Genomic DNA, 60,948 nt, shown 5'->3' on the forward strand with positions numbered 1-60,948 from the left:
GTCGCCTCCTGCCACATCAAGCCTTTGGCTCGGGGTGGCTTCCGAGCCTTTGCCAGGCTTGCCCCACTCCTGCCCAGCCCACAGCGGGTGGTGGCCAACATGTCCGGGGCCCGTGCAGGTTGGTCCTGGGCCACAATCTTGTGGAAACTTCTTGTTTCCACGCAGACAGGATTTGCAGAAGCAGCAGAAGCAACCTCCCTTCCTTTTTGACTTTTGATGGAGAAGCACCCTGTCCCCCAGACCCCTCTCATCCCTCCGGAGGAAGAGGGATGTGCCTGCTGCTCCCGGTTGTTCTCTGGCTTCTAGAAAGGGCGAATCCTGAGGCAGCAAGCCTGCATAGTTTGGCCCAAAGCTACCTGGCCGCACCCACATACCAGGGCCGTGCCAGCTCCGGCAGCTATTGTTACCCCACAGCGGGCAGGATTGGCCACTGGGCACGAAGGCCACCTGCGGGGAACAAGCCTTTTCAAAGCAGGGTGGCTCCATGCAGGCAGCTAAAGGTTGTCCCTTGGCTCTCAGGGACAGAGAGTCAAGGACGGGGGGGGGTGTGGAGCCCAGAACTTCTCTAGAAGCAGATAGTGGGAATTAAAAATCAAACAGAAAAAATCCTTCAGTGAACTTACTAACACAGCACCATTTCCATAGGGTTTTATACTCCATTCTCGGAAAAAGCAGAACCCATGGCAGCAGGGGGCCATGATGCCCGGGTGAGGGGGGACCGAGAAGGACCCAGGATATAGATAGCGAGACAGCAGTTCTCCCTTCTGTCGCCTCTGCTTTGCTGGCTGCAGAATTGGGGCGTGGGGGGACATAAAAACCCAAAGTGTGTGTGTGTGTGTGTGTGTGTGTGTGTGTGTGTGTGTGTGTGTTTAAAGGAAGGACTGGCTGGTGGAACTATTTTTTTCACTACATCCAATATGAAATAATCAAGCATTCCTTTCACTCGGCAGATTCAACTCTGGAAAGAGACAAAGCATGCAAAAGAAAGAAGGGAGTGAACTGAATTCCTGAGCAAAGGGAGGTGGCTCACCGATGACCCCGTCCTGCAGGGCACCCGGGGCCCAGGCACCGCAGCCAGATGCCAGATGAAGACGATTAGCATCAGAGGGCTGGCTTTCGTTCACTCCGGGTCCAGCAAAAAACAACAAATGCAACCGAATGCTGCTCCAGTGTCTTGGAGGCAGGTTAGCGGCAAGCCTTCCCCTAGGTTCGCTGAGTTCCTCCTGACCCAGGCAAACACCGTGTCTTCCTCACCCCACTCACCTGCCTCAGCCACAGCCACTCACCTGCCTCAGCCCACAGCCACGCACCTGCCTCAGCCCACAGCCCACAGCCTCTCACCTGCCTCATCCCACAGCCATGCACCTACCTCAGCCACAGCCTCTCACCTGCCTCAGCCCACAGCCTCTCACCCACCTCATCCCACAGCCATGCACCTACCTCAGCCACAGCCTCTCACCTGCCTCAGCCCACAGCCTCTCACCCACCTCAGCCACAGCCTCTCACCTGCCTCAGCCCACAGCCTCTCACCCGCCTCAGCCCACAGCCTCTCACCTGCCTCAGCCACAGCCTCTCACCCACCTCAGCCACAGCCTCTCACCTGCCTCAGCCACAGCCACGCACCCGCCTCAGCCACAGCCACAGCCACTCACCCGCCTCAGCCACAGCCTCTCACCTGGCTTAGCTCAAGGCCACGCACCTGCCTCAGCCCACAGCCATGCACCTGCCGCCCCAAACAAGTCCTCTTGCTCCTTGTGTAGACACCGAGGACACGCACGGGTCCCAGGCGCTGTGTTGCCCCCTCAGGTCCTGAAGCTGAAAATAGAGACCAAAACAGCCAGACCCTTGGGGATACAGAAATGCTGTCACTTCACTTGTAGTTCGGTGCAGCCCATTTTCTTGACAAATACCTGTCGTGAGAGAGCACTGCCATGGAGGCCGCTCTCATGTCCCCTGGATGATACTCAGCGCCTGTTGGCCAGGCCTCCGCTGAGATTTTGGCCACGATTCCACTGCATTTTTCATGGTGAGCAAATGAGTTTCTCTGATCTCTGGTCATTCCTCACGAGCCATGCCCATTAGCCATCCCAGTTAATGCCATCTCTCAGGCCTCTGGCCTCTCTGAACTGAAGTCAAACTAGTTCTTGCACACCAGCTCCTGGTTTCCTGATAAATAGTACACTGAACACCATTTCATTAACTCTTAAGAAGGCCAGCTTAACACGTCGTCATGACCTCTGTTACAATAGAGTAGGGGTGTTGAACTCAACCAGAGAAAGGGCCAAAATCTAAAATCCAGCCTAAATCGTGGGCCGAATGGTTTACTGAACAGTCATAAACTGTCATTGTGATGGAAACGCAGCGGAGTGCAGTGATGACAGCGCGGTGCGGGCCACATTGCAAGGCCTGGCGGGATGGATTTGGCCTTGTGTTTGACACATGTGCAATAGAGCCTTAAGGAATGTCAGGTCTAAATGTGACCTCAGAGTTGCTCTAAGCCGGGGTGAAAGCTTCTGGGGCATTCGTGGGAGGCCTTGGGGAGCCCGTGGACCTTGTGAAATGTTCCCCTCGGTTGTGAGTGTGTGTGCACTGCTTCTTTTTTTAAGGGAAGCTTTCATTAGAGTCTTAGGAAAGGGCCTCGATGGGACCAGCTTGTCTGTGAGATAAGAACACAGGGCTTCTGGAAAGTGAAATGGCAGGATGCTGGAGCCAGACCTAGGTCACCTGACTTCGAGCTCTTGGCACTACAACATACAATTGAGCTTAGAAATCGTATAAAGTATACTTTTTATCAATGTCAGAGAGAAAGGAAGAGGAAGATAGATAGAAACATCAATGCTGAGGGGGAATCATTGATCAGCTGTCCCCTGCACGGCCCATAACGGGGATTGAGCTGGCAAATCCGGGCATGTGCCCTCAATCGGAATCGAACCCCGGACTCTTCAGTCCGCAAGCCGACGCTCTATCCACTGAGCCAAACCAGGAAGGGCCGACTGAGCTTAAAAATCTTACAGACGTCCAGCTGACCAGGGTGAACATGGGCTTGCTGGTGTCCTTCTGAATTCCACTAACAGGAGACACGGGAGTGAAAACCAGGAAGAATGCGAGTGGACAGCAGCGGGGGAGAGCTGCCAGCAAAGTCTGAGAGAGGACAGGCATGTGGCAAACTCAGCACAGCACAAAGGCCGAATCCAAGACCCCAGGGAACAGAGCCCACGGGCAGCCATCGGCCCCCGTGTGGCATGCTGGGAAGGCCCAGGAGTCGGGGTGCCCGCACCTTTGAAGATGGGGAGTGTGAGTCCCTTCAGGTGTCCCCTCTCTGAGAGCCTGAACCGAGGAGCTCTGGCCTTAGGGATATTCGGCGCAGCCAAGGGAGGATAAGGGACTTGCTAAAGAGAGGGTTACAGCTCACCCACATTCTGAGGAGACTCCGGCCCCTTCCTCCATCCAGCTTCTGGAACCTGGCAGCCGGCTGCCCTCTGGGCTGGACTGTGGCTTATCGGTGCAGCCGCCCCCGTGCCCAGCTAAAAGGAGGGCTCTCCCGGTGTGTGGCTCCAGGTTCCGGTGTGCAGAGAGAGGAGCCTGTGTGAGATGTGGGGGCCTGGTGAGTGAGCGCCCTGTCACAGTGCTCAGCGGGTGGGCTCACGGCCCCTGCCCCTCCAGGGGGCAGACCCTGGCTGGGCTCCGGGGCTGCAGGTCATCTTTAGGGACAACTGTGTGCGTTCTCCAGCTGCAGCTTTGAGACCTTCACCCCTCTTCCCGCATTCGTGAAGCCCCTAAGACTGACACGAACGTTTTATTCTGGTGAAACTCGTAGGGACTCTGAGTGAGCCTTCCTGGTGCAACCCCCAGCAGGAGACCGAAGGGTTCATCTCTGAGGACACCGGTCGGCAAACTGCGGCTCGCGAGCACATGCTGCTCTTTGGCCCCTTGAGGGTGGCTCTTCCACAAAATACCATGTCCTGGGCGAGTCAAATGTGAAGAAGTGGCGTTAGAAGAAGTTTAAGTTTAAAAAATGTGGCTCTCAAAAGAAATTTCAATCATTGTACTGTTGATATTTGGCTCTGTTGACTAATGAGTTTGCCAACCACTGGGCCAGACCAAGAGAGACACCAACCACCCCCCCCCCCCCCCCCCTACACACACACACACACACTCCCCTGCCTAAATGACGACACTGGTCCCTGGGTGAAGCAGCCCAGGCGCTTGCAGTCACGTGGATTCATTTCCTACTGGTGCTGGTACCAAGCATTGCAGACTCGGCGGTTTCCACACACACCGTTTACCCACTTACCATCTGGAGGCCAGCCGTCTGCTGCAGGCCTGCAGGGGACAGCCAGCGTCCGCAGGCTGTTTTCTTGCCTTTTCCAGCTTCTGGGAGCTGCCTGAATCCCTGGGCTCGGCCTCTTCCTCCCTCTTCACAGCCAGCAACCCTGCATTTCCCTGACCTTCCTGCCCCAGGCAGGGCTCTCTGGGACACGTGCAGACTCACGTGGAGGCTGATCCCACCTGGCTCACTCAGGCCACGCCCCCCATCTTGGGCCTTAACCCGGATCACATGTGCAAAGTCCCTTTTGCCACGGAGGTAACATTTTCACAGGACCTGGGGCTAGGCTATGGTCACCTGTGTGTGTGTGTGTGTGTGTGTGTGTGTGTGTGTTTGTGTGTGTGATTATTCTGCCTACCACATGCCCTAAGAGGGACCCACCAGCTGGATAAGTCTTGCCAACAAAGTGAGACTTCAACAGTTTTAAGGCCCTGTCCTTAAATAGAAATGGATGGTTAAGAATCACCAAATGCTAGACATTTGAGCATTTCTCTCAAAAGATAAAACCCAAAATGGAAACCCAACAAGCCTGGAAGAAAGAGACAATTCAGGGGCAGAGAATTTTAAAAAGAAAAAAAAAAAGAGAGAAAGAAAACAAAACACACCAAAAAACAAACCCCATCCTCAGCAGGGTTTGTGAGTCCACAAAAAAAAAAAAAAAAAAAAAAAAAAGGGGGGGGGGGGGAAACCCCCACAAAAAGTAAAGACAAAAACGCTCTGATATTAAAAATATGTTAGCAGAAATAGGAATTCAGTTCTAGTCCTGGCTGGTGTGGCTCAGTTGGTTGAGCATCATCCTGTGCACCAAAAGGCCACCAGTTCGATTCCTGGTTAGGGCGCCTGCCCAAGTTGCAAGGTTCAGTCCCCAGTCCAGTGGGTTTGGGAGGCAACCAATTGAGCTCTCTCTCTCGATATCTCTCTCTCTTCCACTTCCTCCATTTCTCCCTCCCTCCTTTTCCCTTCCTCTCTAAAAAAAAAATCAGTAAAAACGTATTTAAGAAAAAATTATTATTAAGTATTGGGGATACAAGTGGGAATTTTCACAGAAAGTAGAACAAGTCCAAAAATATGGGAACTGGAAAGAAAAAAAATCACAGTTAGTCCAGGAGGTCTCACTCTTAAAAGAAAGAATGGTGAAGGAGAGAGGAAATTACCTAAGAAATAGCGGAGGAGCATTTTCTGTAGTTGCCAGACAGACCTCCAGAATGAAAGGGACATTCAAGGCCTGGCCAGGCAAAGGTAAAAAGGCCTCTACCACGGCTCCTAATTAGGAAGTTTATGCAGCATCGAGAATAAACAGTCTCTTAAAAACTTCCAGAGAAAAGGGGCAGAAACAGCATCATATCAGACTTCTAGCAACACTGGGAGCCAGAAAATAAGTGTCCAAGGGGAACTTTTTCCCAAGCAGGAGCCCCAAACAACCATCAATACAAGATAAGATGCAAAAGCAAAGCCCCAGTGACCTCCCGTAGTCCTCAGGAAACGACTGAAGGATGTGCCTGCAAAAATAAGGGGACAGGATGAGAGGTAAACGCCAGGCAAGCAAGGTCCTGGGACCCAGGGTGGGGAATCCAATGGGGGAGAGTAAAGGAACTTCCAGGAGCACAGTGAGGTGAGGCCCCTGGATGTCTGGGAAGCAGGTGCAGAGGCAGCAGCCAGGGCCCTGCCCAGGCCGCGCTGGGTGCTGGCTCAGGAAAAGATGCCCCTGGTGCTGAGATGGGCGGTACAGCTCTGGGGTAAAGGCTGCAAATCAAGCACATGGAAAAGTAAGCAAATGAAAATGATAAGATTATTCATTTTAGCATTTAAAAGTCTTTGTAAGTTAATGTAGCTATGTGCCTATGCTGTCAACAGCCTATATTATCAACATTTTTTATTGTTAATCCTCACCCGAGGATATTTTTTCCATTGATTTTTTTAGAGAGTGGCAGGGGAGAGAGAGAGGGGGGAGAAACATCTATGTGAGAGACACATTGGTCAGTTGCCTCCCGCATGCACCCCAACCAGGGCAGGGATTGAATCCGCAACCCTTATGCACGTGGGCTGACTCTCCAACCACTGAGCCATACCAGCCAGTGCTTCACACTCATTCCTTTTTAAAAATTTATCATTATTGAAAGTATTATAGATGTCCCTCGTTTCCCCCCCATTGATCTACTTCAACAGGAATTCTTGATTTGACCAGAAACTGTGCTACAACTCAAGTGTGAAGGCAAATGGAGCAGGATGGGTATGAGTGGTGGTTTACTTTTTTCCAGAGAAAAAGTAAAGAATAAAGTCAAAATGAAGAAATAGCAACAAGCAATTTAAGTGGAAGGACAGAATCAGAAGCAGCAGATAAATGGGATGAAAGTGGTAGCAGGACTCGGTGCTGTGTGACCTGCTGGTCCATGCACAGGTCTGACGGTGACAGGAACAAACATATACGTGTAAAGAACCACCACCAAATGTCCATCAAAGTGACGAATGGCTAAGCCCACAGAGTGGAATATGTCTCAGCCATAAAAAAGCACAAAGTACAGACACATGCTCCAACATGGATGAACCTTGAAAACATCATGCTAAATGAGCGACAGACACAAAAGGCCGCCTATTATGTGATTCCATTTATATGCGATGTCCAGAACAGGCAAATCCAAAGCGGATTAGTGGTTGCCAGGAGTTTAGAGGGCAGGGGATAAGGCGGGGCTTATTGAATGGCGTTGGAGTTTCTTTTGGGGATGATCACATGATCTGGGATTAGATAATGTTGACAATTGGCACAACATCGTCAATGTACTAAAAGTCCCTGAACTGTAAACTTGAAAATGGTGAATTTTATGCTACGTGCGTTTACCTATATCATGGATTCTGTCTACTTAAGTGTTCAGATTTCATTTTATTTTGAAATGAGAGTTGTTTACAAAGTCTCTGCATTGCATTTCTACGTTCTCCTGGCTTTAATAAGTACAGGGTGATGAATAAAAGTAAAGCCTCCGATGATTTATGTTTTCCACAGTATCTGAGGATCAGATGTCACTCTGAATAGATAAGGTTATATTTTAGGCACCCCAGACAGAAATGAATTATGTACTAACCGCAAAATACAATATCAGAAATACTTATGCATGCAGTTCCTCAGCAAACTTAGCAGCTTGCTTCCTTGTCACCTGACACCTTCACTTCAAAGTAGAGATGTGCAGGACATGCAATGAATGCAGAGTTCTTGGAAGTAATGTGTGAGAATGAGATGATGTTGTCTTCTGCTTTGCCCCCTCATTATATCTCATTTCTCTCTCCTTTGGCAGCCTCTCCTTCAACATCTTCTGTTGTCTGTCTGTCTTTGTTTTCCAGAAGACAATTACGGAAATGAGGCAAGTCATGCTGGCTTCAAAGAAGACCCCTCCGTCAAGCCCAGAAGCAAAACTGGGTCACCAAGACGCAGGTTCTCATGGGTACATTTTCAGGGTCCAAATTTGTTCCTGTTATTGCTGTGTGTGTGTGTGTGTGTGTGTGTGTGTGTGTTGTTGTTGTTGTTTACTTGTTTGTATTTTGTTAGGTCACCAAGATTTTTTAAGTCTTGTCTCACATAACGGCTTTTTAGGATTTATCCAAAGCTTAGCTACCAGTCACTTTCTCCCAAGTCACCAGATTTTCTCATGAATCCACCCTATTTAAAAACAAACAAACAAACAAACAACCAGGAGAGTATCTGTGGAAGTAGGCTATATTTTCTCCTTGAAGCATCATGAAGCATCTTTTCTCATTCTTACCTAAAATGTTTACTTTTATATGGATTGTTCTCTAAGGATCTCTTGGAAATGCTGCAAAACCATACAGCTAAATATTGAAGCGATTAGGGAGTAGAAAGTTGTATCAGCTTTTACCTAGACTTTTGTAGCAATTGCAGTACATGGTTAATTCCCATTTAGTAGCATAAATTGATACTAAAGAAAGGAAGCCCAGAAAGTCTATACCAGTAAGTGACTGGCCAGAATCACACTGCATAAGAATTATGAAAAAAAGAAAATTAGTACTTTTAGTTTCCATTTAAATAATCACAAGAAAATTAAGTGTTAGCCCTGGCTGGTAACTCAGTGGGTTAGAATGCTGTCCTGATACACCAAGGTTATGGATTCAATCCCCAGTCAGGGCACATACAAGAATCAACCAATGAATGCATCAATTAAGTGGAATGACAAATCTATGCTTCTCTCTCTCTCTCTCCCCATCTCTTAAAAAATCAAAAAAATTTAAAAAAGAAAATTAAATATTTCCATATTATATAAATAAAATTAATATCATCACATCAAATATCCATTTGCAAATCTGGCTATATTTGATACTCATTAGTAAGTGAAAATAACAAAAACACCTTAGGTATAAAAATGTTTTAGTTTATTAAAACATTAAAAAGTCACTTGACTTTTTATAAGAATATTTGACTTGTTAAAGTCTTATCATTTCTTATCTGGAGCCACTCTTACCTCCCTAAGTAATTTCACATAGTAGAAGTTTTCAGTTAAATTAATGTAATTGTTATTTTTCAAAATAATTATAAATAAGACCCCTAATTAACACCTTGCTAATGTTCCTTTATTATCTATCAGTAGATATCCCAAATTTTAGCTATATATATTTCTCTTTCTGTACACACACACACACACACACACACACACACACTTTATGTAGTGTGGTATCTATTAAGCTATAAAAATATGACACCAATCCTGGAAGAGAAAAAGGACATTGTGGAAAAACTAGGGATAGATTCAGAGAGAGAGAGAGAGCGCACAAGCACAGGAGTGTGTGCACCCATGTGAGAGCAGGACAGAATCCCAATCTGTAATGTAGCCTCATGGTGACATCGTGTCACCTTGAGGAGTTCTGTCTGTGAGAAGTCGGTCACCAGGCCCAGCCTACACTCAGAGGGCGAGGCTTACAGAGCAGAGCACAGTAGGTGGATCAAAGGGCCATCAGGCGAGCAGAGTCCCAGTGCATCTACCACAACGGAAAGAACAGCCCTAAGCGCATCGGCCCTGCAGTCAGGAGGTCTGGGTTCAGACTCCTGCCCGGAAACCTTGCAGCTACAAATTCTCTCGTTCTCCTCAGTGTTCTCTCACCTGCAAAATGGGAATGCCAATGAAAACACCTACTTCGCAGGACAACTTTAAAAGTCAGGTTGCAGGAGGTGACGCATGGAAGCGAAGCTCGGTGCCAGCTGTCGTCATCACCATCACGTCCGTTCATCTGATTGGAACGTGACTCCGGTGCTGACAAGCTGTGCCATCCCAGGCAGCTTAACTGACTTCTCTGTGCTTCCATCCCTCAGGGTAATGTGGGGAAATGACCCCCACCTTAGTGGCTGTGAATTACTATTTTTATTTATTTTAAAATATATTTTATTGATTTTTTTTTTACAGAGAGGAAGGGAGAAGGATAGAGAGTTAGAAACATCCATCAGCTGCCTCTTGCACACCCCCTTCTGGGAAGGTGCCCACAGCCAAGGTACATGCCCTTGACTGGGATTGAACCTGGGACTGAGTCCGCAGGCTGACGCTCTATCCATTGAGCCAAACCGGTTAGGGCTGAATTACTGTTTTTAATGGGTTTACTCTGCTGAGCACGAATTCAGTGTATTTTGCCTTAGGGCATATCTGCTCTACCTTTGTTTACTCTTCTCCAAAAAGGGGACAACAGTCCCTCGATGATGATTCTAGGCATGCCGCTTCCCATTAGGCATGCCGCTTCCTAGCTTTGCCCACAGAAAAAGGAGGAGAAGACCCATAAAAAGCACATGCAAACTGTAGGACGGGGCAGGGGCTCTGAGCAGATTTCTTTTCTAGTAGTTCTTTCAGGTCACCGGTGGAAGTTGTTACCTTTCCCCAGTAAATACGGAGAGAAACATATTGGCTGCACCGTGGACACAGCGGGCTGCACGGACCCTGCCACCGACCGACCCTGCCAGAGGACCCCTCGCTGGGCGTGGCGGGAACCGAAGGTGCGTAGCATGTGCTTGTGACCCCGTCCCTCTTAGTCCAGCAGGGAAGAGCTGAGAGCGAGCACCCACAGGACTGAGTGTCCTGAGGCCCTGCAGGGGGCAGCGCAGAGAGCAGCTACCAGCGCTGGGAGCCAGGAGGAAGCCCTTTCCACTCTGGGAGAGCTCAGAGAACAGGCTCAAGGGGTGAGGCTGGAGAGTGGGGAGGGTGGAGAAGGAAGAGTCCCAAGTGCGTGTGTTTTAGAAAAAAGAATTGGTGGCAACACAAAAGCTGGGCTGGATGTGAGGGCGGGGCCGGAAGGCCAGGGAGGAGGCCATGAGGGCACAGAGGCCGGTGGACCCCAGGGAGACGGTTGAAGAGCAGCGACAAGGCGTGGCGGGTGGGGACGGGGCAGAGGGCTCGGGAGCAGGAAAAGTCACCATGTAAGGGGTTCAGCTTTAACCAGGGGAGGAAAAGGGAGACCTGGCTTTGTGGAAAGGCAGCAGCATGGTTTGGGCATATTCTATCGAGACAGGTTTACAACAGCCGGGACACTACCGAGGAGCAAACACAGAAATAAAGGGTTGTGCACCTGCTGCGGGCAGAGCCGTAGTTTGGAGGCACACGAGCACATGGCAGCATGCTCGGAACCAGGGGGAAGACTCCTCGGGGAGCAGCAGCTGTGACAGCAGGAGGCAGCATCGGGGAAATAACCCTAACTCTCACCTGGTGGGCGTGGGAGACAGAATCGTTGGCGACAAATTCCGAGTCAGAGCCATGAGGTGCAAAGGGCTTTTCCAGGCATTGAGCAGGAGGGTCGGGGGCCAGGAGCGGGGCAGGGAGGGGTGGGGCCCCCGTGTGGGCAAGCAGGTGGCATCACTGACTTCAGGCCGTGTCACTTCTGTGGGTCAGAAGGGAAAGGGAGGGACAAGCCTGAATTCCGTCCGTGCCCTTCCATTCTCCAGGATGTGGCACGGAGACGGGGGCGGTGGGCAGTGGTGGCGGGCTGGCCCGGGCGAAGGCAGTGGCTGTGGGCAGACGCAGCACTGGGACCTGGGAGGGAGAGGCCGAGACAGCGCTCTCCGAAGCTTCCCATCCCCGGCTTGGCCCTAGAAAACTCGGGATTTTCAACAGGACGGCCCTCTACAGTAACTCGGGCTGGCAGTTGAGGTGTAACCTCCCGTTTTCCTCGCCTCACTTTCTGAACTGGACTGACACGCGTCAGTGTGGTTCTGTCCCGGACAGAGAGCCTGGCTCCCGGGTCAGCTGTCCTCACGGCCCCCAGGCCAGCACCGCCTCACGGACAAGGGTGGCCCGCACGGGGTGACCCCCAGCCGGGCACGGAGAGGAGTGTCCGAGGGTGAGGCCACCTAAGTCCTTTCCGAGGACCTGAGGCAGTCATCGAGTTCACCCGCTTTTCTCAGGTACCTGTCGTCAAAGCAAACGTCCCCACACGTTCTGTGGAACACAACCAGTAACCATTGTCCATAGTTAACCATTTATTAGCATTCATTACACAGGTGACTCAGGGCAATGAAACAACTTTAACACTGAGGAGGAGGAGTAGGACCCGGGTGGGCCCGCGTTCTTGCTTCCGATTCATGATCCCAGAGGTCAACCACACATATTCTCTGGTCAGTCAGCTGCACGATGCTCTTCCCCCATCATTATAACCGATTTCAGATGGTGCTAGAAATTTGTATTGACTCTGAACACCAAAAGAAATCAGTCATCCTCTAAGGGGGTCACAGGAGGACGCGCGGGGTGGCAGGACCCAAAGAGGAACAGGTCTCCTGTAATGCAGCCCTTGAACCTGCATGCACGGAGCTGGTGTTACAGGAGCAGCACGATGGGGGCTTATCACACACGTGAGTCGGAGGGTCTAACAGTGAGAGTCCTGGGTGACTGACGTGTTACACGGGACCCGTGGGGCAGGCTCTCACGCGGCGGCTGGTCTGCCCGTCATCTCTGCTGCTGGCCGTGGGGTGGCCTTCCCCAAGAACACTGATTTCAAATGGTGCTAGACAATCACTATTTAAATCTAAACCACCATATGAAACCAGCTTCCTGAGGAAGCTTAGTGATCTTCTTTTGCCTTCGGAACGCGATGCAGGTAAGTAAATCTAGAAAGGAAAACAGTAAACCTTGGGCTCTAAATAGAGCTTCAGCAGACCTCCTCTCTGCAGATGCTGACACCACCCAACTGGGGGCGGGGCGGGGCGTGCCCAGCAACGGCCAGGTTACCACCTGCCCCAGCCCCTTCCTCTGGGAGCCAAGGGAAACCCTCCACCTGGTAAAGGAGCCAGAGGCCATGCTGGGGTCACAACACCTGGGCGCAGGACAGCCAGAGGTCATTGAGGGGTCAGAACACATGGGTGCAGGACAGCCAGAGGTCACTGAGGGGTCAGAACACATGGGTGCAGGACAGCCAGAGGTCATTGAGGGGTCAGAACACCGGGGGCAGGATTTAGGCCCCTCTTCTGACCTGCAGTGTGACCGAAAGCAAGTCAACCTTCTCAAAGGCCTTGTTTCCCTACTACCCTCTCATCACAAGAGCACATCCTGTCGTCCAGAACACGCATGTGACTAGGACAAGGCCGGACACTGTCTCCAAGACAGCCCAGCGGGCTAGCCTGCTGCTTCCCGTTTCTACGCCGCCATGGGGCGAGGTGGTCCTGGGCAGACTCCTGGCCAACCTTGTACAACCTTGGGTACGTGCCTCTAACTCTCGGCATCTCGGTCTCCTCGTGTGTAAAACCAGGGCAATAACAGTGCCTATGACACAGGGTTGGTGTGAAAACGAACTGAAGCAGCTTGGATGCAAACATTCGGTAAGTGGTGGCTGTGATGGCCAGGGTCTGCCGGCTCTCCCTCAGTGCAGGAGGCGGCAGTCTGTGCTGTGGCCTCCCGCTGGTGTTACGTTGGGAGGTGCGTGTTTACGGGAAAAGGAAGAGAGGCCAAACACGATGGCCATCTGAAAGAGCACTTCCTGCCTGGGACAACACAAAGCCCAACTCCCTGGAGGTTGACTTAGGAGCTCAGCCTCTGCCAGGCAGGGGTGTGCAGGCAGGCGCCCCGCTGGGAGCACCTCCAGCGCTGGGCCCTCCGGAGGCTTTTGCTAGGAGACAGGAAACCGCCCAAGCAACAGGAAGTAAAAGTCGGCGTCCCCTCCAGTTTCCGCACCAGTGTCATAGTGAGGGGGACTAAAAAATGACAAGCAAGAAGCACCTTCTCTTTCCCGCTTACGACACGCGGGCGGGGGAAGTCCCTGTGCGTGCGTGGCCCATGCCTCCCGGGGCTGCGTGCTCCGCGCTGGGGCGGCTGTAGCTGAGGAAAATCTCGGCCAAGACGAGGCTGTGCATTTCACAGGCATCCAAGGCTTGATAGGCAAGATGACTGTGAAATGAAACATGGCATAGCCTACAGCTCCAACCGCAGAGCAGGACTGGCGTGAAAGCAGCCAGTGCAGAAGGTGGGACGAGGTTCCTGTTTTCAACATAGGTTTTGCGGCCTCCTGCTGCCACAGCCCTGAGGGCCAGCAGAGGGCAGCACTAGCCCTGGCAATCAGGCGGAGGGCAATTTAGCATGAGCTGCGGCTACAGGTGCCTTTCCTTGCAAAGTAAAGCGGCACCTTCCACAGCACTGAGACGGCCTGCCATGAGGTCTCTGTAGGATGGCTCCAGGGAATGATTTAGACAGGGGACCTGCCGCAGCCACGGAGCCCCTGCCTAACAGCGCCAAGGGCCTTAGGGCTCAAGGAGGCCAAGCAACTCCACTGGGCGATGAAGAAAAGTCCGTTCTGGCAAGTTACTGCCCACTGCGACTATTCGGTTAATGATTACAGCTCCTCGGAAGAACGTAAAGGCCACGCTATCAGCAGGCGGGCTGGGCTGGCCATGCCCAGACCTCTGACCCAGAGCAGACCGTGCCCACGGGTGTGACCTTTCAGCCAAGTGCTGTGGGCGGGTGCAGGGCCGACCCTCAGCAGGACAGCCCGTCACAGAGTCCCTGCCCCTGAAGGAGCTGAGGCGCTCCCAGCCTCCTCTGGAACTGCCAAGGCCCCGGGAGCTGCCCCTCAACCGCTGCTGGGGTCAAACCTATGGGTCATGGCTCCCCTTCCCCTCGCCTTCCCCCTGGGCGCCCGCTTATCTGGATTCCTGTGCTTACTGGGTGCTGCCTTCTTAACGCCAAGGGCGACGCAGTGACCTAGCATCAGAGGCACGTGCAGACAGAACAGAGCGCAGCATGGGGACGCGTTGGGATCGGAAAGACCTGGTTTCAAATGTTCCCCGTCACCTGTCATGCAGCCTGGGGCGGTTTCCTCATTGACAGCCTGAGAATGGTAACTCACTCCCTCACTCAGAGCACACGGCGGGTGCACCGGTGACCTCGGTAACAGCGCAGCTGGCACCTGGGGTACAATGTCGGGTACCTACACCAATGTTATAGTTGGTGTGAAAGACAAATGCGGGGTGCCCAGGGGCTGGGTCCGGGCTGCTCTGGAGGGAGGGAGCGGGTGGCTCATGAGCCACAGGCGTGGCAACACGGAGTCAGGCGCCTGCAGAGGACAATCAGGCTCTGACACAGTGAGGACGTCCCAACTCTTTCCCTCTGCTCTACTGCCCCTGATGGATGCAGCGTTCACAACGGGGCGAGGATGGGCTTGGAGGGCCCGGACCAAACAAAGCAGGTGAGTGGGGTGCACGTGACACACACACAGAGGAGCCAGGCTCCGCGGGAGAGCAGCACGCAGCCAGCCTGCGTGTCCGCACAGGGAGGGGACGTGGGGACCATCACAGCAACACTGCTCAACTCAGCCACGTCTCCAAGCTCCTGGCGACAACATCATCTCAACGGACGGCTCACACTCACACTCACCAGCTGCCCCCCAGAGCCAGTGCGGAGCTGGGAGCTGTGGGAAACGTATGCATCAAGGGCGTGGGTACAGCCGCCTGGGCCTTACAATCCTATGGTGGGACAGTGCGTGTTGGGGTGCCGCACTCTGACTGAGTGATGACGGCCACTCAGGGCCTGATGAGCCTGGGGCGGACTGACTGGGTGGTGGGGGGAGCTTTGCAGAGGACGGGCCTGAGCTGGCTCCACAGGGGTGGCCTGGGCAGGTGACAAGAGGGAGGGGACAGGGAGGGGCAGTCCTGTGGAATGTGGCAGGCGGGCGCAGCTCAGGGAGAAGCGGGGAAGCCACTGGACCTTTGGGAGGTTGGATGGCGAGGGATTGGAATAACAAGACTGCAGAAGGGGTGTGAGCGCTCATGTGTGTACACCCCGCCACACACACACACACACACACACACACACACACACACACGGCAAGCTGAGACCAGGACGGCAGCAGGTGAGAAGCATGAAGTTTATGAAGGGCAGAAGAAACATCTGGTAAGACCTAGTCTGCGGGAAGCCATGTGCTGGGGTCACTAAGGCAAAAGGGACAGGGCACCAGTCCGCACGGAGTGGGCAGGACAGTGGGAGAGACAAGTAAACAGATGTTATCGTGACAACCAGACAGACCCTCGGAGGGGAAACTCTAGAGGCTACGGGGCCCATGGTTGAGGCACCAGACTCTGGGGTCAGGAGCAGCTTTCCCAAGGGCCTGCTCCCCCCACCCACAGGGGTGGGCAAGGGCCTGCTCCCCCCACCCACAGGGGTGGGCAAGGGCCTGCTCCCCCCACCCACAGGGGTGGGCAAGGGCCTGCTCCCCCCACCCACAGGGGTGGGCAAGGGCCTACTCCCCGCCCCCACAGGGGTGGGCAAGGGCCTGCTCCCCCCCCTCAGGGGTGGGCAAGGGCCTGCTCCCCCCACCCACAGGGATGGGCAAGGGCCTGCTCCCCCCCCCCCCCCCGCAGGGGTGGGCAAGCAGACTGACGGGTGGGCAGTTCCTTCTGGTCCCGAGGGGCTGAGCCCTTTCTCAGCTGCCTTGGGGACTAGGGAGCACAGGCACCCATGTGACTGAGAGGGAGAGAGGTGACTCAGAGACAGCCTGTGGCAAGAGCCCCTTCCCAGCTCCTACGCCTGAGGAGGCCACAGGGGGCTGGCCAGGTCCCCGGGGCGGACACGCGCTCACTGGCAGTGAACCGGGCACGACTGTCATTCCCACGCGATTGCGTGTGCACAGCAGGCCCAGCCTGGCCAGACGTGGGGCTCCCACGCTGCCCTCCCCACTCCCACCTCCACGGGATGGCGCTGGTTAATACGGCGTCGCCCAGGAGAGGAGCCGCAGGGCGGGGAGGGCGTGCAGAGGAAGAAAACAACACACGCTTTCTATTTCACTTTCAGCTTTCTGTGTAATTGTCTGTTAGGAAAACTTTACCCGTGACTTCAGTGTGGAACATTGGCTGGGTTAGGAAAGCGAGCACACACACAGATAACAAAGCACCATCTTTCTAAGCCGAGGCGGGCTTAAGGGACCCCCCCGCCCCCCCCCACCGAGGCCCCTCTCACCAGGCAGAGCCAAGGGGCGTTGGTTCCTGTGATGTGTGGGCCCCGTGGGCTTGTGGCCGCCGCCCGGAGGAGAGGCCTGGGAACAGCCCCCAGTCCTCCTCGGCAGCTCTCACAGCCAGCCGGCCCGCCTGGGAGAAGGCGGGGCGGGCGCGGGCGGGGACGGGCTCCTTATCTCGAAACCACGTCGCAGGTACACACAGGTGCCTCTCCCTCCGCGGGGTGGGGCCGGGGGCCGGGCCAGCGCTCACACCAGGATGGAGGCACAGTCCTCCCGGGTCACTGGAGATGCTGCTTCCCTGGACACTGACGTTCCCGGGGAAACACGTGCAGGGACTGTGCCGCCCAGGTGACCGAGCGGCAGGCCAGTGCGGCCGGGCACCGGGGGAGGGCACAGGCCAGCTCCCGCAGGATCCGGGCAGAGCCTCTCGCTTGGACGGGCCTCTCCTCCGCGGGTGAAGGACGTCATCCCTCGGTGCAGGTGGCTGCTCTTAGGTCAATAAGGCGATACGGTTCCCCTCGAGGCCGGGCGAGCGTGGCTCAGGGCCGTGGCGCCCTGCGTGCCCCCTCTGGCCCCTGTGGACGGTGGGGTGGCGTGGGGTCCAGAGAAGAACCATCAGGACTGTTGCGGGCGGAGGGCTGGGCCCCCCTCCAGGCCTCAGCCAGGCAGGAAGAGGGCTGGCCCCTGCTGTCCCGAAGGCTCCGCCCGCGTCCCCGTCCGTCTGAGCATCTTCTAGAGACTGTTTCCTCGGGGCCCGGGGAACAGCGTGTTCTCAGACATTGCTCAACGCCCCCTCCTGCGGGAAGGGTTCGGCCTGTTTGTTCAGAACCGGTGTGGCTCCATCTGGAAAGGGGGGGGGGAGGCATCAAACCCCGTGACCGGGCACACACACGCGATGCTATTCCTCCTGTTTGTGCCCGGAGCTCAGTCACCACACAGACCACGGGCATGTGGAACCAGCCGCCTCCACAAATAACTGGTTTGCTTCCTTTTGTGTGAGCGAGTCTCCCCCTGACCCATGTCATCTGTTAACTTCCTCAAAGGGCACGTGGGCTCTCTCGGCCTGGACCCCCTCCTGGGGTTGGCACAAGGGGCCAGCCATGTGGCCAGAGAGGCCTGCACAGGCCTCCCCTCCCACCCTGGCCTGTTCTAAGATCCCCTCTCCCCAAATTGCCCTCCCAAACTCCAGGGAGTCTCTGGACTAGCGCAGCTTCTAGAATCAAGTGACCTCATCGGGCTGCCAAAAGCATTTTGATTCAGGCCTCGCTGGTCTGGAATCATAAAGACGTCGGGCCCCGAAATGGCTCTGGTTCTGGTAGAACCTGCCTCCTGTCCTACGCCTCAGAGACTAGGACACATGTTGACTGTCCGTATTTTGTGTGGCTGACTTTCCATCCATACGGCGCTCAGGAAGAGCACACAGGAAGCCGAAGGAGAAAGCCCACCTCCAGGCCACAGGTCATAGCGTATCTGACAACGCAGAGATCCCCAAACTTCAGGCCGCCTCCCCCCCCCCAGGTGGCCACAGGGCACACACCCGGAGCGTGGGACGGCTCTGCCTCCAGGGACTCCTCAGCTCCACAGGGTGAACTGGGCACATCACGTGTGGAAAGGCCTTTTGTTGTTAGTTAGTCCTCACAGGGGAACGTTTTCCCATTGGTTTTTAGAGGGAGTGGCAGGGAGGGGGAGACGATGATGTGAGAGACACACATCCATCGGTTGCCTTGCCTCCTGCATGCGCCCCATCGAGGTATGTGCCCTTGATTGGAATCGAACCCAGGACCCTTCAGCCGGAGGGCAGATGCTCTGCCCGCTGAGCCAGACCAGCTAGGGCTAAACTTTAAGTTAAAAAATTCCGTGCTCAAAAAGCAAGACCGCGATTCTATCCTCTCCGATTCTGCCAGCTGGCCGGGTGACGCACGGTGACCGCCCCCTCCGGCTCTGCATTCAGGCCCCTGACTAACGGTCACCAGACAGACGCCCTGACGGCCTCGTGGGCCGGCGTGAGCTGGCGGCGTTTCCTAAGAGCTCTGTTCGGCTGCGAAAGGGCATGGCGCCTCTGGTTTTGTTCTCTTGAAGGATCCTGGTCAGCGTAAGCGATGACTTGCTGCTCAGACTGGCCTGCCTTTTGCTACTCGGTAACGGGCTCGTTCTGCGGGGCACGGAGGGGCGGTGGCCAGCTGGTTTTCCAGACTGAGGTCACCGCTATTCACGGGTGCAGTCAACAAGCCAGGCTTTCTCTTTTCTCTTAAAAACCTCCTCTCAAAAGCACACCACATTCTGTCCTCTCTGGAAATGAAATACAAGCAGCGTTGTTTTCAAACACAGCATCCGTCAGGGCACCTGTGGGTTATAAACTCTTAAAAAGCCCTCCCCTCCCTGGCTCATGTCCTGGAGTGTCAACAGCTTAGCTGTCCCTCCGTATCGTTTTATTGCTTACGCCCTCTTAGTTCACAGGCCAGAGAGAACCTTGGGGCATCTGAGAGCTGCTCACCCTGTTCCTAAAGACACCCCAAGTGGGTGCAAGTAAAGCCACCACGGCCGTCACTGCAGTTGCGGGAGGAGAGGCTCTGTGCTTGGCCACAGCCCCGGCCACAGCCTGCCACCGGGGCGCCCTCCTTCCGGCTCTCCACCTGGCTTCCCTTCCTCCCCAGCGAGCTGGCACCCTCGCTGCAGGAGAGCCCTGCCCCTTTGCTCTCCGCCCGCGCCGGCCGCCCCGGGGCACGGTTCCCAGGGCAGTGACTCAGCTCCAGCCGCCACCTGCTGCGTGGGTGCTGCCACCTCCCGGGTCACCGCCGGCAGCGAGGGCAGAGGCACAGAGCAGAACTGAATGGACCCGAAGGACCCACAGCTCCGGGCCGGGTCTAGGGCAGCCCAGAGGAAAAGGCCTTGTTTAGGAAAGACCAGCCTCACAGGCAAGCAGGAGGGGGCTTCGGGGGCACCGGGTGCCGCACGCCTGGGCCGCCCCACAGGCCCCAGGGCTGTGACCCTGGGTGCTAACTAAGCCTCCTGGCGCATCCTCCTCACCGCCTAGGGGCAGGGCTCCGGGCGGCCAGGCCTTATCGCGAGGGGCGAGTCCCTGTGGAGGAGGAAGTGGAACTCGGTCCCGTGTGAGAGCCTGGGCCACGAGGCTTGGAGGTGCGAGGCACTTACACATCCTCCGGTTTAATGGCCCAGATCCCGTTCTGGGGCCCTTTTTTGGCCACTGACCACAGGCTGCCCGGTGGCGGGCTTATTCCTGCTCTCTCTGACCTCCCGGGTCGCGCCCAGCTGAACCACCCGCTCCCGGCGGGTACAAGGCCACGCCTTCCTCTTGGATGGCATCACAGGGGCCCACAGGCATCACACGTGTCTCAGTTGAAATTTTAGGTGTGCTTTTGCCACGCAATTCCTGAGCTCTAGAACGTGGATGGCACTTAGGGCGTCTAGAAAGAGGTGTGAGCCCCTGGCTGGGTGGCGGTGAGGAGGCCTGGGCCTGCAGCCTGCAGGACCAGGCCTCTCTCGTAACGGAGTTCTGTGTGAGGAGAGGGTACCACTGAGGTTTGCTTAGGAAGATTCACTCGCCAGCGGGCTGGGCTGGGCTGGGCGGAGACAGCGGTACGAAGAAGGGTGACAGCCCCACGTCTGAGGGCTGCATCCCCGAGAGGAAACGTGGAGATGCGGGCCTCTGCCTGGCTTCATTCTCCCTCCCTCTACCCCTCCTCAGTCAGCGAGCAGCGGTCACTGCCAGACGCTGCGACTGGAGGTAAAAGTCCCTCTCAAGTCACTGGTCTTGTGGGGGAGGAAGGAGAGGCCTGTTATAATGTGATGAAGTGTGTCATGTCTCTTCACACTCCCTCCCTTCCCTATCACATGATAGTGTCATATCACATGATTTCATTCAAGGCAGAAGGCTTCCTGGGGGTGATACCTGAGATGAGGCAGAAAGCGAGCAGGTGTCAGCAGGAGGCAGACGAGGAGGAGAGATGCATCTCCAGTCCGTCCGGGCAGGGGACTGGCCTCGGGGTCTTCTCGCCGCACCTGGAAAAGACAATAGGACCTTCACGTTAGAAAGCCGGTCGGGAGGCCGCAGGGAAGCCTGTTGGAAGATAGTCACTCTTGAGCCTAAAGGGGATAGAGTACAGATTAGACAGACACCAAAGCCCCGGAGATGGACGTACACGTGTAATGAGAGAGTGACTAGAAAAGTCTTTGTAAAAAACCTTTAAAAATATAGTTCAGCCCTAGCCAGTTTGGCTCAGTGGATAGAGCGTCGGCCTGTGGACTGAAGGGTCCTGGGTTGGTTCCGGTCAGGGCCCATGCCCCGGGAATTGTGGGCTCGATCCCCCATAGGGGGCATGGAGGAGGCAGCCAATCAATGATTTCTTCATCACTGATGTTTCCATCTCTCTCTCCCTCTCCCTCCCTCTCTGAAATAAATGAAAATATATTTAAAAACATATCCTATGTAATAAAAGGCTAATATGCAAATTGTCCCCTTGACTGAGAGTTCGACCTGAAGTTCAACCAGGAGGCGGGGCCAGACAACTGCCAGTTGCTCCTCCCTCCTGGCCAGCCCCATCCCCGATCGACCGTTCACTCCCCCCACCACTTGGATCAGGAGTGGGCCCACCAGCCGGACCCCATCCGTGCACGAATTCATGCACTGGGCCTCTAGTACTAGTACATATACAGTTCACAAAGAGGATCCAGCAACATGCACTGCCTGGCACTGGCCACAAGGTGGCAGCCTCATACAGCCATTCCTGCAGCCCGGCCCCACCAGGCGAGGGAGAGAATTTCCAGGTTTGCTTGAGAGACACTGGGAGCCCTTGGTTTTGACCACAGAAGTGGCTGGCCTTTGCTGGTTTTTTGAGCTAACAACGTTGAGTGATAAAGGGCATTTACCATCCTCACAGTTCAGTTCACTATAAACTTACACATAAAACTGATGCAAGACGTTTTACCTATTCAAGGTGGTTCCCCCTTTTAGCTCAGAAATCTCACACAAGTTCGGGTCTGTGACTTGCAAGATAATCAGCACCACTTGATCTGCCCTAGCCCTGGCTTTCTACTCCCAGACTGCTCACCAGTCTAGCCCCAGGTTCGCAGATGCCCCTTACCTGCCCACTCCCCAGGTGGCGGGAACCACACCGACCTCAGAGAAGGGAGCTCTCCACCAGCGGGTCAGCACCACCGAGCAGATTCGGAGGAGGAGACAAGCTCTCCCGCTACAAACGTACGTTTCTCCAGGGGAGGCCTGAGCTACCAGCCATTGGGGGAGAGGGGCTAGGGGCAGCACGGACACCAGTGTTCCTACCTCTTCGGGGCTATTTCCACAGGAGTCAGAGGGCCTGAACCAGTGCCGGCTGAGAGTGGAAGTCTCAGTGAGAGTGCTCCTCAGGGAGAACCAGCTCGTCAGGAGCTTGGCCGCCGGGGTCTGACAGGACACCCGGCGGGAGGCCGACTCCGGGCCAGCGAGCTGCCCACCAGGGGTGTGTCCACCGCGCAGCCATCCCGGGGAGATGTGTCCATGCGGGGCCCAGAGCGGCAGCTTTCTCGGGGAGCCCAGGACAGCCGTGCGAGCACCGGGGGGCGCCCTGGAGCCCCGCCCCACCATCGGAAGGGCCTCGAGGACCCATCCCGGGACCCCTTGGCTTCCCCGGTCCATCCACGTGCTCCGACTTTGCCGCTGGGAGGCCGAGCCGCCCAGGAGGCAGGAGGAAGGAACGCAGGCCAGGATTCATCCCGGGAAAGGCCCATCCCCTGGCGGGCGCTTCACGGGATTAACCCATTTGGCCGTGGCGCAGCCCTGAGGGTGCTGGCACCGTTCCCATCCGGTGGACGGGACTGAAGCACAAGGGCAGGAAGCAACTGCCATGTGCCCAGCGGCTCACAGCCATGAGGGCCCAGCTGGGACTCAGAGCCTTAGCTGCACACGTGCCTCATCTCAATGGGGAGGGAGAGGGGCCCGGGACCGCCCCAGGCACAGGGACTCACGGGCGGTGGGTGTCTGGGGGAGGGGGAGGGGAGGAAGAGACAGGAGGCTCGCTTCCCAACCCCACCCCGTCCTCCGTCCACACACCCCGGGGCTGGCAGCACTGGCTTGGATGGCCAGCAGGCACTTCAAACACAACAATGACCAGACGTTGGCCAGAGGGGGTTAATATTGTCCCCTCGGCCTGCAGAGGTGAGTCTAGAGATAGCTGATCAGCCCGGGCCGACTCCCTTCCATTGACCACGTCTCTAAACTTGTACCCACGTTCGCAGGTGACTTAACATCGGTAGTGGTTTAAGTTGGTGCCCCCCAAATGATAAGACCCTAATCGTAGAGGTCACATGTTCTCAACAGCAGAACGTCCATGCGTGCTTGGATTCCCTAATACAGGAGACACAGTCAAGGGTGTCCTCACGCCCCTTTCCAGGAAAACCAGCTGGTCCCCAGGCCACTGGGCCTCTCGGGGGCCCTCACAGGAACACCACACATGCGAGCTGAATCAGGGGTTTCAAAGCTCCTGCACCAAATCAGCTACTCGCCCGTCCCCACGCGTCTGTAGAAGCAAAACGTGTCCATGCTGACTTGGAGCGAATGAGCGTACAGCTGCCTCTCCCTGAGAGCCACTGGGTCGGGGAAAACCAACATTTCTGAGCAGCCCTGACGGCTAAAAATACCCTCACTTCTCCTTTCACCGTCTGGTCACGGCCCCAGACGCAAGCTCAGCACGGCCGGGTCCCAGCACCGGCTCAGCACTGCCCACCTCCACTGGCCACTGGACTGAGACAGGGCATCGCCTCGTCTCTCCTCCGCAGACACGGCCACAGCCATGGTGAGGGCACACAGCAGCCCGCTCCGGAGCAGCTGCTGAAGGGGGCTACCTCAGACTGGCACCTCAGGAGAACTTGGAAAGGAGAGTCCTTTTTTAATTTAAAAAATGTTTTAATCCTCACTGAGGATATTTTTAAAATTTATTTTAGAGAGAGGAAAGGAGAGAGGAAGAGAGAGGGGGATGTGAGAGAGAGAGAGAGAGAGAGAGGGAAATCAATGTGAGAGAGAAACATCAATTGGTTGTCTCCCGAAGGCAGATTCCTGAGCGGGAATCAAACCCACCACCTTTCTGGTTTGGATGATGCTCCAACCAGAGGAGCCACCGGGCCAGGGCAGTAGAGCTTTTTTTTTTTTTTTTTTTTAGAAAAAGCGTTACTTTAACTACACAATGGGCACAACTGTGCACCCCAGAGCCCCAGCTAACTGTAGGCACAACATTCCTACTGACACCCAGCACAGGAGGTCGCACGGAGGGAGACTTCTGCGGAACATGCCTGTGGGCAAGCCACACTGACCTCCTGCAGCTTCAAAGATGCCCTCATTGCACCACCCGCCGGAGAAGCAGCCCCTCCCGCCAGCAGCTCCGCCCGCCTGCCCCTGAGGGCAGTAAAGATGAGAAGGTGATCCTTCCCACCACGCTGTGTACACAGCGGCCAGCGCGCTCTTCCTCCTAAGTTCCAAGTTCATTTCTTCTAAAACGAGGCGAGAGGTGACTCACGGGGACTGCAGAGAAGGAGGGGGGACGTGCTGGCTCCCAGGCCTGACCCCCCGTGTCCGGTCTCAGCAGCACACAGCCCGCAGCCACCTTGCCAGCCGGCCCCGTTTCCTTCCCAAACGTGAGGGGTCCTGACGTCAGAAAGAGCCCGAGGACGGCCCCACGTCCCCCTCGGGCAGAGGAAGACCTTCCAGAACCTCCCGGGTCCAACCACGCAGGTTTCACTTTTCAGCGTCCACTGAGATGCTTGTTTTTCAATCCGACTCCCTGTGCTCCCCCTCCAGTGCTCTGGCTCCGGGGAGTGTCCGCGTGGCCCACAGCAGAGCGAGCCGAGCATCGCCCTGGAGTCACACCGACGGCCCTGGGACGTGTGCGAGCTTTCTGGTGCCGAGATGACGGCGGGTCACGGTCACCGAGATCTGCCTTCATCTCACGTCCTTGTGTATTCCCTCCGCAGGTGACACAGGAAGAGGGCAGTGGCAGGCCCTGGGACGCCCTGGGCTGGGGACACCCACAGGCTTATCAGGGCGCCTTCGAGAGCAGGGGAGGACCAACTGACGGCCTTTTAATGTGCTGTTGTCTATATGGGCAACCCTCACTCCAACTCCTCCTGCCGCAGTTCCTCCTCATCCTGCAGCTCGCACCCTGGGAATCGCTCCTCATCGAACCTCCCGGGAGGAAGGCAGCTTCCCCCAGAGCACCTCTTCCCTGGCAGCAGGCACCCCGACTCCTCACCAGCTGCTTTCTGTGCACTCACGTAGGTCCCGTGATGACAGAGGTCATGTCTGTTTTTTCATCACTGTCATCATCCTCTCAGTGCCAACCAGTGGGCAGCACACAGTAGGTGCTCAAGAATTGCACGCTGAGTGAATGAATGAACGATGACATTAGCCTGGGTGGACCTGCCCGGGCTGCTCTGACCTCTGAATGTCCTGTGGAAGGCACCTCTAATCGCATCTCCATCTCTTCCTGACCTTGACCCCACCCAATAAAACATAATAAATGCTGGTGTATCGTCTTACTGCCAACAGCCAGGTGCAGATAACTGACATTCGACTCACTGGAGGGATTTATGAACCTCGTCTAAGATTCTACTGTGGTAGCATAATTAACTTCTCTCTGAAATTAAAAATTCCTCCCGGTTTTTTCATAGACAGAGCATCAGCCTGCGGACTGAAGGGTCCTAGGTTTGACTCCAGACAAGGGCACATGCCCGGGTTGTGGGCTTGATCCCTGGTAGGAGGCATGCAGGAGGCCGATCAATGACTCTCTCTCATCATTGATGCTTCTCTCTCTCCCCCCCTCTCCTTTCCACTCTGAAATCAATATATCCATCTATCTATCTATCTATCTATCTATCTATCTAAAATTCCTCCCTTCAACAACATTGCCAGGAGTACCTAGAACAGAGCAGGGCTGAGTATTAACTCTGAATTTTTAAAGTTTATGAAATGCTGCCCCAAATCTCTCTCTCCGGCCTCTGATGACGCTCTATTCCTTGGGCCACCTGCTGTGGAAAGAACGCAGGCCCCCAGTCCAGGGGGGTGTTCACCTACAGCTCTGTGTGCTGCTGGCTCACTTCCTCCCCCATCCCGCACGCAAGGCATGGAGAATACCCCACTCTGCCATCAGCATCTGTTCAACAGCTTCATCACACAGCCCTTCCCGCCTTCCCACCAACAGCCTCTCCACAGCCTCTGACTGGCCAACTCAGCCGGCCCACATCTCCCACCTCCAACTCCCCTGGCGCACAGAGATCTTACGCATTCAATCCCCTCAAGGACTTTACCTGAACCGCCACGGTTCTCCACTTTCCCAAAAGCTCTATCCCGCAACAGGAAGGGCAGCAGGCGGCCTGGCTGAGTGTGAAAGGTTCACCCTGTCAACAACCTGGATCTTGGAGAGGACCCAGCGCGAGCCAGCGTAAGGCTTCCACCGGAAACGTGAAGTGAGAAACGAAGATCTGCCCATTCTCCCGCTGGCTCTAGGTGGTCAGGATGAGAATGACACACGTCTGTGAGGGATTTTACTATCCCTTTTACAGACTGGTCTTGGCCTACTCTCAGGGTCCGAGAGCACGGGACCTGGGTCGGGAGACCCAGGCTCAAGTCCCGGCTTCACCCCTTAACTGTGTGCGCACCGGGCGAGCCGCTGTTGGCACGCAGGTGCCGTGGGATCCAGACTCCGTCTCGCAGACTCAGTAAGTAAGGGGAGGCATGGGAAACTGCCTCCTACCTGTCAACACCAGACACCGCACTCCTAGTTTCCACGTTGTTTCTGCCACTCGCTCTCTCTGATACTCTGTGTCAGGGTATCTATCCAAAAGCCAACGACACCAATCCTGGCTCTTCCCGGGGCAATGCGCGTCCGGGAAGACATATAAGACAGGGGGAAGTGAGAACCCCAGGTAACGCACACACACAGGGGTAAGCAGAGCACGAGGGGTCCTGAGCAGTCAGGAGAGGCTTCCTGGAGGAGGTTTCAGATGAGGGGACAGTGGTGGCTTGCTAGGAAAGGAGCAGAGGAAAGAGCTTCTGTGCAGAGAGAGGCTTCGTTTGGCTGGAACAGAGACCCCCAAGCAGCGGTCAGGATGGGGGAACGCCCATGAGACCAGAGCACGAAGCCCCTCAGCCGTGTCGGGTGGGACCAGTTTCCCCTGACTGAGGCCTTCTGCAGCCAACCCAGCAGCAGCAGCACCGCAGCGGGCCGGGCTCCGGAGCCTGACAGGGCGCCTCCGTGATGGGCCCACCCTCACTGGGAGGCACACCGTTAATGAGCTCGTATTCATTGCCAATAATAAAAGAAAGGGGATTCCATCAGGGGCCATGGGCCAAGCTGTGTTTTTGTTGCTTTGCTAATTACCTTTATTTTGGACATCCTCTCTTATAACCAACAGCGCATTGGCTGGGGTCATGGGCGGTTTATGATAATATACCTCACTAATAACAAGCTATAACCAGGTGATCAGGCATGGCACAAAAATGCCCAGCTTTGGGGGCTGAATCTTTTCTTCTCTAAGACATGAAAACCAGTGGGGGAAAAAAGTCATTTACCAGCCCTGGCTGGTGTGGCTCAGTTGCTTGGGCGTCATCATGTGCACCAGGAGGCTGCCAGTTCGATTCCCAGTTGAGCACGTGCCCAGGTGGCGGGCTGGATCCCCAGGAGGGGGTGTGCAGGAGGCAGCCAACTGATGCTGCACTCTCACATGGATGTTTTTCTCTCCTCTCTAAAAATCAATAAAACATTCTTTAAAAAAAGAAGGCAATTTACCAAAAGAAACTGAGTGGCCCCAAAAGGTAAAAATACCTCCCAAACAGGAGTCATTTATGAAAACAGAACAGGATACAAATGAAAGCCTGGGGCTTAGGGGCCAGGCTGCTGTGACTGGATCCCTGGCTCCCCCCTGAGCGGTTTGATGTTGGGGGGAATGACTGACCGGTCGCTCTGACCCTCAGTCCTCTCTCTGTGAAATGGGTGTAGCAATGGTACCCGCCTCACGGGACTGTTTATTAAAACAGACAACCAAGTGAGGAACTTGGCACGGTGCTCGGCCAGGGCGTCAGCTACTGCTGTCACTATGACACTACCCTCTAGCACCTGTGCGGGGTCAGGTCTGTTCTCACCTGTTTGCGTGAATGAACACAGAATGGGTTATCCTGGTTGATCCAGACCCCGAGCACGGGGGCCACGGGAAACGCAGCCGCCTCGAGCTGGAGCTCGGGGTGTCCATCGGGACCGGCGCCCAGGAGGCCACAGCTCAGAGGCAGTGCCGTCCCAGCGGTTCATCTCAGTCTCACACGGGCTCGCTCGTGGTGGAATCAGTGTGTTAAAAACAGCACACGGGAAAATCTTCCTGATGGATCTTAAACCCCGGTTCTCAGTGCCCTCCGTTGGCTTTTAATCCCCGAGAGGAACACGTTAAGTAGTTCCTTAGGGCTTTCTCTCCCAGATTCCGATCTTACAAGTTAAAGGTGCACCTCAAAGATCGCTTCCTTTCCTTACAACCTGATACACAATCCCTCTGCCTGTGGCTATACCCAAAGGCTGCACTGTGTTTGGATGTAAACTCGCTTTAAAGCTATTTCCATTTTTGGCCTGAGCCACCCCGGGGGAGACCGGGTGGGTTCCACGCAGGTGTGACTCAGTTTCCCAATGGAATGACACCTTCCTCAGGATTCCCAGCGCTAGCATCACGGGGTTTGGAAAAGAACCTCAGCCTCACTGCACAGCATTTATGGCCGCGCAATCTTACTTTCCTTATTTAAACAGCTGTGGGTTTAGATGATTCACGAGCCTGAGTCACACCATGGCGATGACTGTGGGAAGGGTGGGCTCCTACAGGGTCCTCTTTGCATGTTAACTGCAGGGGAGGCAGGAGGTCGGGGGTTAGAGCAGTGTTTTGTAACTAAAGAGCTCCCCTCCCCCCCACACACCCCTGCTCCTGGTAAATTACTAGGAGCAGCTTCTCTTGGTGTTTGTGATGGTGTTCACTATCTTACTCTACTAATAGAAACTGCTAACAGTTTCCTGGAAATCAAATCTGCAAACTAGAGAAAAAAGGAACTAGAAAAAAATGTCTTCGATATTCTACTTCTGAGTTCAAATAATGATTCGGGAGGTTTGAAAATTATCACAGGAAAGCCTAATAAACTCGGTCCTTTGGTGCTTTCGTGTCTGCAGAGAGAAAGGCGGTGCTGGGCTGGGAGAGGTCGGCGTGGGCACCTCTGAGCCCCCTGCCCGCCTGCTGGTGCTGGGAGGTGGACAGCGGGTGAGGATGGGGCGCTGTTCTCAGAGGCTGAGAACAGGAGACAGCACGGTGGTTTGGGGAGTAACATGCTGCCTCCTGCTGGGGCATATAAGTGAGAGGGGACAGTGGCAAGAGGAAAACTCTGGCTACTTAATTTTTTTACCTGAAAATCATTCATTCAAATAGGATGCCTCTGCTGATTGTTGATGTTACTAGAACATCAATTTAGGTTGCGTTATTATTCTTTCTTTAGTGTAACTACTCTCCCATTTCAAAGCGCTTGCTGGTCAGACTTCTAAAATGCCACAGCATCACTCACTATGGGCAGCCGACCCAGAACAAAGGTGACAGGGACCACAGAGGGGTCTCCTGAGGTCGGCAGAGGCGGGAATGTGCCCCGTCAGCAGCTGGTCAGCTCACAGCGTCCTGTGAGTAAGGCTTCCTCCCAAAGGCCTCAGGATGCCCCGCATTCCTCCCCGGGAGCTAACGGGCTTCACAACGCCAGCCCTGCCAGCCCCAGGCCCAGAGTCTGCCAACTTCGGTGGCTGTCACTTCCTGGGAAGTCCGTTCAGAGAAGCGGGAAAACACTGCCTTCCCAGATTCCGAGGAAGGGGTGGGTGCTGACCTACGCTGTGTGTTCGAGATTACAATCACAGATGTGGGATGAAGAGAAAACCTCCCACATAGCCTGACACAACCCACTGGCTTCACAGACAGGAAACGGAGGGTCGGAGGGGAAGCAGTGCAGGACACTGAGCCACCACTGATTCCTAGTGGCGACCCCAGGCAGGCCGAAGGTGCCTTGTGCTGTCCCCCTGGGCAGGCTCTGGCCGCACCGAGCACCAGCAGCCGGTCTGCTAAGACAGCTGCAAACCCATCTCAGATCTGGGAGCCTATCGGACCTCAGAAACCATGGGACCGCCAGGTGCTCATCACTTAGGCTGGAAAAGGTAATGAAACGCCATACCTCAGGTTCATGCGACTTAATCACTCACTGTGAACCAGGGCCCCTCAATGACAAATGTCAGCAGGCTGGTCTGAGTGCCAGGCTTTGAAAGGAGACCTCTCTCTCTCTCTCTCTCTCTCTCTCTCTCTCTCTCTAAGTCAATGGAAAAATATTCTCAGGTGAGGATTTTAAAAAAAAGACACCTGCCTGGCACAGAGTGGGTATTAATTAAATAGCTGTAACATAAATGAACCAAAAATAATGTAACGTTTTTGTCTGAAGTTTTTTTTTTTTTTTTTTAAAGGTAATATTCAATACTGATGGAAATATGGTGAGATGGGCATTTCATACATTGCTATACAATGTGGATAATTTGGTACAAATTTTGCAGAAAACAATATGGCAAAAAGTATCAAGAATCTTTAAAAAGTTAAGCTTTTTTGACTTAATGAATTCATTGCAAATAATCTATCCTCAGGAAGTTATGATTCCTGTTATGAATCCTGCCTCCTTTACCACATGTGGGCAGGAAATATTAGTAGGGCTTTAAGTGATGGGATCAGATATAATTTTTATTTCTTCTTTCTGCTATTCTTATTTTAAAAGAAGTGTTACTACAAATGAGTTAGAAAAAAATTAAAAATACCACATTAAAAAATTGACAGAGAGGGAGGGAGGGAGAGGAGAGAGGAGAGAGAAACCTGCTATTCCACCCATCTATGCATTTACTGACTGACTGTTGCATGTGCCCTCGAATCAAACCTGAAACCCTGATGAATCGGGTCGACACTCTAACCAACTGAGCTACCTGGCCAGGGCTGCTCATCTCTCTTGAGTCTACTTCCAAAGGTGTCCCCATCATTTCCCCGCTGTATGTGACGAGAGCAGCTTTCTTTACCTGGTCTCCTTACCTGGCCTGACAGGGCCCCTCATCCACCCCCACCCCGATTTGTTCTCCGCACGGCACTGATCTTCCTGAGTGTGCTTCCTGCCACACTGGCTTCCCGGGGAGACATCTCCAGGCCAGCAAGCTGGGGCGTCAGACCTCTGTTATCAATGACCCCTCACTTCCTCTCCTTCCATCACCCCTTCCCCCCACCCCCACCCTCACCCTCACAGCTCTGCATAGGCGGCTCCTTCTGGCTGGCCCCTCAGCACAGTGCTTGCCTCCCTCCTCTCGCTGACCCGTGGAGCGAGCGCTGGCCTCTGGGAGTCAGGGACATCACCAGCATCAGGAAGCCTCCTGGATGGCACCCGGCGTGCTGTTTCTACGCGCTCATGGCACCGATCACACGTACGAACCTGCTGTGAATCCTGCCTCCTCTACCAGGACTGTGAGCGCCAGGCAAAGAGGCCCTCCGTGTCTGCTGAACGACCCAATACATGTGTCTGCCATCCGAAACAGAGTGACCGGGTCTTGTCCTGAAGGAGATCCCAACCAGAGATTTCATCACTTCCCTCAGCCAGCCACGCATCTATTTTATCACCTTGGCAATGGAGATGGTCTTTCTTATCTATTAATCAGCCAGTAAACAAGTTTATTATGTACCTGATGTCCTCCAGTTCTACCTGAATCTATTTACTCCTGCTGAGCCGATCACAGTGTCACCGAGGTCCCCCCACGTCAGCCATTTAAGTACTGCAATGGACAACAGGGTGGTGCTCACAGGGGGGCGTTAGGGGGGATAAATGGTGATGGATAGAGACTTGACTCGGGGTGGTGCACACACAATATGGTGTACAGATGTGGTGTAGAATTGTGTCCCTGAAACTTGTATCATATTGTTAACCAGTGTCACCCCAATGAATTCAATAAAAAGGACAAAATAAATTAAAAAAATAAAGTATCACAACCCACCGAAGGAAAGCAGGTCCCGTGCTGGGCCCAGGAATGTAAAGGTAAATCAGACCGTGACAGCCACCGGGAGGAAACCCGCCACCTTCTGCAGTCCACAGACCCCTTGCGCTAGAAGGGCGCGTGGCTTCTCTGGGCCTGTGTGTCAGCTTCCAACGGCCCACAATCTGCTTTCCAGTGGGACCCAAAGCAGACACAACAATGAGCCTGACTAGCAGGTCTTATTCTCATACCCTTTTATGTCACATTCCTTTCAATACACCCAAAATCATGTATATTTTTTTCCACAACAGCATTCCAGTATTGACTTCAATTTAGTGGAAGGGCAATGAGAGCAACCATTTTTAAAAACAGTGTTTTTTTGTTTTTGTTTTTTTTAATACTCAATAGATGTATCTATTCTCACCAAATTTCTTCTGCTAATGGAGAATCAACTTCCCAGTTTGGTGCAATCTTATACATTATATTTCTGGAGCTCAGATGACTTGCTGACCTACCTAATTTGGTCACACACACAATGGGAAAGAAACAAGGAAGAAAAGCGAGTTCATTATATGCACGAGGAGAACTCCCAGCTGCTGAACGCTGCGTCTGCAGGCCTCTGGGGACTTCACAGTGTGCTTCAAAGTACATGTGGTGGGATGCTGAGGGATCCTGGGGTCTCTGCTTGGAGGTGCTGGTGATGTTAGCTACTATTGTATCTCCATTTCATATTAGTCACATGTCTTCTCCACCCTTCCTCCGTGTCCCCGGCTCTGTCCTCCCACCTCGCAACCACAGAGAACGCTTCCTTCTGACTTGGACGCCTCTCCTTGCAGATCAGAGTGTTTCCTGGGACCCGAAAGGAAAGCACAGTCTCGGGGTACTGCCTCGGTTTAGGCCGGAGGCCTCAGGTGAGCTTCCCTGGGGCTGAGAATGCCCCAACAAGCAGGCGAATGTGGGTGTCTGGGGGTGGCTTCCGCACAGTCTCACAGGGGCCTGACATCCCAAAAAGGTTAAGAGCTCGATTTAGGCTGGAGTCCCTACCTTCAGGGCACTCAGACCTGAGGCAGTAAATGGAATAAACATCACCAGCACGACTGACCCTTTCTATTCAATCATCCCCAAGAGAACGAGAAATCCTGTAGTCATCACACACGAAACACCTTTTGCATCAATGAAGAATGTAACTAGAGGGGTGATCTGGACGGTCCAGCAAATATAAAATCATACTGAGGGCAATAATGCAACACTTCAAATAGCTATCAATCACTTCAAATATCTTAGTGTCTGCTTTTAGCCAGATTCAATATATTTTTCTTTGACCTCTTTCCACACCTTTAGCTTATCTGGTAACATTGATTTAAAACCAAAACATTAGGAATCAAAAGTCCCTCTGCACATGAATAGTATGAGCCCCACACATATGCCTTTCATGTAACTATTAGTAATCATATTATTTTTGTTAGACTATACTGTTACCTTCCATACTTGTGTTTTAAATAACATTATACAAAATCACTTCATATAAATGTCAAAATCAAAGCTGCCTTCACATCAACACACCACCAAAAAATAGCGAAACATATCTTAACCCTTCGCTTTCATTGGTGCCTGTGTTGTGTTGTTTTTTATAATTATCACCATGCCCAGAGTATTTACACAGTTAAATAAAAAATGTCCTTCACAGCTTTCTTTTGGTGAGATGCCATTTACAGAAATTTAAAAGAAAGAACCAGTGGAAATCAGAAATCGCTGCCATCCATACTCACCACCGAGACGCACACAGAGGGTGCCCGGGCGCGGGCCGGCCGGCCGGGAGGAAGCAGTGGGTTCATTCGGGAGAGCAGGCGAGCAGAGACAGCGAGTGGCCACCCGCCGGCCTCCAGCTCATCCTCTCTGCAGACACACGGATTCTGGAATCCTCCAGGACTCACAATGAAAACCACTAGGTTGTTTTCTCAATTCCTATGAAATGAGTCAGTAGGTCACACAGCGTCTCCACTCTGGAGACAACAATCCCGAAGCCGCACTCACTGTTTCCAGTCAGTAACCGTTCCTTCCTCGGCCCCCTGGCTGACGTGCTGCCCACAGCCCAGCCCCCCGGGGTCTGCATGAGACAGAACTCCCGGGCAGGTCCCACCAGGTTAGTCCTCTCCACGGAAGACTTCCCTGTGAAGGCTTTAGAAGGGGGGGAGGGAGGAGTAATCCAGATGGAAGTTTCTTCATCATAACTATTTTTTTGTTGAGACCATGTAGTCATTTCTTTCTTTCACATAAAGGGAGAGAATGATACTTCAACACAGAAGAGCAGTAACTGTACTTGTAAAAGCCCTGTTCTCCCCCCTTCCCCCCCTCCCTCCGCCAAAAGGACTAGTATATTCAAAAGATTCCAGGACTAGTCAATTAATCCACGTTCTGAAAATCCCTTCCCCAGCTTCTGTGAGCCCTGCAGTTCCATCATTAAATCATGCAAAGCAGAACACTTAGGAGCCTGCCAGCAGTCCTTGGAACCCGCAGGTCAAGGCGACGAATGCCAGGTTAGCAACAATCTCAACCTATACCTCCCACTCACCCCGTGGAGCGTCTCTCGTAGCCAGTGACCTTCTACACAGGAAATCACCGTCTACCAGCAAAGAATCCATAATTCCAAGAACTCACACAAATAAATACATATATATTCCGGCAAACACATGGGCACGTCTCTCAACAAAGGTCCAGAGGTCCTCCGTGACAGCTCCTCGGCAGGACGCTGGGAACACTTTTGCTTTCTGTCTAGCCAGTACTTTCTTTCTTTTTAAAGAGGAGGTTTCGTTTTGATCTTGAGAAATTCTCCTCTGATAAAACCACCAACTGAAAACCTGCCATTATAAACGAGGGATTTCACAACAGTCATTCCAAAAAACTGTGGCTATTCATTTCTGGAAGTGATTCATTGCAAAAGAATCGTTGTTGGCGGTGGGGCGAGCATGAATTTTTAGAAGGCAGCCCGGCCTCTGAGAAGTGAGCAAAAACCTCAGAGAGGGCAGCCACGTGCCCCCGGACCCCATCGGGGCTCCTGAATCACCGTCTCCAGATCACACGCTGTGACCCATTTCCTCTGACTCCCTCGGCCCCTATGCCCTGGAGTAAATCCTTGGGGGGGCGGTTCAGAGAAATCGGGGCGGGCTGCAGCCCCATTCTCCACCTGTCAACGCTCAGTTACTGGCGAGGAACCAGCATGTGGATACTCACTTCCTGTGAGTATTTCTAAAAGAGCTTATGATATTTCCTTTTTTTTGGGGGGGGGGGGGGGGGGGAGAGAGAAAGCAGCACAGCGAGGAAAGTAACCCCAACAAGCAAAGCTAAAGGCATGCAGCGTGCTCACTGCTCGCCAGCCACGCCTAATTTTAATTTGGTTTCTCAGCCCCGTGTAATTAAGACAGCCAAAGGAGACAGCATCAGAGAAAGGGGATAAAAAAGACATTTTACAAATGCCTAGACCTTCAGAGAGCGTGACCAGAAAAGTAATTTTAAGATTCAAGTGAACCAATCTGAAGCTGGTTCGAGTGTTAACCCTTCAGGGAGAGAGAAAGAGTTACTCGTGTTTATCTCCAAATTTCAAAGATGGAAATCGCCTTCCCTGCTGGGCACCGAGACATAGGAGACACGGGTGCTGAGCACCGCCCGGGGCGGGGGTGGGGGAGGGGGTGAGGAGGGGGTGTGTGAGAAGACCTGGTCCAGGTCTCTGTGATGGGGGGAGGGGGAGGAGAATAGCACTACTGCTAAGGCCCTGTCACATTCACAGAACGGCATCTGGCTTTCACACCAAAGCACGCTTTGAAAACTGGCCATGAAGAACTAGAGGGTGACCTTTAGGATTTCTCTCGGCGTTAGCCGCACCTGGTCATTTACATCAGAGGAGAGTAGAATGTCTTGACAGCTGGGCAAAGTGAGTAAGAGGAATTGCTTTTATCCCACCCCAAAAAGTACGGAAGGTGCCAGAGTTCCTTCTCTGAAGGGACTAAGAGACATTTTGCTGACAGAGAAGCTTTAAAAAAGCCTGTCCTTCATTTGGGCTCGGGGCTGTGCCTCCTCCAGGGGGTGGAGGGGTTGGTGGGAGGGTGAGGGTGAGGGTGAGGGTTAGGGTTAGGGACCACCAGCCTCTCTGAGCCACCCTCACCATCAGTGATAAACAGACTGACACTCACACATCTGCCTATTGGACCCTCTCAGCAACCCTGCCGGCTGCATTCTACTCTTCCCCCCATCCCGCAGACAAGGAAACTGAGCTGGGAGCTTAAGGACTTGGCCAGGGACACGTAATCAGCAGGCGGTAAAGCCGGCACAGAGAGCCAGGGAGCCTGACCTTGACCACCCTGCCTGCAGCCTTCCATGAGCAGGTGTGCCGGTCTCACCCAGCTGGGGTGCCTGGTAAGTTAAACAGCATATAGGAAACTGCCTTGAAAACCACCCGGGAGCCCAGCTGGTGGGGCACTGTGGCTGAGAGTCAACCTATGAACCAGGAGGTGACCGTTTGATTCCCAACATGCCCAGGTTGAGAGACTCAATTCCCAGTGGGGGGCGCGTAGGAGGCAGCTGAATGACAGTTCCCTCTCATCTATGATGTCCCTCTCTCTCTGAAATGAATAAAAACATATTTAAAACACACACACACACACACACACACACACACACACACGAGGCAGGATTATAATCATGCCAGACACAAATATATTCTTTGCAGAATTTAGAGAAAGTTAATGATAATTAAGCACTTGTCACGCTAACACTAGTTTGTTTTCTGAAAACAGCTTCTCATAATTTGCAAACTGCTTGTTTGCAAAACTTGATATTGAGTTTTGGAGGGAGAGGGGATTCGAGGCCTTCTTTTCAGGCAGTATGGTTAAGTGAGGCTCAAGGTCAGAGTTAAATTTGAATCTTTAACCTGTAGCTCCCAGGGGAACACTGACCCACTGCCCACAGCCTCACAAGGGCTGCTGTGGGGCAGTTCTCAGGCAATTTAATCTGTCAGGCCTCCATCCATCCATGTGACGCATGCATGTGTAATATTAGTCCTCACAATGATGGTCTCTTAATACTTTCCTTTTACTTCAAGTTCCTCTGGCTTTAAGAAGATAGAAAGATGAGGGAAAAACCTGTTTTCCCATTTTTTAATTTTTTTTTTTAATTAGGGAAAAACAAAGTTACTAAAATTCTGGTTATGATAAACCTAACTCAAGTTCTACCCAATTCTCTCTTTTTTCTTTAAACTTGCTCATATGTAAACTTTGTGATGTTAAAAAAAAACACACACACACAAAACTGTCTTTCCTGTGTGATCATTCATTCCTTTTATTTTTATTAGGGTGTAGCTGATGCCACTTGCTTATTGAATATGGCTACCAGAGTAAGTGGAAGTTGGGGGATTCCTCAGGTTTTGTGTGGCTTTTTAAAATATATTTTTATTGACTTCAGAGAGGAAGGGAGAGGGAGAGAGAGACAGAGAAATCAACGATAAGAGAGAATCATTGACTGGCTGCCTCCTGCATGCCCCACACTGGGTATTGAGTCTGAAACCTGGACATGTGCCCTCTTGGTTCATAGGTTGACGCTCAACCACTGAGCCATGCTGGCTGGGAACTCTCAGTTTCGAGGGTGAATGATGATATGGCAACTCACTTTTAAGAGAAGTCATTTTGATAGAGAGAAGAGGAGGTGTGTGTGTGGAGGGGAAGGGGAGAGAGAGAGAGGGAGAGAGAGAGAGAGAGAGAGAGAGAGAGAGAGAGAGAGAGAGAGAGAGAGAGAGAGAGAGACACCAATCAGATTCCTCCTGCATACCCTGCAACCCAGCATGTGCCCTGGTCAGGAATCACACAGGCAACCTTTTTGGTGCACAGGATGACACTACAACCAACCGAGCCACCCTGGCCAGGGCTGGCCATTGAGTCTTCAAGGAAGATGTAATTTCCTATGTAGGATCTTTAAGCTCTTCATGCTATTCATTCCATAAAGTCTGGCCTTGCTAGTTTCACTTGAGAGTTTTTTTGTTTTTGTTTTTGTTTTTAATGGTTCTCCATCACATTGGGTCACATCAACCTGAAAATATCTTTCCCCAAAATAAAGACATTTGTTGACAATAAAAGTCAAGCGGGGAAAAAAGTTAAGACCACATTATGGTTTTATTTCCACTTAAGAGAGCAAAGATTCTAGGAAACTGATGTACGTTAAATTTATAAGCCGGCTCTTTTTTCCTCCCTGAAGATTTATTTGGCATGAAACGTTACTTCCTGTGCTGTATCATGAAAGCAAAAGTTATTTACTCTTGTCATTCATACTTCCTGTCATAAAAACCTGAACTTGGCTGGAATATTAGAGATCACCTGCAAAAACCTATAGGGAGGAAGTGACTGCATGGATATACGTTATTTTAAGTTCACATCCCAATCTGACAAAGGGACAGACCATCCCTTTTTGGAGAGGCCAGTATTAGGCTTTATCACCTCAGGGGACTAGCCCCACTTACGGCCTGCAGAATGCCCTGGAGGGCAACAAGAGCTTTCTGCGTTTACTGAGCTCAGTCCATGGTTTGATGGCAGCCCGCAGGGTGCCTCCCAGGGGTGCTGTGTATATGCTGAGCTGCAGTGTAACTAAGAGTATCTACGGTCTAGGGTTGAAATCGTGAAGATTCAGAAACTGAAGCAGGGTAGGTAGAGGGGCTCATTGTAAATGCAAGTGGGCGTTTGCCTCTGGTGCCTGCACACGTCTGAGAGCAAACAAGCTTCCAGACTCCCAGGCTTCTGTGTGTGTGCTGGGAGTGCTGAGCCAGGGTAACATACAGGGAGAGAAGACAGTGTGCGTGAACAGATTTGTTTGCAAAGCAGGCCTAGCAAAGTCTGTCTCTCGGTGCACAGCAGGACCCATCCAACAAAACAAACACGCAAACACAGAATCTATGGAAATGGCGCTCCTTTCTGACAAGGTGTAAGGGACTGTGATGATAACTGGCCAGAAGGTACAATAGCCAAGTTTATTTATTCAGCACTGCCATCTTCTGTTAATCCTTCATACTAGAATTTCCAATTGGACAGTGAGGTCATTTAAACTCATTAGGAGAGAACAAAACCAACGCAGTCTACTTCCTTTAGTTTAACTAATTGTATGGCCATCTGACCAAGCTTGGGAGTTGGGACCCTGACTCCCTTCCTTACTGAACAGAGCTGAGCCAGTCGTCACCGATCTGACCAGCCCCTTTCTCAGTGACGGCTGCCTCTGTCCGCTCTCTCCCATTCCCGCCTCCAATGAACACTGTTCCCCCACAAGTATAAAGGCCTTTTTAATTGGTCAACTTGCCAGCGAGCAACCGTGTGGTGGAAAAATACAGGGACTCGGCTCTGCCAGACACAAACCATGAGATCCAGAGAAAGTTATGTAATTTTCTTGGGTCTCAGTGTTCTCATCTATAGCATGAAGAAAACAGCTATCAAATTATGTGATCTAATCCATGGTGTACACAATCATCAAACATAATCTTGTGAAATTTAGTCTCCTTGGGTCACTGCACACCTTAAAAAAGCTTCAGTGACTTTGCTAAAATTTAAGTTCTTCTGCTGAATTAAATGGGAACGTCTCATATGAAGTGAAAGGCACCACAGAAATACAATAGCAACTCTAATAGGAATAATTTTCTAAAAATATATTTTTATTGATTTCAGAGAGGAAGGGAGGGAGAGATAAAAATATCAATGATGAGAGAGAACCATTGGTCGACTGCCTGCTGCACGCCCCACACGGGGTGTATCGACCCCGCAACCCGGGCATGTGCCCTGACCGGGGATTGAGCTGTGACCTCCTGGTTCACAGGTTGATGCTCAACCACTGAGTCATGCTAGCTGGGCTAGAAATCACTTCTTGAGCTGCATGCACTATGTATTATCCAGGAGTTTTATATATGTGGGCTCTGGTTCCTATACCATGCTATGAGTGGGTTTTATTACTCTACATGACAGATCAAGAATTTTAGGTTCTGTGAATAATTCACCCAAGTTTTATAACCTAGTGAAGTGCCAGGGATGGCAATGCAAATCTATGTGGTTGAGTATAAAGCCCACTAAGCCTACCAGAGTGCTTTGCCTATAACATGATGGGGGTGGGGAGGGGGGGAAGAAGGGGCAAGGGTCCTTAGTAACTTGAGTAATCATTCGCTGACTCCCTGTGGTTACCAGGCTGCAGAAGGAAGCATAGGTCATCAGAATAGAAAAATATTGACCAAGTTATCACTCAATGTGTAGATCACATTAACATGAGTATCTATTCCTGCTCACTTTCTTGGCTGGTTAGCATCACAGAATAAAAATGCAAACACAATACAGTTCACTTGTAAGGTGAAACTGCACGTTTACATGAAGTCGACAAGGATGACTCCAGAGAACTGCCTGCTCTTTTGTCACACATGGTCATGGACAAGTAAGGGTCAAAGAGAGTTTGAACAGTTGCTAACTGTTCAAGGAAGGAAAAGTCAACAGAAATGATTACATGAGCGAGAGACTCTTTGAGAGAATGGTTTGTCTATCAAAAGACCGAGAGCGGCCCCTGGGAACATTTGAATGTGTAGGCACCCTCTTTAGGTTGTGATTCTACCACAGAAGTCAACATTCAATCTTTGCTCTAAAGAAATAACATATTGTTGCGCCATATCCCAAATTTCTGTTATATAATGTAAAACAAGCTTAAGATTCCATTTTTAAAACTTCTCCTAATAAAAGTTAATCCCAATAAAATACTTTTAAAAATGTTTCTCTCTCTTTCTCTTCCCCTCTCTTTTCCTTTTCTCTAAAATCCATAAACATATCCTTGGGTGAGGGTTAAAAATGATGTTACTGTGCATTTTAAATGTGTGACTCAGCTTTAAGTTGATTCTCTCAAAGTCAGTTTTCTAGACCATTATCTTCAGATAACAACCTCTAGTAATGATCGTGACAGAGAAAGGAAGAATAAAAGGATTACTGAAATGCAAACAGCAGTCAGCAAAAAAGCACTAATCCTCTAGTCCACAAGTAGAAAGTAATGTCCTGGTTTTCCACCCATTTCAAGGTTCTCCCTAGTCCAAAGCACGCATGCTCATGGGCTCCACGTCCATGCCCACTGCTGCATCTATGGTGGCACTGACGTGGCATTCAGCCACATGGTGCTGAGCTGACCCCTGGGCAGGTCTGCTGTCCAGGCAAAACTTGACTGCAGTTCAGGCGACTCTCAGTGTAAAACCAAATTTTACAAGACACATTCCATCCATTCCATCTTTACCCAGCTACCTCACAGTTTCCACTTCTTTTCCAAAAGACAGGAGTTTATACCCTGGAAGAATCTTGTCTTATAATAATCTACTTTAAAAAGGTCCCAGCTGTGTCAAGATTCTTCCTGATAAAAAAAACCCTGTAAATACACTTGTGTATAAAACTAAACCGTTTTGGTGTCTGCATATTCTTCAATCAAAAGTTCGGAGAAGGGCTATTTTGAGAGAGATTTAATGGGATTTGTAACGTAAAACCTCAAATGCATATTGACTTACTAGTAACCAACATGACTCTGGAATACAAAGTGTGGTTGTTGCACTTTTCCTACTATTATGTCCGTCTCCCAGCATCTAAGAAAATAATGTCCCCCACGCCAGAGAAACCCAAGAACGCGTGCCCTCAGAGGACTGCGTCTAAGCTGGGAAATGCGTAAAGCCACCAGAACACCGAGTGAGCTTTGGCCTTGCAAGACTGTTGTTTGCTGTGGGGATCTTGGCCTGCTCTGAAGAGACAGCAGTTCCGTGACACTCTGAAACAGCTCCTTGCCTCTGAAAATGAAAGGTGTTCTTCATTTGGGACCATCCAGAGCCTGTGTCCTACACATAAGAGCTGAGGTTCTTTTCGTACACATGCAAAGGATACCCATGCTCAATGATGCAAAGTGCAAAATCAACATGCAAGTACACACAGGAGCCTTTCGAGGTCCAGAGGCTGACGGGAATGAGGTGAGCAGAGGTGGGATGGAAGGAAGAGGTGGCAGTGTAAGTGGTTTTGAACTATGAATCCAGAAGATGTTTAACACAGCACTGGTTTCCAAAGAGGAGTTGGTGGCACTGACCCCAAGGACATCATAATGATTGGCTGCTTTGCATATTAATGAGGGCCACTGATAAAGACATTCTCTCTCAAGACCCTGAACAGAAGCTGAGTGTGTGCTGCAGCCCCACTGCTAGGCCTCGGCAGGGAGGCCCGCTTCAGGAGCTCGGAGCGCTCGCTCTGGAGAGCACTCAGCGGACAGACAGCACTTGGTTTCCCCCATTTAACCAGGTCACCCAGGCATGGAATGCACAGCTCTGCCAGACACAGCGCGCTTTGGATGCCTGAGAAACAACAGCTCGTCCGGGTCACTGATGCGAACAGAGGCCAGGGTTTCCATTTTCTCAGCTTTGAATGGCAGCCTTGACGTCACAACTGCTAGGAACTACTGCCAAGAGCGCCCTGGCTATCCTGTGGGCCGTTTTAAACTCGTTCTGGCATCTTCTGTGGCTGCAGAGTGTCCGCAGGAGCAGAGGTGAGTGACCAAACTTAAAAATAAAGGAAGTCTTCGGGCTGATAAAGCAGACCTTTGACTCAGCCAATCATTGTCTCAGAATCCAGGATGAACTACAGCTCCTGACAGACAGTCTCCCAGGGAGTGCCGGGAGCTGGTGGCTGCACTGCCACGTGGACTCCCCTAAGAGCGGCCGGCACCTAAGTCCCGGGACAGGCAAGGAGCAGGCAGCCAGTGTTTGTAAGAGACCCTCTCTTACTTTCCAGGGTGAAAACAGCCTCTGCAGGATTTTATAATTTACCCTCAAACAATTAAATATCGGCACTGGCACCCAACTGCAGGTGTCTGAACAAATGGGTGGAAATGTTCAAATGCCGGCAGGCTTCAGCTATCATCATCAAAAAGGAGTGTAAGCCACAGAGCAGTTGGAAAAGCATGATCTTTCATGTTTCAACCTCACTTCAAAATTATAGATTACATTTAGCTGTGTGAGTGTCAGATCACTTACATGCACCGTACGTGCTGTGCTCACTACAGACACACCGAGCGGTCTGTGGAGCGGATCTGACAGCCTGGGACCACCCCCTACATGGCCTCCAGACAGCTTTCTGTTGCCACGTCTGCCCCGAGTTCAGTCCTCTGTCAGGAGCACTAAGCTTTCACCAAACCCAAACCCCAGCCGCAACCACAGTCCTCATGGCCTGCTGGGACAGCTGATGCTAGAAAACCAGGGGCTGAGGGTCACCCCTGAGGGGTGGGGTACGGTGGGGTGGGGTGGGTATGCGTGTGTGTGTGTGTGTGTGTGTGTGTGTGTGTGTGCGTGCGCAATGTCTGGCCCAAGCACAAGCGATGATGATGTACTCACTTCAAAAGATAAAAGAGGATACAATTTGGATCCAGAACTCTCGCATAAGGCCCTACAATGGAGCACAGCCCTCATGCCTTCGGACTGTGCTCCATCTGAGGCCTGTTGTGGAATCTGGCCTCTGCTCTCAAATGACCTTCCCTGGGTAGGGAGCAAGCACTGTGTCTTGCTCGTGCTTTTAAAAGAACCCTGATTATACAATGGAGAAGATACAGCAAAAATTACTTTGTAACTGCATTTTCCCTCCCAAAAAAATGGGTGATTATCCTCAAGAGGTGAAACTTATTCTAGCCCTACCCTTGTTTTTATTTTATAGGAGCTTTTTTTTTTTTTATAGGTTAAGAACTATAATTAAGTTTCCTCTGAACTGATTTCTTAAACTTTTCAAGATGAGACTGATGGGACTTTTCAAACTGTTAAGTTTTCAAAAGAAAACAATTTGTTTTTATCCTTATGTAAGGCATGAGAAACGAGAGAATTTTTTTTCCATGTGGATCTTGATTAGAATTTTTTAACGTTCAAATTCCTAGTTATAAATCACAGTAAATAATTAGTCATTCATTCAGAAGCAACTATCGAAAAGGTGGTATTTAAAAGAGCAAAAATAAATCATGATGTGATTAAAATTCTACGCATGTCTTCACTTCAAGGCGAACACTGTGCCCATCTGGGTATTTAGTAGGTGCCCCATATCACTGGGGTCTAGATTTAATTATGTCATAAAGAAGGCACCGTACTTCATTTGTTCACAAAAGATCCCAGAACTTTACGGTTATGACAGTGGCGTGAACTGTTAACTAAGGTGACCAGATGTCCCGCTTTTGGCGGTGGGACAGTTCTGATTTTTAACAATTTGTCCCATGACCCATGGCATTTTTAAAGAGTCCAAAAGATTTTAAAGAATCTTTCCAAAAATCAGGACTTTTTTTAAAACGCTGCAGGACGCGGGACAAATTGTTAAAAATCGGAACTGTCCCGCCAAAAGTGGGATGTCTGGTCACCTTACAAAATGAGTCTTTTATTTTTAAATCATTTAAACATTGGATCAAGCGCAAATGTGAACAAACTTTCAATGAACTAGTTTTCTAATAAGGCAAGGTCATTTTAAAGATAATTTCCAGCTGTGGCAGATTTCTGCTTGAATTTCCTCCTCTGCTTAAAGGCCCTGGCTGCTTTTAGTCAGAAGGGCCAAAAACACGAGAGACAAGAGTTGTTCCCTGGGGGACTCGACCCAGATCCCGAGACCTGAGACACCAGCCATGTTCCCTGAACAGAAGGCATTGCGTTTGCTTGATCTAGTGGTGAGGACCTGAGAGCTGAGACCACAGCCCTCCCTCCAGGGGACAGCAGACAGGGAAAGCCCTGGGCCCAGCGGCTCCTGCTGTGCAGGGCTATCGTGGTTGCAGTCACTCCTGCGCAGGCAGACTGGCCAGCCAGGGGGCTGTCCTCAGCAGGGAAAGTGGCCTTCCTTACACCCACACCCTCCTGTCCACTGAGTGCGGCACACACAGCAGGCCTGATTCCTGTTTTCAGTGTGAGGACAATGATGAGACTTTTCCATACATCTTCTTTAGGAACAGATAAGCACTGTAAACACAGAAATGAGCTCTCCCTTTTCTAGTTCTTCTGAAAATGGGAACATAGCAACTTCTTCTAAGAGAATATGTATATTATGTATATCATGTATATCAAACCTTATTTGTTAAAAAAAAAATAATAATAACATAAAAAGCTTTCTCCTCTGGTTTATCAGAACTCAGCCAAGAGTCACCATCAACCCTAAAACACTCATGTGAGAAATTAGCTTTTTACAGATCGGCATTTCAGCTTGTTAGGAAAATCCCTCCCTCCCTCCTACCTATCTACTATTTACATATGTCATGACACTAATCTCTAAGAGTGACTCTGTACTAGACAGCTTTGTAAAAACCAAAGTCTGTATGCTCATAAATCTACCTTCTGTTGTTACCCTTAGTTTCTGAATATGTACACACAGAGTTAACACCAGGTTTAATTCAGATTCTTTACTGTACATGTTCGTTTCCCTCATAGCACATCCTCGCCTTTGCAAGCCACCCTTTTCGCCCACTGTCCTGCAGCTTCCACGGAGGAAGGACTGATGTCTGGGCTGTATAAACACTGTGGATGGAGGGCAGGAGGGCAGGAGAGTGGAGAGAAGAGACAAGTCGTAAGAAGAGGAAGGAAAGGAAAAAGTGTTGCAGCAACACCTGCACTAGTTTTAGAAAATGCAAAGACTTTCAGAGTTTCATCAGAATACTCATTTGTAGAACTGAAAATTCTTTGTAACCATTATCTCATAAATCTCAAGATAACCCCCAGCAATCTTTTAACATTAAATTTAAACAACTGTTTATGACTCAGAGGCAGAGCAATGAGGATACTGCTCCTTGATCTTCCATGTTTTACTCATACGCCAGCCAGCATGCAAGCAGGCACTCCTGTGACTGACCTTCCGCGTCCTCTGTGTGTCAGAACAGGCTACGCCTCTCTCCGTTTAAGAACAGTGATAAAGGTCTGGTATTTCTGTTTGTTCGTGTCCTAGAGACACAGAGCCTTGATTTTAACCGTGGGCATACATGTGGAAAAGAACTAGTTCTCAGGCGAGTCTTCTCATTGTTACCACCCACGTCAGCATGCAGCTTCCTGGTGACGAAGCAGAGCACTGGGTCGGAGGAGGACCTCAGAGCGGAGGACCAGGAAGGCAGGTGTGTCACCAAGAGGGTCCCCCCGATCGATCGCCCAGCTGTAGGGAGAGCGTCAAGGTGCTCTTCCTCACGCAACGTACCCTACACTGGGCATCGCCACCCACACAGGGCAGAGGAGGACTTGCCCTGCTCACACGGCCCATGGCTGACAGAGCTGCACCGCAGACCAGGGCTCACAGGCTGGCTGGCTGCAGCCATCACGCGCACCGCAGAGAAAGTGGGAACACAGACTTCTTCTAAGGGAAAGAAAACTCCAGAGAGATCCTCGTGGTTTTGAAGCATCTTGTCTAGGAACCGTTACTGACATGAAGCTTAACCTGCTGAGCTGAGTGCAGCCCCAATCTGGTCCGTGTTTGCCACGACGGGCTTTTGCCTAAAGCCCGGCTGTCGAGGCAGAGATGGACATGAATGCCATCGTCCTGGGAACTGTGAGTATTAAAAAGATCAAAGCATGCCCTTGTGCGCCTTCATACGGGTCTTCCGTGATAACCTGCCTTCTGAAAAATACATTCAAACTCAGTTCCGGCCGGAGCACAGTCGATTGAGATCGGAAATTCGGCTTTCTAAAACATTTTGATCAGTTAAATTTCTTAATCACGTTGTTAGCCGAGGGTCCACAATATGCCCAGAATAATTAAGATGACAAAGTAATAAACCACTCCCTGCACGCAAGCAGTCCATACTCTCTTTTCTTCTCCCTTCTCCTCCTGCACGCCTGCATCTTCTCCTCGACTGGTGTGGCTCAGGAAATCAGGCAAACACCTTCCACAAACACCGGAAGCTAAACTGCACGTCACGACACACAGCACACAGGCAGAGAGGTGTCAATTCTGACAGCCTGGCTCGTTCACCTGGGTCCTGACCTGTGTCACCAGTGTCCCAGGAATGTGAGGACCATCAGCTGGGGCCTGCTGACGGTGGGGAGGACTGACATATTCCAGTGTCATCTGCAAGAGTGTTTCCAGGTCTTGCTGCAGCTCCCAGCAGCCCCAGCAGGAGATGGAACCAAGCAAGGCCGACTGATCTAGGATCTGATCCTGGTGCCAAAGTGAGCTTGTCAAAGGCCCTCAGGACAAATTGTGTTTTCCAAGGCTGGGGCTTGGCTTCTTTGCTTTAAAAAGGGATTCTTAGTATTTACTGCAGTAAAATTGAGCACTTTCAAATTTCTGCCAGATCCCCTGGAGAAATATGGTTTTATTAACACCAAACAAATGTGGTGTTTGAAAGGCAAGAGACCCAGATTCCAGTCCCTGGCCCGCTACTGACTCATTGGGTGGCTTCAGGCAAATAACTTACATCAAGTAGATGGCATTTGCAATGAGTACAGAGTGGGCACTTGGTGGGAGGTCAGTGCCCTGTGAGGTCTGAGGACAGTTCAGTGTGAAACTAAGTCAGTAGAGACAAGGCCCTTTGCCAGGTCCCAATGCCTGGAGTGCTGTTTTGTGGTTGGGTTCAAGGTGGCCCTAACATTTTTTAAAACTTGAAGTGGAAGACACTGGGTAAGATCTGCCATTTAAAATGGGGAAGATCCACAGAACAGCTAAGAGCACAGCTTTTAGGCGCCAACTCGGTGGATTCAAGTCCTGGGTCTATCACTTTAGCATTTTAGTTTTGTTTGTTTTTTTGTCTGTAAAATATGAATAAGTAGTATCTACCAGTCACAGGCTGTTGTGAAGATTAATTAGGTGGTTAATTCACGTAAAGTAAGCACCCAGTGAGCATTAGCTATTAGCTAAAAGTTAACCAGGTACTAAAGCCAAATATAATAATTGAGTGTACATGTTTTCATTTTTAATTTATATATACAGTTTTATTTGGACCTCATGAAAATCCCAGAGAGAGTTACTAACATAATAATACTTAAACCTTTTTATAGCCCTTTAGGGTTTACAAACCACTTTCCCTTTATTTTCTAGGAAGCTCATATTATTGTCACTTATTCTTTTACAAGTCACACTTCAGCAACAAAAACAAATATAGAACTTTAAGAAATAATATTTTAAAAATAAGTATCTCAGTGGCTGGGTTAAATAGCATGCTAGAAGTGGCGGGAGATACGATGCTTTAGATGCGGTCCACATGCCGTCATCTCCATCCCAGACCTGTCTCCCAAACGGCAGGCTTACACAGCCACCTGTCTGCTCGACGCCTGCACTGAGCCCTAACAGCCATCTCAGTGTCGCCATGTCTAAGGCAGAACTGCTTCCTCCCTCCCCCATAAACAAGACAATGGGTAACTGTGATACAGTCACAATGACTGGAGTTTTACAGCAACACCCTAGAATATTCCTGCAAGACTTCTGGTGGGCTTCACTCCATGGTCGCACAAGGCACCGCTGCACACCTAGCCCTGCCCTGACTACATGGGCTGCCAGTGCTTTCCCTCCAGCAGCCACAGCAGCCTTGCTTTCTACTTTCCCTCCCTCTTCCTTCTATTCCGTCTTTAGTCTTCACTCCTCCCTCCCTCAGTGTATGCAAATTAACCGCCATCTTTGTTGGTTTAATTTGCATACTCGCTCTGATCGGCTGGTGGGTGTGGCTTGTGGGCGTGGCTTGTGTAGTGGAGTGATGGTTAATTTGCATATTACTCTAATATTAGGTTAGATATGCAAAGGAAGTGCAGTTATATCCCCAACCACATGGATGCATTTTACAAACATAACATGAAGGAAAAACAAACTGCAGAAAGCCACATGAAGTGTGACACAAATTTTATGTGTCTAAAAATACCTTTAGCACCCTGGATGGTTTGGCTCAGTGGTGGAGTGTCAGCCTGAAGACTAGAGAGTCTCAGGTTCAAATCCCAGCAAGGGGACTGACCTCAGTACCAGGTCCCAAATAAAATAAATAAAAATACTTTTAGCAATGCACATTTATGTGATAAAATATATTTGCTTGAAAAGTCAAGAGAATTATAAACACAATTTCAGAATTGTGAGGAAGTTGGAGAATGACAGAAACAAAGTCCTACAAAGAAATCCAAAAGTATGATAATTGTCTAACTGTTCAATTGGGTGGTGGCTCACTAGAGCACGTTTTGTTTTGATTGTGCTTTAGTGCTTACTTATATGTTAGATATAACCTTTCCTATGTATCAAATAATCAACAAATTAAAAAGACAGAAATACAACCCATAAAAATAAATTGCGTTGAAAGTCAGACTTCAAACCAATAAGTAAGCAGTGAAGGGAAGTAAATCTTGCTAAAAAATATGAACAAATTAATGTACACTAACAAAGCTGGTTATGGGATATAATTACTTTAACAAGTAATTATATAACAAGGATGAATGAAACAGGTATGTGGTGCATGGATCAAATGCCAAGAGGAAAGTGGCCAGATTTACAGGTCAGAACAAATTCATTAGCAACCTTTTTCCTATTTTGCTAGGCCTTCTTTCTTAAGGATTGACGTTACTTGTTTTATGTGATGTGTTTAGCAGGTAGACGATCCAAGGCCGCCAGGGACGAGAACATCTCCCGGCCCCGCGGGCCTCGGACCCCTGGAGCCCGGGCTTGCCCAGAAGCTCAGAGCCGCAGCGGGAAGGTGGTCTTAGAGTCACTCTTTCTTTCTCCATCAGCACTAATAGCAGACAGTCTGTTGTAGGTAGACTCAGAACCTCCCTTCCTCTTTCTAGAACATCTAAGATGCCACTCTTAAAATGAACATACTAGCACAGACTATTCTGGAAGCAAGTGAAGAGCTCAAAGCAACCGTAGGCATGAGATGCCTTGTGCATTTATCTGTTTGAACAGGCATAAGACAAAGAGGCCTGCGCACTTCTTGTCCTTTTCAAATGAGAGCTGGTTCTAATGAAGTGGCCAGGAAGGAGAAGCTGGTTGGGTTGAGATTTGGCAGGGGCTTAGGTAAAGAAATGCCTTTGTAGCTGGTCCTAAATATTATGGTAACTTGGACTGAGTTAGTCTCCAAGGGAGAAGTCGCCACATGTTACAACAGAAGCCATGGGGCTTGGCAAGGAAGGGGATGAAAGAATTACAATGAACGCAACACCGTTTCTCCATCACGGCGAAGACGTGCCGGCCAGGCTTACTGCCCGGGGCTGCCGCCTGGCCGCTCACATTAACCACTGCGCTTTCAGATCAGCCTTCACCGCATCCTAAAATAAATACTCTGAATTTCCAATGAACTCTTCAAGGAGACCGTTTCCTTCCTTCTTACTAGAAAAATGAACAAACAGTTCATAATAGTCGGAAAAAAGGAGTGCCCATGACACATTCCAGTGCCATCTGCAAGAGCAAAAATTCTGATTTTGAGAATGGTGGGAAGTAAATTTTCCAAAGCTATTAATTTTATTGCTCCTGTGCTGTTTGTTTTATTTTGTCTTTGACACTATCGATATCCCACCCACCTCCACCTGTGCTCTGTTTTAATGTATGCACCAGTCTTCCCCATTTAAATTTTGAAAAATGACATTCTTGTCTCTGTTTTGCTATTTTGACTGGTAGTTCCCAAGCATAAACTGCCCTGCTCTGAGGCTTTCCAAAATGAAGAGGATGCTCAGACTGCCACAAAGCAGGTCGCTAATGAGTTTTACTGAGTGGCTCTTTGCTCCTGCATGGCCTGGGTTTGGATATACATTCTAAGGCTTATTACACACCAATAACAATGGAGCTTCTAGCTATTCAACATCATCTTAGGTGAAAAATATTAGAAAAGGCATAGGCTCACAGAATAAGTATGTACACAGACCTGTATATTTTATGAAACACTATGAGCCCAGAGCTGACTCTTGTAGACCATGCCATTTTTTTTTTACAAAGAAAAAAAGAAAATGCATGCTACTTACTTAAGGTCTTCAGAGATCATCACATATCTTCACAATTAAAGGCAAGACTATAAGTTTAGGCACTGAACACCAAAAAGCTCTGATTTCTATTTTTTGGTCCACGTCATCATAATTTACTATTCTCAATAGGGAAAATAAGCTTATATAATGATGCTGAATACACTATCTAGTTTCCAATTATGAGAATCAAATGAAATGAATTAAACTTTGACAAAAATGAGGCAAAACCTATATATATTAAAGCCTAAGCGACTGAATGACTGGATGGCCGGTCGCTATGATGCACACTGACCGCGAGGGGCAGACACTCAACACAGGAGCTGCCCTCTGGTGGTCCATGCACTCCCCACAGCAGGAGTGCTGCTCAGCTGATCTACGGGTGACAGACTGACTGGGCTCGAGCCCACAGCAGGTGCAGCAGGGCCAGGATGAGCAGGAGCCGCAGGCAGGAGTGGCAGATGGCATTGGACTGCCTGTTTCGGCCCAATCCCTGCAGGCCATGCCAAAGGCCTCTAGCATAAATCTAAATAAAGCAGTTTCAGTTTACAAACTGGCTTTTCATGTACCACCATGTATTTCATTAAAAAAGAAATGAGAGTATTTATGAGACAGGTGACAAACTAAGGGGTGTGTGTGTGTGCACATGCACACGGAGAGAAAGACACACAGAGAGAAACAGAGAGGAGATGGGATAATGAAAGAAACAGAAAACTTTAGGAATGTTTTTTACAATGCATCATTGGATGTTTTCCTTAGAAAGCACCAGTATTGTTCAGATGCTGTCCTAGACCAGTGTAGAGTCCAAGCTATAACAGAGCAGCCTTGGGTGCTAATCCTAGGGATGCACACCTGGGTATCTCTGGGGAAGGAAATTCACTGACAGAGTCACACAGCACCTGCCTGAAGCCAGGCTGATATGCTCGTCCTGGAGCACGGCAGAGAAAGGCAGGCGCCTGAGGGCTAAGCCACCTGAGTCTAAAGTACCCTTGCAGGTTGGTGCCCTCTCTCGCTGGCCCCCCTGCTGCCTGGTAGTGATCACAGAGAGCACAGTGAGCCTGTCAGTCACTCAACACAGATGCAGTAAGCACCTACTACGTGCCAGATCCTGCACTTAGTAGGTGCTGAAATACGTTGATGAAGTGGAAAAAAGTTCCTATCCTCCCGGAGCTTGTAGTCTGGCTGGGAAGAGTAGAGGGCCCAGGGAGGCACCGCACGGGCACAGCAGAGTGACTGAGAGCACCTGTGGGCATTCTTAAGATGAGGTTTAAGCCCTGCTCTGCCACTTACCTTGGCAACGTTACCTAACTCTCTAATCACCGCTGTCCTTCATGTGAAATGGGGTGATAGCGCTGAGAAGGCCCCATGAGATTATGTTTGTAAAGCACTTAAAGCAAGGGGCCTGGCACACGGGAGGCCGGGAAATGGCCGCTTTGCTGGTTATTCCCTCGGAGAACAAAGGGACATACACAAAGAGGTTCGCTACCTTCTTCCCCAGAACACACCCCAAACTGTTGGACAAGGAACTACACACGACACTCCTTGATCACGTTGTTACATGACTTTTGGCAAGTGAGATGGCCACCAGAGTCACTGGGCTGGAAAGCCCCACGGCCAGCCTGTCCCCTCCTCCGCACTCGCCACTCCCAGTGCCTGGTCCTTTCTTGGCCGTGTGACCACAGCACTTCCGCAGCCACGAATTTGGCACCTCCTCTCTCTGACTGCAACCCTACCCTGCAGCTCCCTGTACTAAGTACTTAGGACATTAGGGCAGCCCAAATCAATAACCCCAATAAACCCCAAACTCCAACTCCCACTGTGCCCCAAGTGGAGGACCAGCAACAACTCAGTCAGAAACTTACATGTTGCCTTTTATTCCTCTCTCCCCCTCTTCTTCCACATCCAACAAATCCCCAAATGCCAACACATCTACATCCTTTCCAAAAGTAAGTCTGATCACGCGGCCCGGCGGGTAAGTTCACCAATGCCTCCCCATGTCCTGAAGGAAATGGCCAGGTGCCCCAACACGGCTCCCGAGGCCTCCCCCGAGAAGCTGCTGCCTGCCTCTCCAGCCCGGTCACCTCTGACCTTTTCCATCTCATGGCACACAAACTAATTACCAAAATTCTGCGGCCACCAAACAACATGTTATATTTTTTTGGCAATCTGACAAAAAAAAAAAAAATGGGTTCGATTTCGATTCATTCGCATTGGATGGCTATTGTGCTGGCCGTTGTCATGTTCAATGTGGCAATCTAAGGGCAAAGAGGTCAGCGCCCCTGCCTAAGTAGTCAGGTGAGCATGTTCTAAAAGTGCTTGCGGCACACCGGCCGGAGAGCGCTGCTTAGCCTCATCTCCCTGCGACTGTCCCTCCATCCCAGCCTCACGATTTCGTGTGTCCCAGGTCTACCCAGCTGCTCTCCTGCCTCCGCATCTTACCACGTTCCCCGTCTCACCTTTTATCTCGGCATGCATCGTCTGAGTGCCGTGTGCGGTCCTACAACTTCCTTTGGAGATGTTCCCTGTCCCCAGGCTCGGTGAAGTGCCCTGGGCAGGAGTTTCCTTACAAACCGGCCCCTCCCCCTGCGTTACCCTCACCAACAGCACGGGGCCTCCTCCCCAGGGAGTAGGGGCACACTGTACTGCCACAGCCATGTGGGCCTGAAGGACCCTCGGCAAGGGTTTGCTGAATAAATGAACAAGCAGTTGATTCATAAACCCCTATCTCTGACCCTCCTATTTGCCTTTTAGATTTGGGTTCCACATCTCCAGTCCAGATGGACAGCTTCCGGCACCTGAACGGAGTACGTACAGAACAGACAGAGATCTCTTTCTTCCAAACCTAGTTCAGCAGGGAGAGCACAGGAGGGGAAACCGGGTGCCTGCAAGCCCTGTTCGTCAGCCTGTTAGCTCCACACCGTTAGACAAATCTTTCTCTGAGCCTTAGTCTTCTCATCTCTGAAATAAGGACAGACATACCAACCTTACGGGATGAGAGTAAGACTGAGTGAGATAACATATGTGAAATGCTGGCAAAGGGCATAGAAGTAGTAAATGGTAATGAGTTCAAAATTCCATTCATTATTTTTTGCTTCCATCTCTCCCCTCCACTTCCTGCCCCCCAAAGCCAGCCCCCATTATCCAGGCAGTCCCTAAATTCCACCTCTTGAATCTATCTAGTTTTCTGTCGCCCCTCATTCAGGCCTTCCTCAAATGTCCTGCCAGGACGATCTTGATAGCCCTAAGGAGCTCCTGGCTCTGGCTTTCTCACTGCCCAGGTCACCCGGCTTCTACAGGGAAGACCCGCTGTCTCCCTCCTGACCAGATTCCTCACCTGCTTCCAGGGACTCAGGGCTCAGTTTCAGTGTTTAGTCATATGATGTTCAAGGCCCCCCCGGATCTGGCCTCCACAGACCTCTGCTACCTTATCTTCTCAGTAGATGCGTTGACACACACTGCTGCCCAGCAACAACAAACTGGCCACTGCCCACTTTGTACACCGGTATTTCCCATCCCCACCTCAGCCTCTGCCTCTGCTCGCTTCCCTCGGACCGGGACACTCTCCCTACACGTCCTCATGGTCCACACAACCTTTCTTGCAATGTCCGGCTCAGATGCTCCTTAATCTACCAAACCCTCTTAACCGCCCAGCCACGGGGAACCTTCCTTTTCTACAAACGTGTAGTGTGTTTCGTGTATTTCTCTCCCTGCGTTAATCCGTTTCCTCTCTCTGCATTTATCCTGTTTCCATCTGGGCACAGACCCTTAGCTCCGCGCTCCCTGAGGGCAGCCTCCTGGCCAGGCCTTCACTGCCGCGCTGGGGAAAGCACCCGGAGACGGTGCTGACTGCACACGACGACAGGGCGCTGCTGAGGAGGCAGTGCCCAGGCCCCGCGGCCACTCAGCGTGGCTTCTGAGCGGCTCCGGGAACAGGGCCTGGCGATGAGCGCCGTGTCACGGGTCACTGTTCAGGGAACTCATCCCCACGGAAGGCCCTCGAGGGCTGCGGGACAGAAGTCCTGTCTCCGTGCCCGTGAAATGAAGCAGCACGTACAGAGGCAGGCCAGCTCCACGTCTGCTGCCTCCTATGAGCCCCACAGCTATTCTCAGCAATAAACAGGATACTTTGGTGTAGTTAGTACACGTAAAGTACTCAATTTTAAAAAATATATATTTTATTGACTTTTTACAGAGAGAAAGAGAGAGGGTCAGAAACATTGATGAAAGAGAATCATCGATCAGCTGCCTCCTGCACACCTCCTACTGGGGATGTGCCCGCAACCAAGGTACATGCCCTTAACCGGAATCGAACCTGGGACCTTTCAATCCGCAGGCCAACACTCTATCCACTGAGCCAAACCGGTTTCGGTAAAGTACTCAATTTTAATACAGAAATAAGTATCACTCTTCAAAAATACCCTTTGGAGAAAACTGTTTTCTAATAAGGTCCCAAACCTTTCTTAGACCTCACCTTTTATATAGCCACAACCTCTTTTGATTAAAAAAATATATATTAAAAAATTAAAAAAGATGTCCATTAGGATGAATGCTTTTTCTCAGAAGGCTTTAAACTGGCTGAGAATTAAAGAATTTCGGAAATAAATTCCAATCTCCTCATTCTTAAAATAGAAGAGATTTTTCAGGGCTTTCATTTCCCAAATTCTATTACGTAAGCCACTTTACAAATCCTGAGGGTAACAATGCTCGTTTTCCATCACATTTCATTTTAGCTCCCCCTGGGCTCTAGGAGCGAGGCGCCTCTGTGACTGCGCTTGTCAGCCTGTCCTGTCGCCTCTTTGTAGGTCGTTGGTCCCACCCCACTGTGTCTCCCTGAAGGGCCAGGTCCCCGTGAGCTCCTTTTTGAACCTGCAGTGCTTACTACTGGGATGCAAAGCGTGGCTCAGTAAATGTTTACCGGAATCAATGACTCAGGTCAGTTATTTGATCATAATCCTATTCATCAGACCTACCTCATGACTCTTCCCCTCCCTCACATATTTCGGAGTTTCTGCTACTGCGGACAGTGCAAACAGGATGGGAGGCCCTGGAGGCAACGGCACACTGCAAGTTCTCAAGTGTCCTTGGCACACATCGGCGTCCCTGCAGTGGAAAATTCTGCCCTTCCCAGCTAGCACAGCACTTCCAGAGGCCACCATGTCTGTGTGTCTTCTGCTATGTGAGTTAAAAAGGATCATAGGACATCAGAGCCCCACTTAAAAAAAAGAAAATCCTCAAACAAGGATATGTTCTTATTGATGAGAGAGAGAGAGACAGACAGACATCAATTGTTTGCCTCCCACATGTGCCCCAACTGGGGAAGGAACCCGAAACCTAGGTATGTCCCTGCCCTGGAATCAAATCCGCAACCTTTTGGTCCAACCAACCAAGCCACCTGGCTGTGGCAGCACTGGAGTCACACTGTTGAGATGTGCTTCTTTTAATTCGCTTATTTAGCACCCCCTGAGGTAAACACTGGTGGGTAAGACCAAATTAGTTTAAATCACACCTTAAAAGGGTTGTTATGGAAGTACCTAGCTGACTCGATAAAATTAGTGCACGAAGAAGCCAAAAACACCTGCTTGTTAATTAACTGCTGAATTAACTCAACAATGTCACTGCGCACGCACCCTTCAGTGGTCAGGACGCGATCCACTTTCCTGGAGTTATCTAATCACAGAAACAACCCACTCTCCTGGCGTTATCCAATCACAGAAACAATCCACTCTCCTGGCGTTATCCAATCACAGAAACAACCCACTCTCCTGGCGTTATCCAATCAGGGAAGCCGACGTCAGCGTGGCCAGAACCTGCACACTGCTCTCCCCAGGCTCAACTGCAGAGCGCATCTGCATTTCCAACAAAGCTCATCGCAAGTTGATGACAAAACTGAAAGAACTCTAAGTAAAATTACAGACATGACTCTCACATTTGGGCTTTCCAACCCTACTGTGTGGGTTTAAGAAGCACCACATTTCCATGTCATAAAGAATTCTGAAAACCAGTATATTCTGGGAAGTCTTATCTACTTCCTGGTGGGGGGTGGAGGGGAGGGAAGGAAGCAGTAAGGGCCAAATCTTTTTAGATGACACTGACACTCTGCTTGAGCAGATAAAAACTAAAAAAAAACAAAACAAAAAAACAAACAAAACAAAAAACTAAAATAACCAAAAACTGCCGAAGCCGGTTTGGCTCAGTGGTAAAGTGTCGGTCTGCGGACTGAAAGGTCCCGGGTTCGATTCCGGTCGAGGGCATGTACATTGGTTGGGGGCACATCCCCGGTAGGGGGTGTGCAAGAGGCAGCTGGTTGATGTTTCTCTCTCATCCACGTTTCTAACTTTCTATCCCTCTCCCTTCCTCTCTGTAAAAATTCAATAAAATATATTTTAAAAAAAACCAAAAACCAAAAACTTCAGAATGTTCCATTTATAATGAAAGTTTTAATCGAAAACAGAAAACATTACTTCTTATTTTCTTAAATACATCTAAAGCCAGCACACATTTCTTCCACTTGAAGAGATGGAAACTGAGGCAAGAAAGTGCAGTCCTTTTGTGTTAAGAGCACTTTCACGTTTCAAATTAAGCCATGAGCCCAAACTAACTTAATTCTCCCAAAAGGCTTATTATTGCTCAAGTGAAGATAAACAGTGTTAACTGCTTTAATAATTAGTCCAAGAAGCAGCCACAGACCAACTTAGACATCTGTTAACATCCTCGTCCACCATTTCCCTCGAGATGGCACGTACACGTCACCATTTCCACGTGCCCTTGACGTTGGTAAGAATAATATTCCTACATCCCCACATGGATGGCTTTGTGCCGCCATCTTCTGATTATGCCCACTGGAGTGCAAATTTTTCTTCACGTAAAAGCGAAATCAATAAAAGTAAAAACTCCCCACTTTTCCTGCCAGAAATGCCCTCGGTAACAAAGGGGCAAAGACACCATGACAGAGACTACAGTACTCTCAGACATAATTCAAGCGGCATTCTAAACGGATCAGTGGGTGTTATACACTTTCTTAGCGAGTAAGTGCCTCGCATGCTTACGATACTATTCATTCTGAGACAGGCAGGTCACCACTGGCCTTCTGGGTCACTGACTAGGGAGAAAGCAGCCTGTACAAAAAGAGTGGGGCGAGGGGAATAAAGAAAAGGGGGTGCTTCCCTCCACACCAGGCCCCCTGCAGCCTTGAATGAGAGAAGACAGATGGCAGCCACCTTCCCTTTAATTAGGAGGGCAGCTCAGGTAGGGACAGCCCTGCTCACTTGGCACCAACCTTACCCAGTCGCTTTGATGGTGATGCTCGGCTCATTCACTCTTGTTTCGCACTGCTCTCGGCCTTTAATTTATAAACCAAATCTCTGTAAATTTAACAGTGAAAAACTATAGCTCTGAGCCAAGGAGATATATGACAAAGGCACTTGAGGATGTTTGCTGAATTAATTCACAGACAGCCAGATAAGGAGCTTGCAGGTTTCAGATGACATACTGACACCCCGAGTCTGTGATCACCACTTGGGAGACAAAATGTGAATTCTCCTGGCACCGAGGCCCCACCAGATTCACCCGGCACTCGGAGCTAGGTTTAGACTCGGTACCATACCCCGATTCTGCTCCCATTGTCACTCTGCGGCCCCGAGTCCTTCTACTTATAAAGTGTTACCGGTTAAGAAAATTCTACAGTAAAAACAGCCCATTTTGTAAGGAAGGCTAATTTCATTACAGATCATAAAACACTCTGCAATTATACTTGTTCTGTACTACCAAAACCATAGAACTTTGTATTAAAAATGTACCAAGCCTTTCAACATGTGTGGCGGTAGGATCAGCATAAGAAACAAGCACAAATGGAAGGCAGGGCCAAGGGTGAGAATTAGGCTGGAGTCACAGAATCTTCTGTTCAGGTAGAGGGTGGGGAATGTCTGGCCCACAGGCCATGCAAGGCAATAGGGGTGAGTTAATTAAAAGTTTGACCAAATACAGCGGGCTGATTTTTAAGTTGATAATTCTGTACGGACCTCGAATGATGTTATAAATATCCAAATGGCCTTTGGCAGGAAAAGGGTTCCCCACCCCTGGCGTCTAGGTGATGAAGACTCTTAATTATTTTCTAAAAGGCATGAAAACCAATTTCCTATGAATCTACAAGACATGAAACTTTCTAACATGAAGGAAAAGTTCAGTTTCTGTTGGCAGGGTTAGGTTCTTTATACACTTTATCGCATTTTCCTACTAAATCTGTTTTCCCCCCCACAAACATCATTAAACAATTTCTATTTCTCAGTTCCTTTCCATTCCCTGACCAGTTTTCTTTGTTTCTTTTTCTTTGTTGTTGTTGCTATTTTCCCATTATATTTACATTCAGTGTTATTTTGTATTAGTTTCAAGTGTACAGCATAGTAGTCACACAATCACGTATTTTATAAAGTGCCCCCCTGATCATTCTAGTACTCGTCTGACACCACAAACACAATTATTACAATATTATTGAGTATACTCCGTGCTGCACTTTACAGGCCAGTGACTATTTTGTAACTACCAGTCTGGTTTTTAAATTACAGCCTCTTGTCCAGAAGCCATTCCCACCTCATTCCTGCAGTCACTGTATTTGTCTTGTACACACAACTCCTCCTGCTTCCCGGGGAGACCAGGATCCGGGGACTGGACTATTTTTGCTAGATGTGCTCCTGGCACGTCAAAAGCCTTGTCTGTGTCCCCATCATTTAATTAATGGCAGAGTTCCTGAACCATTAAAGCACAACAACAACTTGTTTTCTCACTGATAAAACCTTTCAGTCCCTTGCTATCTCTAACAAGCGAGCCAGCAGGCTAGCTACCGGAGGACAGAAAAGATCAAAGGAGCCACGAACTATTGAACAGACTTTCTATCCTCCTTCCCGATGAAGGGTTACACTTGGCATGTGTCAGACACTGGTTGTCTAATAATGTGAGCAAGAGAAAACACGCAGCAGAGTGACTAAGAAAGAAACAAACAACACTTACTTTGTTTTCCAGCGCAGTAAGCACGTTGGGAGCGAGGCAAGGCGAGGCGGTCCTTCCCCAAGGCCCTGCTTTCACTTTAAAAGCCGGGCTTGTGCCATGTCCAGGTCTGCCGTTTGCCGTGGACTCCCAGATGCCCCCACTTCCCGGGACGCCCCGAGTTCACAGTTCATCGGAGGCTGAGCCGGGACCAGGGATCCCCGGGAGGGAGCGAGGCGAGGCGACCTCTGGGCGCTACGTGGCACGGCTGCTGTTAGCACACCCGCCGGGACACCCACTCGTCACCTCAGGAGCCGGGCCACCGGCAGATAACTGCTCGGATGGGTGTCCAGAGATGCGAGCCTCTGACATTCTCAGGTTCAAGGTTGGAAAATGTATTAAGACGAGAACCACGCAGTCAGCAGTATCCTGCACCACTCACTTTCTCGCCCGCAACGCACATTTAAAAAAGAGCAAAATTAGAAGGACTGTGGTACTGGTGGCTGTGATTGGCATTTGCCCTGTCCTGGGTCCCATCTGGTTCCCTAACAGGAGTGTTTTCATTTCATTCTTTCAAGATTTTTGAAAGAATCAATTTTTTAAAAAAGAACAGGAACACTAAGTCTGCTTAAAAAAAAATGCAGCCCTTACTAAATCTCATCTGGTTGATTTTTTTAAAAACAAATAAACAGATTGGATGTTTGTTTTGAAAAGACTTCATCCATGTACTGTCCAGCTCATAAAAATAAACCACCTTCCAGCAAAGCGGGGCACATCCACCTTGTGTACTGCAGGGTTCGGAAAGCCTCGCCTGGCTCCTGCCGAGGGCCCCGGCCCGGCATCGGCGCCCAGAGCCGGGGGACACCGGCGTGAGCGTCAGACCCAGGGAACTCGCAGGAGAGCTGCTGCGAGTGTCCCATCTCCCTGGTCACTTTTACAAGAACACAAAAGCACCAAACATGTGACGCCTTTAAAGTCTCAGCGTCCAGACCGAGCGCAGACCATTCTTTCTTCTGACCCGGTCCCCGTCCGGGAGAGGCTTCCTCCCTCACCAAGGGCCACGTTGGCAAGAATCCCTGCCTCGGAGACTCGCCGAGGAGCTCCTGACCTACTTTCTCCCCATAAAACATCCCTGCAAACTCTCCTGGAGGATAATTTATTTTAGTGTATTTTATTTTTTTAAGTTGCAAGCAGTATTGAAGTTTTGATTTTGATAAAGTCAGGGGAAAATGTAGATTAGAATAGAT

General features: G+C 50.6%; 3 long non-coding RNA genes across 3 annotated transcripts; all 3 read right to left on the reverse strand.

The window, feature by feature from the left end:
• Nucleotides 1-27,196: 27,196 nt before the first annotated feature.
• LOC118712889 lies at nucleotides 27,197-43,140 on the reverse strand. Its single transcript, XR_004986157.2, has 3 exons — nucleotides 42,263-43,140; nucleotides 40,879-40,883; nucleotides 27,197-27,208 (listed from the first exon to the last, which is right to left on the reverse strand). It is a non-coding gene; the product is annotated as an uncharacterized LOC118712889 (long non-coding RNA).
• LOC118712896 lies at nucleotides 32,030-35,809 on the reverse strand. The gene is made up of 3 exons (XR_006740728.1): nucleotides 34,361-35,809; nucleotides 33,558-33,753; nucleotides 32,030-32,637 (listed from the first exon to the last, which is right to left on the reverse strand). It is a non-coding gene; the product is annotated as an uncharacterized LOC118712896 (long non-coding RNA).
• A 547-nt stretch (nucleotides 43,141-43,687) lies between the features above and the next one.
• On the reverse strand, nucleotides 43,688-48,189 carry LOC118712883. Its single transcript, XR_004986149.2, has 2 exons — nucleotides 44,194-48,189; nucleotides 43,688-43,989 (listed from the first exon to the last, which is right to left on the reverse strand). It is a non-coding gene; the product is annotated as an uncharacterized LOC118712883 (long non-coding RNA).
• Nucleotides 48,190-60,948: the final 12,759 nt, after the last annotated feature.

This window comes from Pipistrellus kuhlii, unplaced genomic scaffold, assembly GCF_014108245.1.
Source record: "Pipistrellus kuhlii isolate mPipKuh1 unplaced genomic scaffold, mPipKuh1.p scaffold_m20_p_10, whole genome shotgun sequence".
NCBI lineage: Eukaryota > Metazoa > Chordata > Mammalia > Chiroptera > Vespertilionidae > Pipistrellus > Pipistrellus kuhlii.